Genomic DNA, 72089 nt, shown 5'->3' with positions numbered 1-72089 from the left:
AACTACTTGTTCACGTTAAAAATGTTTTATACTAACTTCAATTGTTAGATTTAACTACTTGAATTACTTATTCATGCATCTTCTTTCATAAGTGATGCTTACTGTGATGAATTAAGATTTCAGTACCCTCATCCTAGCACCACTTGCCTTCTTTAGCGTCTTGCATATACGAGCCATACTTTAACACTACTCATTATAATGACTGATATTGTTGCATTTCCTCTATTTAGGACGACGAGGTTTCTGTGATATGGCTGAACAATCGTAAGGTCCGAAGAGCTATTCACACTGTGAAGGTGATGATTCTAAGAAAATTACACATCTATTGTGTATATTAATTAAGACACTAAATTTGGTTTTGGTGATAAAACAGAAGAGTGTGGTGAAGGAGTGGGTTTTATGCACCGAGAAAGTTATATACAAGGTTTTAAAAAACGGGACGTTACCGCAAAAACGGCCGTTACAAAACGGTATCGGCAGCGGCCGTTACCGTTTTTGCCCCTTTTAACGCTGAGAAAGAAATTCACAGAAAAACGCCGTTACCGAACAACGTTACGAACGTGAAACGCCGTTACGGAACAACGTTATGAACGCGAAAAGCCTTTACGGCCGCGGAACATCATTACAACCGCAGAAAAGCAGAAATTTAAAGTTGCTTGTAGTTGTTTCATCTTTCCATATTCCAGATCTTCTCAAGGCAATTTAAAATTGACTCTTGGTAGCAAAATATTCGATGTAATTTTAGAGAAAAAGAAATTGGGGTTTTGATTGTGTTGGGACTATATTGATGATGGTAAAGAAAAACAGAGAAGATATAGTTAGTGAGTGACCCTCGTTGTGTGTGTACTGCGTTTTTTGTTTCTCTGTGACTCTGTTGTTTTGTTTAGTGTGTTTTGTGGTGTTGTACGTGTGTGATGTTGGAAAAATTAGATTGTATGTACATAGGACGAGGTCATGGTTTTTTGAATCTTGAATGTAGCCTATTTTTATTATATTTACTTAAACATGTTGTAACAATGGGAAAAGAAGATTAATTTAAGTTATGATACATTATATGCTAATATAAATGGTTTTAATAAGATATGTGCAACGTTGTGATTATTTCACACCGCGAAGACCGTTATTTGTATCGCAACGTCCATTACAGCCGAAATCGCGAAAACCTTAACGCGACCGCGACCGTGACCGCGACCGTTATTTAAAACCTTGGTTATATATGTTCATGACACTGGGAGCATGATTCCATACCACAAGAAACTAACTTCCAAAGGATATCGAGCTTTAGTTTACAGGTAAGTTTCAAACATAAGTGCATTTTTGAACATTTATGATAGCCAAATGTACTTGATGACATTATAAATTTGCAATTACTTGAACATAGTTACATAGATGAGAGTAATTCTAAGATGGACGACAATCTTGAAAAAGTCTTCATCACCCTATGGTTTGAAAGACATAAATTATTTGGTTTGAGATATGGATTATGCCAAAAGCAGTAGTTTATTGTCATTTTAGAAATATGTGTTTCAAGTACGTATAAGGGATACACACTTGAAACACAAATTTCTAAAATAAATGTATATGTCCCTTATACGCACTTGAAATCTGTATTTCAGAAATCTGTGTTTCAAGTGCGTATAAAGGGATACACACTTCAAGTTTTGAATCAGGTGTACAGTATATAAGATTGAGTATCTATACCTGACGTTCTCCTAAATTTATACGTCCAAAATAAAGACCGATGAGTGAATCACTTCAAGGAGATTCAATATTTCTTAATTTTAGAAATCATTTTGATTTTTGTTAACTTTAAATATCAAATTGTTTGATGACTTATGATTTTTGAGACTAAATTGGTGATTCACTTTAAGATCAATCCATTTATAGTTCAAAAGTTTGCTCTATACCTCACTTTTAAATGTCATGTTATCCTCTTTTTGGTTTTTGACAAGGCCTAAAAATCTTCATTTTTTTTGGCAGTGGTGATCATGATATGTGTGTCCCATTTACTGGAACAGAAGCATGGACAAGATCAGTTGGATATAAAATTATTGATCCATGGAGGCCCTGGTTAATCAACAATGAAATTGCTGGGTATCCCCTCTTTTTCATAACCCACATCATGAATGTTCAAAAATTTAAACTATTTATACAACAAAATAAAAATTAAAAAATTTAAGTCAAATTATTTTCATATAAACTATAATGGTTTTCATAAGTTATTTTGGACAATTCATATAAAAAATTTAAAGTAACTTATGAATATGTCATAAACTGTTTTCGTAAGCTCTTTCAAACTGTCTCACACGTGCTTATACCAATAGATAATCTCAAAGTCAATCCAAACAAGTCCTAATCAGTAAGTACTATAGGCAAAACACACATTAAAAATGTTTTAAACAATGTATGTATAGAAGGATTAATCTGACAAGAGGTTGAGTTATATTTCTTTATTGGTTTCAGGTTCATACAAGGATATGCCAACAATTTAACATTTTTGACTGTAAAGGTATATACATAAAAAAAATTTAATATTTAGTTCCACAAATTACTTTATATTTACTTGGTCTTGATACTATTTGTTAATATTTATGCAGGGATCTGGACATACTGTTCCAGAATATAAACCAAAGGAAGCATTGTATTTTTACCATCAATTTATAAATGGGCTGCCTATATAGGAAGCAGATAAACAGAGAAAGGGAGGGGTTATACTGCTTCATTAAGCAGTTCAAATGTGTATAAAGAAGAGAAGTTTATGTATTATTTATTTACTTCCTTGACTCTCATCCATATTAATAAAATTGTCTATTAATATTTTAAGAGGTGGCTTTGTTTATACTTTCATTTTTCCTCTCTTTCGAAACGAGGTTTTATCTATCCCTCAAGGCCGGTCCTGCGCATAGGCTGAGAGTGCGACGGCAGAGGACCCAGGTCCTCAAGGGGCTCTGGGTAGTACCCCTTTGATTTGTGCCCAAGAGAATAGAACATGCCCAAAGTTGATCTTGTTTTAACACAAATATCTCTCAAACTAAATTCAATCGTAAAGGCAAGCAACAAAGTTTAAAGTATTGCATTTTTATAACCAACTAATTGTTGAACTTCCAATAGATTCTTTGTTTAAAATTACATGCAAATTTTAGCCATCAACATTGTTTAAAGTGTTGTTCTATTTTGCCATCGTCACAACTCTATCGGCATCTTCTTCAAACAACTTGTATTAAATCGGATGTTGATACTGCCGTGCCATATCTAAATCAACTACAAAGATTTCCACAACGAACAAACAGTGAGGTAGTATGAGGATTTTTGCGTAGTATACACTAATTCCCAAGAATTCTACATACCTTAGAAAGCGTTTGCTATATTTGTGTTTGTTATGTGTGTTTTGAGTGAGAGGAGCATGCACATATATGTGCAGAATGGAAAAATTTGTTTTCTTATATAGGCTCTGATTGAATAACAAATATTGGTTATTGTTGACAAAATCAGTTAAGTATTAGAATGTGGCTACAAGTTTTTTTGGTTCCCAACGTGTACTTAAAAGCATGTGTAACATAGAGAAATATTGATAGGATTTTGGCAAGTGTACCAAAACTTCAAAGTAATAATTAAATTCGTATTCATGATGACAGTTGTTAACTTCTACTCAACAATTTCATTATTATAAAGGATGTATTAAATTTATGGTTGCCCTAGACAGTTGGATTTGTTGCATAAAACTTAAAATGTAAAACGATTAAATTGGTTGGAAATTTATATTAAAAACAGTTGACTAAGCCTTCAAATCCTTTATTGCTCACTGCCGATAATTTGTCTCTCTTATCTGTCAAAGTTAACCTAGCTTTATGACGGATTAACCTAATAGTTTTGATCAATCTCTTTAGTCAAAACCCTTTTCTAAGTTATAAGCTCTTAATCTCTTAAGTAGATTCCTAACTACGGAAGCAATGTTTAGTTCGTTAACCTTAATGTCATAACTCACAACTTCCTATCTCTAGTTTCATATGTAAAGCTAAACAAAATTATTAGTGCAGGCTTAATAGCTAGGGCTAGTAGTCAATTAAGATCCAAGATCAATTCATATAACTAAGATAAGAAGCTAGGGCCAGTAGTCATACACAATTATATGAAAAGCATTAAACACAAATAATTCTGAATAAAGACTAGGATTCCATTGATGTCAAAGAGAGTTCATACAAATCACATGAATACAACTTACAATAGATTCATCTCATGGCTTAATCAAAAGAGAATTAGCTACTCATTACAAGAGGAATAAACAACATAGAAAAAAAAAACTAAACCGGATAATAAATGCTTCACTCAAAGGTTCATCCCCTTGATGTTGTCGATGTTCCTCCCGTCCCCGTTCTCCAAAACGTGATCTCTAGCTTTTTTTCTCCCATAACGTCCATCCTGTATTACATAAGGACCTGTAATGTGTGTGGCTTCCTCATTATATAGCGTAATTTCCTTTCCAATTCAATGGCGAAATCTGCTCTTTACCCAACACATTTTGTTCACTTCCAACTGAAATTTCAAAAATACTCCTGCATTAACATTTACGCTAGTGTTAAATCTGCGTGAGTTAAGTCACGACGCGTGCTGTTTTAAAGGCAGGCATAACCTCATTTCCTCATTTCCCATCTAAAATCCTAAAATCTCTCTCAAATCACCCAAATCCGTAATTCTTTCAACTTCAAATCAAACAACACTCCAATGACAAGTAAGTTTTCATAATCAAACATCATTAACCTTTTTATGTTGACATGTTAGATTTTTTCTCTTAAATTAGATTTTTTTTTAGTTTTAGGGTTTTGTTTAAATTTTGATTTTTTTGGCAAGAAATGATACAATATTACATGTAAATGACTTATATTGCTTAATTGTTTAGATGTTTGCATGTTTATGTTGTAGTTATGAGTTTTAGGGTTTGTGTATATTTTACACTCCAAGTGTTTGATGAAATGTTTGAATGAATTTTTCATTGATTGTTTAATTTTTTATGGTGTAGGTTTGAAACAATGACCGATTTGTTCAGTGTTAGCATACGCTTCAACTGTAGAAATCCTCAGATGTTCAAGGTTCGGTACATTAATGTAACACCCATACTAAACGTATCTAGAAAGTTTAGCACGTGCGTTATTTTTAGTATTGGATACATTAAAATTACAACATAAAAACTTCGAATGAGTATTATACATCAATACACGTTCGTGTCAAACGAAACAACACCTTTTGTCTAAAATAATAACAATTACATTCTTGTAATCCATATCCATTCCTCAGCGTGTACGAACGAGCACTTGATGAGATACCCATCCGGCAACTAACTTGACGTCCGACCTGTTTATCTGAAACAAAAATAGGATTGGGATGAGACATAATGTCTCAGTGAGCTCCACCTAATCCTAGGCTATAGGCGACCTCAAGGGAAACCTACGGTCACCACGTGTCTACTTTACAACCTAACGGTTGATTATACGTGTGTGGAGACTTGCATGCTTAGACGGTGGTGCATACTAGGACCGTCATAATTCATCTTATTTGTTATAGGCTTACTATCATCATATGTGTCATGGCGGTGAAGGGATCCTAATACCGCTTTGCTAAGATACGTTAGGTGCACTGAAGCCTACACTTATAATTCATGACACAACCTATACCGGACGAATAGGGAACCTAAATTCGTCTTCGGCATAACATTCATTTCATGTTCTATTCCAATACTTTCTCATGTCTAACACAATCACAATCATGCATGGTCATATTCGTTAAATCATTATGTTAGCGTGAATCAAACAACATTATCTTGGTTCGTTTTACGGAGAGCCCCGGGTGGAGTAACCCCGAGAACTATCCCATACATGACCGATGGAAAAATGAAATAATTTTGGAACCAATCCACTTAAATACCCCTTCCTCGTGCAATTACCATAATGCCCTTGCCTTGCACGTGATTATACGTCACTGATACTTAGCTCGTGTTGACTGACATTTCATAATAAACATTTCCATCATACTTATTTCCCTTAAATACATGTCATCTGACGCGTTCGGCGGGTAATATTCCGATACTGACAGGCGGGATATTACATTCTACCCCCCTTAAAGAAATTTCGTCCTCGAAATTTAGAAATCACCAACCAAACATCGCAACTAAAACTTGCCCTCTTCGGTTTCCGTTATATAATGTCTGATCAGTTCCCATCACAAAGAGTTTCGTAGGATACTTCCCTTAACAAACATACCACCTTTGGTTTAGTCATACATTCTTGAAAGAGTTCAATGTAAACTTTCTTCATTAACACGTGTAATTTTATTCCGTTCTCTCTATCCGCATAAATCCGAACATAACCTCCTTAATCTTAATATCCTTGAGTCTTCTCAAAACATCGTGATTAAAATTTACCCTTGCTTCATGTGGACTGATTGTTTCGATTCGTGACCTATCCGCTTAACATTATCCATTCATAGAAGTAGCTTACCATCAACTGGAACACTCAGGATTTGTCTTTCGACTGGGGTCCTTCTGGAATCCAGGTTTGCCCTGCCGTGTTCAATTACATCATAAGCATCCCATTGCATGTACACGTAGTCCATATTTAGTCTTCCTTACTGTACCTTGTGACTCGTACTTCCTACTTACTTTGGTTGTCCAACAATTCTTACAACTCTCTTATCTCATCTTGAAATCTTAGAAAATCTTTCGTTTCTCATTGTTTCCATATTCATAACTGTTCTTATAACTTGGCATAGAGATGTGAAATCAATCACGCCGTTACACCCGATAACCATTAACTAATCCTTTAGATCACATGATCTTAATTATTCCGACTAGACCACTTGCTCTTGAATACTCTTAGCTTAAACTCGTATGTCTCATATATCCCTTCGAATAACAGTGTTGTTCGCTTTGCCAACTTACTTTCCATAGCGTCTTACATACATTCCAAGTGCCGCCTCTTGTTAGATAATAACGATACTTGTTCCAAGATATTGCTTCATAATTTTTTTTTTTTTTAAACATTGGCACATGGGCCTTTGGAACGAATAAATGCATGTCTTTTAAAAAAAATAGCTTCATTCCCAAGTCCCTCATTATCCATCTTTACTTTAGGAGTTTTAAAATCATGGTTCGAAATTATCTTAGCAAGTATCGTCATTACTTAATAAGTATGGCATATGGGGGTATGAATCTCATCGTGCATAGCCCAAGAATCATGTCTCCCTTCCTGATAAATTTCTCAAATTTCAAAAGTGGATTCTTTTCTATTCCTCTTCAACTTACATGCATATTCTAGACATACGTTACTGTTTAACATACATCATGTAGGATCCTTGATCCACTTGCCAACATCTCGTTATCTTGTTCCAAAAACACTAAACTTGGATCTCAGGAACATCGTATTCGGATAGTATTCGCATGTTGTTATCTTCTCCCGATTGACACCTCTTCTTCATAAACCGGTTATCACACTTGATAACTTTAATCATTACTTTAAGTCGCAAGAAGAAACCTTCTGAACCTTACATGTATTCCTATCCAACTGACAGTTCTTGCACGGGTTCAACACCACCGATTAGGCAACCTAATTACTTCCTTTGGGGTAACTCTAGTCTTCCTCGTCTTACTTGGTGGAGACACATCCATAATACCGTTACTTAATGTTTTCGGAAACTTCTTATTCGTCTCATAACACTCTTACCAAAACCATGTCACTACACTCGACATTTCTTACCATTCTTCTCGAAGGTTCTTATTATCAGACTCATGGCCCCGTGAATGCCGTCAAAGACCCTTCTGATCATTTCCTGTTGCGCTACTCTGATTCTCACCCGTTGTCTTTAACCAATACCTTAATCCGTTGTGACAGGTAAAATTTCACATTTCTTTCTACCCATGTTTACTATCTTACCAAAATCTTCCATGTGGTAACCAACGCTACGACCTTGCACTTTCACCACCTTGCGAGATTAAGTCTCACGATAAGTTTATCATATGTTCACATTACTTTCCTTGCGGATAGATTTTACACACTTATTGGTTGAACTTATCTTCCGTCATAACGATGCCATACTTAAACTCATTCCCAAGCAATCTTGACTCATGGTGCACATTCTCATCGCCACATAATTACCATTTCCATGAATCATCCTTACGAATTCCCATAGTAGACTCATAACGTACTCATACATACCTTTCTTGAACATCCAACATTGCATCTTCATATTCTCGCATGCTATGCTTTGCTTAATCATACTAATGTTTGCTCGTTGATTTTCCTTTTAACAAAAACTTTATAAATTAGCATACGAGTCATTGGCGTTGAGGTTTCGTTATCTTATAAAATAAAAAAACATTGTGAATCTGGGTACTAGTCGTTACTATAAAATTTTCGCGGAACGAGTTGATTACACAACAGTACCATCAACTTGCTCTACGTGAGTTAATTTACTCTACTCGAGTCATAACCGACGGGTACATACAGAATTCCAGTTTATTTTCAAGAACGCCAACTCCAATCACTCATATGCATATATCTTTTCTAAAACCGCGTAACTTTCATGATTCATCATCAAGTCGAGCCTTAGCAAGTCAATTAAGCAAACATAGATTCCAGGAAAACCCATAACTCCATAATCTGAAACCTCAAACTTCTGATTCAAGCCCATCTTTAACTCTTAACACGTTAACTTCTAATGTTACCTTGAACTGAAATCGATTTCGTTAATAGTTGTTCATGTCTTTCCATTAAAACTTTAGGATGTAATGTGCACTCGATACTTGGTGTTTCAAGGAGTTTTTATTGTATAACATATCGCGAAGACAGCCCCCAATATCTAATGCAGTCCCTAGAGACGAACTGACGGTTTTCAGGAAAACTGAAGTTTCGTCCCCAGGTTGGATATTAGCGAGTTTCTTCGATTCCATGTTTGAAGAAAAAACTAACTTTTACATAAAATTCTTATTTCACAAGTAACAATGCACATTATCTACCTTTAACATTATAAAACTTTCCATAATATTTGCATGACAAGCATTAACATCAATCTACACAATTCTCGGTACATCAGAAATTGTCGTCTTAATCGTAGTAACACTCATAAAACTGTAACTTTTTCCATCACACATAACTCATCTCAAAACTTTGTCTCCTTAGACAACCTTGCAGACATTATAACCTTATCCCTTCTGGGCATTCACATTTTTGAACTTCATTTACATAGTAACTCCTAAAAGCTCACCGATTCCTTCAACATGTGTTAACTTCTCCTTATCTTGTGGCCTCGCAATTGCGTTCCAAATTACAATCCCGTTCCAACAACAACTCATACCAATCTCCAAGTCAAACTTAGATACTTCCAAATTCTTCACTTTCGGGTATACAAATATCCTTAACAACTTACCCAACGATGTCGGAACGTACCTTCTTAACATTGTCTTACATTCCCGGAGGATTCATACTTCTCCTTGATTAGTTCATCGGCCACCTTTTGGCACGATCAAATTTCTTCATCACATACTTCGTTCCTCCTGGGTCATATTCAGCTCTCAGGCATCCGTTCTAATCGTCGAGTGTTAAATTGAGTTGATCAGGCTCAACTAACAACAACAACTAGAACATTCACCCGGAACCCAATGGTTCCACTACCTTTGTTGTAACTTAATGACCCACGGCACGATCTAAATCGACCTGCTCTGATACCAATTGTAACACCCATACTAAACGTATCTAGAAAGTTTAGCACGTGCGTTATTTTTAGTATTGGATACATTAAAATTACAACATAAAAACTTCGAATGAGTATTATACATCAATACACGTTCGTGTCAAACGAAACAACACCTTTTGTCTAAAATAATAACAATTACATTCTTGTAATCCATATCCATTCCTCAGCGTGTACGAACGAGCACTTGATGAGATACCCATCCGGCAACTAACTTGACGTTCGACCTGTTTATCTGAAACAAAAATAGGATTGGGATGAGACATAATGTCTCAGTAAGCTCCACCTAATCCTAGGCTATAGGCGACCTCAAGGGAAACCTACGGTCACCATGTGTCTACTTTACAACCTAACGGTTGATTATACGTGTGTGGAGACTTGCATGCTTAGACGGTGGTGCATACTAGGACCGTCATAATTCATCTTATTTGTTATAGGCTTACTATCATCATATGTGTCATGGCGGTGAAGGGATCCTAATACCGCTTTGCTAAGATACGTTAGGCGCACTGAAGCCTACACTTATAATTCATGACACAACCTATACCGGACGAATAGGGAACCTAAATTCGTCTTCGGCATAACATCCATTTCATGTTCTATTCCAATACTTTCTCATGTCTAACACAATCATAATCATGCATGGTCATATTCGTTAAATCATTATGTTAGCGTGAATCAAACAACATTATCTTGGTTCGTTTTACGGAGAGCCCCGGGTGGAGTAACCCCGAGAACTAACCCATACATGACCGATGTACGTACATCGGACTCCCTCGGTGTCGTGCGGGTCCCTTGCGGCTTGAACCGTTCCCCTTAGGTCGAGAACCTCCCGTATCCCCCTGGCGTGGATAACGAGAGACACGAGCACCTACATCTTGTATTAATCTTGATCATATGCATACATGAAAAGTTACATACATGAGTTAAATACTTATAACTCGGATCCTTGATCGATCCCTTGGGGTAATAACACACAAATTCATAAGCGTAAGAAAATATTCTTCGCACATTTACATATTATCATCTTGATTAGCGCTCTAGTTCTTGACGACTACGTCAAGGTTCTAGTTCCACTTCCCTTATTAATTATTACATGCTACCCATTCACCTCAAGCTATGACTTCCATTCGCCATGCCTAATTATACCATGTGAATACTTGCTTAACAATCAAGGAAACATTTTAAAAGTCTTTGCCTTGAGATCCTGATTTGAGGGGTTAAAGTATAAAACATTACATAAGGAAAACCGCTCGCGAAACACCAGAATCACCCGGAACGAACAAACAATGGGTCTCCCCACTGTCTGCTCGCCATGGCGAGTGATTATGTGTGGGAGGCGAGCACCTGCTCGCCTTGGCGAAGAGGAGGCGAGTGGACACCCCCATTCGGCCTTCTGGCTCGCCCTGCGAGCTATTTACTCGCCGTGGCGAGTTATGACAGCCCAGAACTGTCAAAAATGGTATTTTTCACTCAAAAATCTCAAATCCAAGCATCCCAAGGCTTATGATGGTACTAATGATCATATAGAACCTGTAAAACAGACATTGAGCAAGTAATCATAAGTATAATGATGCATATCATAAAAGGGGTAACTTTCTCTATGTACAAACCCTAGAAAAATATAAAGTTTTCCCTTGCAAGTAAAACACATCCCATGGTTGGATTACTAACTAAGAACTCACCTAACATAAGTTGAACTTGATTCCTAAGCTACCAAGCATCATCCTCTCTTCACAACAATCAAACCCTAACTCTTGATCCACTTTCTTTCCTAGCTCAAACCATTCCAAACTTGTTGTTTCCTTGCAATCCAAAACACCATGATTCATGCTTGTTCTTCAATCTTGAAAGACTTGATAATATGGAGAGGAAGAGATAAGTTGAGTTCCAAGAGAAAGGATGGAAAGATTCAAGCAAAAATCCAAGCTTCCATATGTTCATAATATCATGAGGAATCATAAGATAAAATCTTGTCATGGGAGAAGAGAAAAATTTAAAAGGATTGGTGGAGAAGAGATGAGAGGGGCGTGTAGTTTAGAGAGAAGGGAGAGCAATTCCCAAAACCAAAAACCTAGAGAGAGAAAGAAGATGGAAAAATGAAATAATTTTGGAACCAATCCACTTAAATACCCCTTCCTCGTGCAATTACCATAATGCCCTTGCCTTGCACGTGATTATATGTCACTGATACTTAGCTCGTGTTGACTGACATTTCATAATAAACATTTCCATCATACTTATTTCCCTTAAATACATGTCATTTGACGCGTTCGGCGGGTAATATTCCGATACTGACAGGCGGAATATTACAATTAATGTCACGTTAAAAGCTCTCAAGAATCAACTGGATGAAATCAACCAAGGACTCAACCCCGAAGATACAAGGAGGGTGGAATACATTTGGTATGAACGCCCAACGTTGGACGACGGGAGAATAGCATTAAGTCGACTAGAATTAAAGAAGGACGACGACGTGAGGAGCAAGTTCTCGATTTTTTGGCAGCATAACATGTTCTCGTGGATCGATATGTTTGTCACGTTGCTGGGATGGCTTGAAGATATTCTCAACAGTTTGATTCCGCCAGAAGATCGTGATTAGGTAGCATCATTATTATGTAGTGTCTTTATTTTGTTGGAATTTAAGTTTAATTCTTGTTGGTTTGCTGAAGATGTTGGGATTGAAGTGTCTTATACTTAAGGTAAAAGTTTGCAAGTCTGTTTGAAAACTCAAAAGAATGAAGAGAACACAACATGTATTCTGCTGAATCAACTATATAAATTCTCACATTGAATTCCCTTGTATAAGATGAGTGTGACAAAAGGGAATGTACCTCTAAGATGTTGTTTTGTGCTTGATCATGCTCCTTTGTCAATTGAAACTTGTCAGGTGGCAGTGCAATAGGATTAAGTTCAAAAGAATATATTGGAATGCATTCCTGTTCGTCGCTACTCATCTTATATGAGGGAATTCGATGTGATAATTTATATAGTTGATTTTGTAGGATACATGTGTTGTTCTCTTCATTCTTTTGAGTTTTCAAACAGACTTGCAAATTTTTACACTAAGTATACGACAGTTCAATTCCGACATTTTCGGCAATCTTTCAAGAATTAAATTTAAATCCAACATCATGATGATACCATATATATTTAGGGATAATGTAATGTAATGTAGATGAAATTAAAACTAAATAAAATTGTGTATTTTTGTAATTGATTGTGTAATTGTGTCACTTTATTCAATTTTATAATACGCAATTTTTATTCGACTTCACGCTGCGTTTATTTAGTCTTTATTCGAATTTATTTATTCAATATGCAATTTTTATTCGAATTCACGCTGGGTTTATTTAGTCTTTATTCGAATTTATTTAGTTAATACGCAATTTTTATTCGAATTCACGCTGTGTTTAATTAATCTTTATTCAAATTTATTTATTTAATACGCAACTTTTATTCGAATTCACTTTATTCGAATTTATTTATTCAATACGCAATCATAAAATAAATGCAAATATAAAAAAATAAAGGAACAAAAATAATACACATAAAAATATCATTTTATTAATACAATGGATACATTTACAATGAAGTAAAACTAAATATGGGTTAAAATAAAAACCACCAGAAAACCTACCTACCTGGGGTAAAACTAAATCAGCAGATTTAATTTTACCCTAAGTAGGTTGTCCAACCTTCTTGGGGTAAAACTACACCTACTTCATTTTGCCCCAAGATGACTGGTCACCAATCATCTTCAGTTCAAAGCAACCTCTTAAAATCTAAAAAGATGCCTCTTTCTATGAAAGACCAAAGATGGAAAAACAACATTGTTGTTGTAGAAGGAAGAGGAGAAAGGAGAGTGAGGAGGAGAAAATGTGACAATGTGAGATGGTGTGAGAAATGGTGAAGGTTTGAAGGGTATTCATAGGTGGTTTAGGGTAACATAAGGTTTAACCACACAAAATGTAGTCAAAAAACGTGTAAAAAGGTGTAAAAAAAATGTGTAAAATCAATTAAGAATAGTCAAGAACCGTCCAAAAAACGTGTTCTTGGTGCATGAACCACATGCCAAGTTCCGTGAGTTAACTCACAGCACCAGCCAAAGGTGCGTGACTTAACTCACGTTGCATGCATGGGAACGTGAGTTAACTCATGCAGGGACATTTTCGGAATTTTAGTTGGAAATAAGAAAAATGTGTTGGGTAAAAAGCATAATTCTTCAATGTCATGTTACATCTTCAACAGAAGCCTTTGGTCAAAGCTCATTGTTTTCTTAATGCTAGCGCCACCTCCATGTATTATGTGTGGTCTGCTTTCATCTTTTATGCCAATGTGTATCAACTTAAAAATATACGCCAATATGATATATGCTTCCTTGACCCACTTTTCTTATTTTGTTTAATTCAAACCACAGAAATAAACACTTCCATGTGACCATTAACACAATTGTTATTCCTCGATCATTTTAACATTAAATATAATGATAATGTATTATTTGATTCAATAAATGAAAAACGATAATTGTCATACCCCAATTTTTGACCCAAGATATCACAGACACGTGTCTTTTAAACCCGACTAATCTTTGACTTTTCAAGCGAAAATTTCGGCAGAGAGGTATTTTAAAATACCTCATATTTGGTTCCGAGTCGGGCCCTCTTCTCTCAATTTTTTTTTTATTATTTATTATTACTATTAGTTCTTTATTATTTATTATTTATTATTATTATTTAGTATTATTATTATTATTATTATTATTATTATTATTATTATTATTATTATTATTTACTTTGTCCAAAAATATCTGAATGGTCCATAACAGCTCATCCCAACAGTGTCATGTCCCCTTGTACCAAGCCAAGGTAGATTTCTGTCTCTCCTTCAACACACTGGATGTTTCAAAACCTCTCAATAAAGAGGACGCTTGCACACACAAGAAGGAGAGGGATTTTTTCCAGCAAACAAAACCCACAAAAGAGCCAATTTCGACACAAAAACTTCCAGCCAACGCACAACTTCAATTCACAAAAAAAAAAACAAATTACACACACAAGCTTTAAACCTGCAAATTCTCAACCCACAATTTCCATTGATTAAAACCTGCAAAAAAAATAATAACACAAATTCCCAGTAATCAAATCACAGTTTTCAATCGGCCAGCACATGAACTAACACAATAAACCACATCAAACCAGACGTACGACCAAACGTACACACCAATCGATCCAAACCCATAAACCCAGTCACCAAACCGAACCAAAACAACAGGAATCGAAAGCCACAAGTTCACACACGAACAGAACAGAAACACACAACCGTAGAACAGTCCCAAATCGGACACTAACACAAACCATCACATCAAACGACCCTTTTTACAAAATCTATACCAAATCCAACACAGTCCGTACACAACAACACAAACCACCGGATCCAAAACAACTACCAAAAGGTAGTCATCTCTTTCATTAGATCTAGGCCAAACCGCTTGATTTTATAAGATTTTGAGAGAAGAATCGAGTAGAGGAGAGGGAGTAGAAGATAAGAAAAAAAAAAGGGATTTTAAAAAAAAACAAAAAAAAAAGGGGGTTTTTGGCGGCGGCGCCACCCCCTTAGGTGGTCGGCCGCCGCGTCGGAATGATGGGGTCGCCGGAGAAGATAACCGGTGTGCCACCGGAATTCTAGAGAGAAGGTAGAACCTCTCTCTCTAGAATGAAAGAAGAAAGAGAAGGGAAAGAGAAAAATGAGGAGAAAAAACCGGCCCCCATATATATACTCACTGAACCGGTTCGGTTCAGTTGAACCGAACCGGTCTGAACCCAATCCCTTAAGCCCAGCGCCTTTCCTGTCTCAAGGCCCAATTCCTTTTTTTTCATTTCTGCACCCCCTGTTTATTTATTGCACCCCCCTGCATCGTATTTTATTTTATTTGTGCATTTCAATTCCGTTTATCGTCTTATTTTTTCTTCTCATGCATTTTTAATACGTGTAAACTCGTCTATTTTCTTCTCATGCATTTTTAATTCGTCTAATCTCTTTTATTTTCTTCCAATGCATTTTTAATTCGTTCAAACTCTTTTATTTTCTTTCTCACGCATTTTTATTTTATTTTCGCATCACATTTTGTTATCTACTATTATCATATGCATATTTAAATTTTGTCATTAAACACACACCTCAATCCAGAGTGCTCTGGTCCTAAATCAACTATTAATATTATATTATTCTCCAGAACAATCTGGTCCGTGTTAATTAAATTAATCCAGAGTGCTCTGGTCCTAATTAACTGTTAATATTATATTTTTGTTTAATTTAATTATTCTCCAGAACGATCTGGTCCTTGTTTAATTAAATTAATTCAGAGCGCTCTGGTCCTGAATCAACTGTTATTTTCTTCTCATACATTTTTTTATTTAACTTTTTTTTTGCTTATATAATCATTCTCCAGAGTATTCTGGTCCGTGTTAAAATAACCTTATATTTTCAGCTTAACATTATTTTATTTTATTTTTTTTCTCATTCTGCTTATATAATTTTCATTCATCTTTCCAAAAATAACAAAAAAACATGCAAATAATCAAAAAATCACAAAAACATTTTTTATAAGCAAACCTTGATTTTTTTTCAATCAAGCGATCGTCTTTTCATTTTATTTTCTTAATCAAATCATCAATCAATTTAATTCTACTTTAAGTCTATTTTCTTTCAAATATCAAAAAATACAAACCAATTCCAATTTGCCTCTTGGCTTTTCATTTTAAAACCTTTTCAAAAACTATTAAAAAACACAAAACAAATCAAACGACAATTTCTACCCCGAACTACGAGGTTTTGATCCCTCACGGGTACGTAGGCAGAGGACACGCGTCCTTCCAAATCAATAAAACGTAGATAATTTAGGTCTCTAATTTTCTTTCATCATTTCAAATTCCACATTTTTTTAAGCAAGCAAGTTTATAGCACAAAAGTTAAATAAAATCAAGAGGTTCTCGTAGAGTACTACGAATATTTAGGGTGCTTAACACCTTCCCTAAATATAACCGACCCCCGAACCCTTAATCCCTAAAAATGTGGTATTTGAATCTTTTTCCACTTTCTTTTGAAAAGAATTAAATGTTCAGTCGTGAAACCAATTTAGTGAGTCAAAGGCTAATGAAAATGGCCTGATCTCCGAAAAATGACGAGACAGAAATGGCGACTTCACTGGGGATTAAAAGTAAGAGGGTTAAGCCTAACTTGGCCTTATTTAAAATTTGTGCGATAAACTTGCTAAAATTTTTATGAAAATTACGTGTATATTTGTTCTCTTTTCTTCTTTATCATTTCTTAAACGTGAGTGGTGAGAAAGTAAGTCCTATACCCGGACTTGAGAGAAATATAAGATAGGATGGGGTAAAATCATAGTGACATACCAAGAGCATTCTTGGACCATGTTTACAAGTGATAACCCTACTCGGTGGAGGCCTCACGGAAAGTAGTAGTCTTGTTAACATGAGCATTCGTGTTGACGTTATTACTTTCAATGTGAGTGTCTGTCGAAGCCGTGGACCTTAGTAACCCTTAACCCATCTTTGCCTTTTTAGGACGTAGTGCGGTGGCTAAACCAAGAGCATTCTTGTCTTTAGTTGATACGCGATACTACACTCAAACTAGACTACCTTATGGATGTTATTGGAATAGGAGCATTCCTATACACCAATATATTCACAAGGGGGTTGCAATTTGGGAACTTGGTAGAACCCTTGTCACATGTGCAAATGAAAACCATAGTCCTTACCAAATGGCGTACACACCCTTGACTCCATCATCATGGACCTTAAACCTCACCATGTTTTCACCGTTTGTGTCGCATAATCATGCATACATGCATTCATTCATAAACAAACTCTTTTTCTCATAAAAAAAAAATATATCGAAGGACTTAAACAAGTTTTTGTTGTAAACATTGTAGATATGGCTACTAGAAGTATTAAGAGGTATAGCTTCCAAAGCCAAAAGTTGGAAAGCTTGAGGAGTTTAGGAAATGTCATTACTGATCCGACGGGTTTTCAGTCGCGCCGTGGGAAATTGCTCAAGATTCTCAATGCAAAGTTCGACGAAGGGATCCTCAAGACTTTGGTTCAATTCTACGATCCTCGCCTCCACTGTTTCACCTTCCCGGACTACCAGCTTGTCCCCACCCTTGAAGAGTATTCCTATTTGATTGGTCTACCCATACTTGATAGAGTACCTTTTAGTGGCCTCGAGGAGGACCCTAGGGCATCAGTCATCGCAACTACCCTTCATCTCAAGATATCCGACATAACTGATAACCTCACTACCAAAGGGAAAGAGCAAATCTCGGGGCTAACTTCCAAGTTCCTAATCAACAAAGCCAACATCTTCGCTGCATCAAAACATACCCTCGCTTTCGAGTCTATCCTAACCTTGCTCATCTATGGCCTTGTGCTTTTTCCCAACATTAGTGGTTTTGTCGATGCTAATGCCATCCAAATTTTCCTCACCAATAACCCGGTCCCTACCCTCCTTGCTAATACTTACCACTCCATCCATCATAGGACAAAGAAAGGTGATGGAACCATCCTTTGCTGTGCACCTTTACTATATAAGTGGTATGTTTTGCACTTACCCCAATTCTACCTCTCCAAAGACAAAGATCCATACTCGGAAAAAATCATGTCCCTTGCCCCAGATAATGTAGTTTGGTATAACCCGGCTTACGACACTGGAACCATCATTGACAAATGTGGGGAATTCAGTAATGTACCCCTCCTCGGTATTCATGGAGGAATTAGCTATAACCCTATCCTTGCCAGGCGCCAGTTCGGGTATCCCCTTAAAGAAAAACCTCTTAACATTGCGATCGAAGGCATATTCTATCACAAACATGCCGACATCAAAGGTATGAGAGAACAATTTGTGAAAGCTTGGCATACCATCCATAAGAAAAACTGCAATCAATTGGGGGATAAATCGGACCTCACTTATGAAACCTACACTCAATGGGTCATTGCCAAAGCCGTTCAGAATAGGATGCCCTACACTCTACCGAGGTGCCTGTCCACAACCACTCCAACGATACATTCACCCCTACCCCTTTGTACCCAAGAAAAGTACCAGAAGAAAGTGGCTGATTTAAACCGTGTGTGTGCAGTTTGGAAGAGGAAGTACGAGGGAGCTATGTCCATAGTGGGGGATAAAGATGTGGAAATACTACAGACCAAGCATGAGCTCCTTAACAAAGAGCGACAATTGATCGAGAAAAACGCTCAGATTCAAGCTCAAAGTGCGATGCTTGCACAATGTATCAGCAAGAAAGAATGCATGGATTTCTTCGCAGGGACACACCCAGACTTTGGAGAGTAGTCTGCTTCAGGAGCTCAAGAGTTTCCCAGTTGTTTTGTCTTTTTCATGCTTTCTGTTATATACTTTGGAGTCTATCCCTTGGCTCGGTTTTGTTAAAAAGGGAATTATCTTGTTTCTATTTGTAAGTTTATCCCTTGGCTTTGTGTTTAGAAAGGGAATTACCTCGTAATACTTTAACTATTCAATAAAATTTTCAATTATGACGTTTACCAAAATTACTTTTATAAGTCCTTCGATAAAAAAAAAAAAATCATGTCTATGTTTGCATAAACATATCATGCATCATCTTGCATTTCATAAATTCCAAACTCGAGTCTCACTGAATTTTTCTTTTCCATATCAAAAGGTTAAAATCGTCTCAACTGTGGCCCGACGTATTCTCCACCAGTCTACCCGTATTCATTACACTCGAGCAACCGTAAAGAGTAAAATGGAACGCATCGAGCAAGATAATGCGACACTTCGTGATGAGGTGGCAGCCCTAAACACCAAATTGGATGAGTTGGCAGACATGAAAACGAAGATGGAAGAATTAACTGTTCTGGTAAAGGTGTTGGCAGTTGCGCATACTCCGCCACCCCCTCCTCCTATCAGAGTTCGAACCGAAGCTACTACATCTGCTACTCCTGAATGGACTTTCTGTGCTGACACTCCAACATATTCTGCTCCACAACATTCCACACCATGGTTTCAGCCCATGACTGCGGGCGAGATACTCCGCCCCATTGCCTGTGAAACACAAATGCCCCCTTTGCAACATACAATTCATGTTCCTCAGCAAGTCCCGATGTTTCCTCCAGCTGTTGCGACCTACGCAGCACCTGCTGTTCATGCTACACCACAAGAAGAAGAGCCCATCTTCCATTCTGGGAGTGTGGGGGCGCCTGACAGAGTCGACGATCTACAAGAAAAATATGAAGAAATGCATCGGGAAATGAGAGCCCTAAAAGGAAAAGAAGCTTACGGGAAATCTGCTTACGACCTCTGTTTGGTACCGGATGTCCAGATACCCCATAAATTCAAGGTACCTGACTTTGAAAAGTATAAGGGAGACTCCTGCCCTAAGGACCACCTGAGGATGTATGTAAGGAAAATGTCTGCTTATAATAAAGATGATAAGGTCCTCATCTACTTTTTTCAAGAAAGCCTGGCTAACCCCGCTTCAAAATGGTACATGAACCTGGACAAAACAAGCATCCAAGGTTTCCAGGATTTATGTGACGCCTTTGTGCAACAATATGACTACAATGTAGATCTGGCTCCAGATCGAGGTGACCTTCAGGCTCTAACTCAAGGGGATAGAGAAACGTTTAAAGGGTATGCTCATCGATGGAGGAATTTTGCCGCCCAGGTTAGCCCACGGGTGGAAGAGAATGAGATGACCAAGTTGTTTTTGAGAACTCTCAGTCCATTCTACTCTGGAAAAATGGTAGGGAACGCATCCAGGAGCTTCGCGGAGATGGTCGGCGTAGGTGTAAGTGTAGAGGAAGGTGTCCGAGAAGGACGAATAGTGAAAGATGGTGCGTCTACTAGTGGCACGAAGAAATATGGTAACAATTTTCCAAGGAGGAATGAACAAGAAGTCGGTATGATGACCAATGAAAGAACCCGGCAACACTATCCAGCATATCAACATGTTGCTGCCATCACACCCACCACCAATGCAAATCAACAACAAAATCATCAACCACAAAGACCACATAATCCTCGACCATATTATCCACCACTATACCAACCAAATAATCAACCACAAAATCCTCAACCACTCTACCAACACCCATATCACCCTCCACCATATAATCCTCAACAACAACATCATTTCCAAGCTCCACAACAACCTCGCCCTCCTAGAAACAATTTTCCTCCCATACCTATGTTGTACAAAGTCTTGCTGCCCTCTTTGCTTGCGAGAAACCTTGTACAAACTAAGCCTCGCCCCCAGATACCAAATCCCTTACCTCGTTGGTACCGCCCTGAGCTCACATGTGATTTCCATCAAGGAGCACAAGGCCACGATGTGGAGCAATGTTACGCTCTCAAGGATGCAGTTCAGAAACTAATCCACAACAAGGATTTATCTTTCACAAACCCTGACCCTATTGCCCAAAACAACCCTTTACCACTTCATGGGCCTGCTATTAACATGATCCAAATATATCAAAAAGACAGCCCAGTCCTCAATTCTCGTGATATCAAGACTGCATTGGTCCCGTTACACATAAAGATGTGTGAGATGATTCTTTTCAACCATGATCATGAAGCATGTGACATATGTTCTGTAAATCCTCGTGGCTGCATACAAGTCCAGAATGACGTGCAGGGTTTGCTAGACAGAAAAGAGCTAATTGTCACCAGGAAAAACAAGGATAAAGATGTTTGTGTCATCACACCCGTATTCAGAACCCGGGAACCACTAGTGATAATGCTCAGCCAGGCAAAGCCAACCAGCACTCCTCTGGTAATTTGCTCTCCAGAACAGATACCGTACACTTCTCAAAGGACCATCCCATACAACTATGAGTATGCAATCATAGAAGATGGAAAGAAGATACCACTGGATCTGCCAATCCCTGTGGATAATATCGCTGAAAGTAGTCAAATTCTTAGAAGTGGACGTATTATCCCTTCTGCGGTTCAGAAGGAAGCTGGCGCTCCGGTAGAAGAACCAATGAAGGAGCAGAATGTGGGTAAAGGCAAAACCATGGGACAGTCTAGTGGAACCACCTATGAGGATAACGATGAAATCTTGAAAATGATCAAGAGAAGCGAGTACAAGATTGTAGATCAACTGTTGCAAACTCCGGCAAAAATCTCCATCATGTCTCTGTTATCAAGCTCTGACGCCCACAGAGAGACTCTAATGAAAGTCTTGGACCAGGCTTATGTGGACGACGACGTAACGTTAAGTCAGTTTGGAAGTATTGTAGGAAATGTGACTGCCTGCAACAACTTAAGTTTCAGCGATGAAGACCTCCCACCGGAGGGAAGAAACCACAACTTGGCGTTACTTATCTCTGTCCTTTGCAAATCGGACTCTCTATCGAATGTTCTAATAGACACTGGGTCTGCTCTCAATGTAATGCCAAAATCTACCCTGGATCAGCTGTCATGTTCGAAGGCTCTCTTAAAACCCAGCACAGTGACGGTGAGGGCATTTGATGGGACTAGAAGGTCTGTGTATGGCGAAATAGAATTGCCTATCTCGGTGGGCCCACATGAATTCAAGATTAATTTCCAAATTATGGAAATACAGGCCTCTTTCAGTTGCCTACTCGGCAGGCCTTGGATCCATAACGCTGGGGCAGTAACGTCCACACTCCATCAGAAGCTGAAGTTTGTCAGTCAAGGGAAACTCATAACCGTGAACGGTGAGGTAGCATTGTTGGTTAGCCATTTGTCATCCTTCTCCTTTATTGGTGGTAACAGTACAGATGGATCATCATTTCAAGGACTCTCTTCCGAAGAGAATGTGGAGAGGGTTGAGACTTGTATGGCTTCTCTGAAGGATGCCAAGAGAGTAATACAAGAAGGTAAGACTGAAGGCTGGGGTCAGTTAGTGGAGCTGACTGAGAACAAACGCAAAGAAGGGATAGGTTTTCCCAACAGTAAGCCTGGGGTATTCAACCCTACTGGAGGTACTTTTCATAGTGCAGGATTCATTCATGCTCCATCAGAGATTAATGCACTGCTCGAGGATCAGTCCGAAGAAGCAACACCTGTCTTTGTGACGCCCGTAGGAACTTGCTGCAACTGGACCGCGGTGGACGTCCCTTCTGTGATGCCTTATTCTAAGTAATGTGTTTATCTTGTTTTTGTTTTTCTTAAAATTCCTTTCGTCCTGCCCCAGACGAAAGTGAAATCATGTAGGGCTTTGCTTCAAATACTTTTGTTATAAATAAAAATCGTCGTTTCTATCACGACCGTTACTTTATTTTATTTCGCATTTTCGGGAAAATGGTAACACATAAAACCAAAAAAAAAACTTGTTTTTTATTATTTTGTTTTCTTCCTTTTAAAAAAAAAATCAAATTCAAAAGTCTGCATTTACTCATTAAAATCAATCATAAATCATGTGCAGACTAAACATAAATGAGCCCGTTGAACATGGCAACCCTATGCTCCCTCCCAACTTTGAAGTCCCTGTTTACGAGGCTATGGTAGAAGAGGATGAAGAGATTCCTGATGAGATCAGATGGATGTTAGAACAAGAAAGAAAGGCTATTCAGCCTCATCAGGAAGAAATCGAGATTGTCAACTTGGGTACTGAGGAAGACATGAAAGAAATCAAGATCGGGGCATTGTTGGATGCAACAGTTAAAGAAAGAGTAATTGAGCTTCTCAAGGAGTATGCCGACATATTCGCATGGTCATACAAGGATATGCCAGGGTTAGATACTGAAGTAGTAGAACATCGACTGCCTCTGAAGCCCGAATGCCCTCCGGTTAAACAGAAATTGAGAAGATCTCACCCTGATATGGCCCTCAAGATCAAAGAAGAAGTACGAAAGCAGATTGACGCTGGTTTTCTAATCACCTCTGAATATCCTCAATGGTTAGCCAACATAGTACCTGTTCCGAAGAAAGATGGCAAGGTCAGAATGTGTGTCGACTACCGAGATTTGAACAAAGCCAGCCCGAAGGATAATTTCCCTTTACCTCACATTGATGTATTGGTTGATAATACCGCTAAGTGCAAAGTGTTCTCCTTCATGGATGGTTTCTCCGGATATAACCAGATCAAGATGGCTCCCGAGGATAGAGAAAAGACGTCTTTCATCACGCCTTGGGGCGCCTTCTGCTACGTAGTGATGCCGTTTGGTTTGATCAATGCTGGTGCCACCTACCAGAGAGGTATGACCAAGATCTTCCACGATATGATACACAAAGAGATTGAAGTCTATGTAGATGATATGATTGTCAAGTCGGGGACTGAAGAAGAGCATGTTGAGTATTTGTTGAAGATGTTTCAGCGTTTGAGAAAGTACAAACTCCGACTGAATCCTAATAAATGTACCTTCGGTGTCAGATCCGGGAAGCTTCTGGGTTTTATTGTCAGTCAGAAAGGTATCGAAGTAGATCCTGACAAAGTCAAAGCCATCAGAGAAATGTCTGCTCCAAAGACTGAGAAACAAGTCAGAGGATTCCTGGGTCGACTGAACTACATATCCAGATTCATCTCTCACATGACTGCTACATGTGGGCCAATATTCAAATTGCTTCGCAAGGATCAAGGAATCGAGTGGACTGAAGATTGTCAAAAAGCCTTCGATAGTATCAAGGAGTATTTGTTAGAACCTCCAATTCTCGTCCCTCCAGTTGAAGGAAGACCCTTGATCATGTATTTGACGGTGTTAGAAGACTCTATGGGCTGTGTACTTGGTCAACAAGATGAGACTGAAAAGAAAGAACACGCCATTTACTACCTGAGCAAGAAGTTTACTGATTGCGAATCTCGATACTCCGCACTCGAGAAAACTTGTTGTGCTTTAGTCTGGGCTGCCAAGCGTCTCCGCCACTATATGATTAATCACACTACTTGGTTGATATCTAGAATGGATCCAATCAAGTATCTATTTGAGAAGCCTGTTTTAACAGGAAGAATTTCTCGTTGGCAGATGTTGTTGTCCGAGTACGATATCGTGTACCGCACTCAGAAAGCTATCAAAGGCAGTATCCTGGCAGATCATTTGGCTCATCAACCAATCGAAGATTATCAGCCTATCAAATTTGACTTCCCGGATGAAGAGGTCATGTATTTAAAGATGAAAGATTGTGAGGGACCATTGATTGATGAAGGCCTTGATCCTGAATCAGAATGGGGTTTGATATTTGATGGAGCTGTTAATGTCTATGGTAGCGGAATTGGGGCAGTCCTCGTTACTCCTAAGGGCAACCATATCCCTTTTACTGCAAGGCTACGTTTTGATTGCAAAAATAACATTGCAGAATATGAAGCTTGCATCATGGGTATTGAGGAAGCTATTGATTTGAGGATTAAAAGAATCAAGATACATGGTGATTCAGCCCTTGTGGTCAACCAGATTAAAGGAAAGTGGGAAACTCATCATGCTGGGTTGATACCGTACAGAGATTATGCCAGACGTCTGTTAACTTTCTTCAACAAAGTAGATTTGAATCATATTCCTCGTGAGGAGAATCAAATGGCAGATGCTCTAGCTACTTTATCTTCGATGATCCAAGTGAATTGCCCCAAAATTGTACCTTTAATCAGCGTAAAGTTCCTTGACCGACCTGCTTATGTGTTTGCTGCTGAAGCAGTCTTTGACGACAAGCCGTGGTTCCATGATATTAAAGTTTTCCTTCAAACACAAGAGTATCCGACCGGGGCATCTCGCAAAGATAAGAGGACTCTAAGAAGATTGTCTAGTAGTTTCTTCTTGAATGGCAATATTTTGTACAAAAGGAACTTCGACGCCGTTTTGCTCAGATGTATAGATCGGCGTGAAGCAGATTTGTTAATGCAAGAAATACATGAAGGCTCGTTCGGGACTCATTCTAGTGGTTATGCAATGGCTAAGAAGGCGTTGAGAGCAGGTTATTATTGGATAACGATGCATGCTGACTGTTACCATCATGCCAAGAAGTGCCACAAATGTCAGATTTATGCGGATAAGATCCATATACCGCCATCCATGCTCAATGTTATTTCTTCCCCGTGGCCTTTCTCTATGTGGGGCATCGATATGATTGGTCGGATTGAACCGAAAGCTTCCAATGGACATCGTTTCATACTAGTGGCCATTGATTATTTCACCAAATGGGTCGAGGCGGCATCTTATGCTAATGTGACCAAGCAAGTGGTGGTCCGGTTTATCAAGAACAATATCATCTGCCGTCATGGTGTTCCTAACAAAATCATCACGGATAATGGTACCAATTTGAATAACAAGATGATGAAAGAACTGTGCGATGATTTCAAGATCGAACATCACAACTCGTCTCCTTATAGACCACAGATGAATGGTGCAGTTGAAGCTGCAAACAAGAATATCAAGAAAATTGTGCAGAAGATGGTGGTCACATATAAAGACTGGCATGAAATGTTACCCTATGCTTTGCATGGCTATCGTACCTCAGTACGTACTTCAACAGGGGCAACCCCTTTCTCTTTGGTGTATGGTATGGAGGCTGTACTCCCGGTAGAGGTTGAGATCCCGTCGTTAAGAATCTTGAAAGAAGCTGAGTTGACTGAAGCCGAATGGTGTCAGGATAGGTATGATCAGTTGAACTTGATTGAAGAAAAACGCATGACAGCTTTGTGTCATGGACAGCTATATCAGTCAAGAATGAAACAAGCATTCGTTAAGAGAGTGCGTCCCCGTGAGCTTAAAGAAGGAGACCTTGTGGTCAAAAGTATCAAGTCTTTTCAACCAGACCCAAGGGGCAAATGGACGCTTAATTATGAAGGTCCTTATGTTGTTAAGAAAGCTTTCTCTGGTGGTGCTTTGATTCTTACAAATATGGATGGCGAAGAACTTCCTCGTCCTGTGAATTCTGATGTAGTCAAGAAATACTTTGTCTAGAAAATGTATAAAAGAACAGCTCGGTAGGTCGAAAACCCGAAAGGGCGGTCTAAACCAAAAAATGAGCGTCTCGATGGATTGAAAACCCGAAAGGGCGGTCCATGCAAAAATTTGAGGCATAAAAAAAAAAAAAATGTTTACCCTGATGGATCGAAAACCCGAAAGGGCGATCTATGCAAAAGTTAAGGGATTATGACAAGTAACTGCATCAGAATAAGCATCGCTCACTTGGGGCACCTTAGCTGCCAGAAGTTCTCCGATATCGAAGTATCAAAGAAGTGGAATTCAAAGTTGTTTAGGGAACATAGCGGTTATTATGTTCAATGCACCTTCCCCATATTAATTACCATTTTCCAAATTCTGTAATCTGTGGTGACATGCTTTTGGCCGGTTACCATTTCTATTAAATCAATTTGAGCCTGTGCCTCTTTATTTGGAATTCTTGTTTATTGTATGTGCAAAATTTCTTCCATTTTTACATTAGTACTTGAAGCAAAAACTTTGAAAATTCTTTTGAAACTTTTGTGTTTTCTTCGAGAAGAACAAAAATGACAAACATATCATCTTTACAATTATGTATCATAGAAGCATGTGTCAGCATTCGTTTCGAAGGCAGGTAGATGCAACAAGTAGACATAGTCATTGCTAAAAAAAAAAAAAAAAAAGAGCTCGCTAAGTTTAAAAACCCGAAAGGGCGACTTAGGCAAAAATGAGCTTCCCGGTGGATTGAAAACCCGAAAGGGCGATCCAGGCAAAAGTTAGGGATTTCAAAAAAAATGAAAAAGAAGTACAACACCAAAAAAAAAAAAAACAATGACTATTCGAAGCATGAATTTGAGAAAGTACCTCGGTTTAGAAACGACGACTTCTACCAGTGTTTATTCAAAAGGGCCTTACCCCGACAATGTTTGATTCATCCCCAAGTAATGTTATCCCCAATGAAGAGTGTTGAACGATTGTAGCGTGGTGTCGGGCCATTTTCCTTTGGACCTGCCCAGCTGTGTCTCATCAATCTTACCATCATATTGTCATATGAGTCTCATACATATTCATACATTCATTCATTCATGCATACATAGCATGCATACAAATATCGCTTATACATGGTTGCATTGTCACCCAGCTGTCTTATTTCAGTGGTATCTCATAAAAGTGTCATCCCCAATAGGACTGATTCAAAGAGCGTCACCAATAAAATTTGTTTCAAGTGGCAGGTCCCACCGAATATTCATCTTTACCAATGTCTATCCAAATCTCCCCAGTAATTGTTCAAACCTTATCTCAAGTGTCTTTTGTTAAACACACACGTCTTTACTAATTCAAAAGTAATAGACGGTTTCATTTCTCATTATGTTCGTCTTTGCCATTTCAAAGGTAACAAACACGTCTTTACTAATTCAAAAGTAATAGACGGTTTCGTTTCTCATTATGTTCGTCTTTACCATTTCAAAGGTAACAGACACGTCTTTACTAATTCAAAAGTAATAGACGGTTTCATTTCTCCTTATGTTCGTCTTTACCATTTCAAAGGTAACAGACACGTCTTTACTAATTCAAAAGTAATAGACGGTTTCATTTCTCATTATGTTCGTCTTTGCCATTTCAAAGGTAATAGACACGTCTTTACTACTTCAAAAGTAATAGACAATTTCTCTCCTGCATTGTTTGTCTTCACCTAATTCATGGTAACAGACACGTCTTTACTATTTCAAAGGTAATTGACAAATTTAGTTCTTGTTCGTCTTTACCAGTTCAAAGGTAACGGGCTTTGTCTTTTACTACTTCAAAAGTAATAGACACTTTTATTGCTCGTTACGTTCGTCTTTACTAATTCAAAAGTAATAGACAGTGTTGCGTTCGTCTTTACTACTTCAAAAGTAATAGACGACTTCTTTACTCGTAATGTTCACTATTATCACTTCAAAGGTAATCGAAATTCTTTCCTCCCCAGCAATCATTTTCAGTTTGCCCCTCAGTCGGCATATGTTTATCATTGTTGCATTCATAATTGCATCGCATACATGCATACCATTATATTCATAAGCATTGCATCCATTACATCTTAGGTCAAAATTGGTGCACTTTTGGTATTTAAGTCTCTTCGGTCCGATCGAATCGAAGATTCCATCTTCAAAATCTCCGGACGAAGAAAACTTAAATAGGGGCATCTGTCATACCCCAATTTTTGACCCAAGATATCACAGACACGTGTCTTTTAAACCCGACTAATCTTTGACTTTTCAAGCGAAAATTTCGGCAGAGAGGTATTTTAAAATACCTCATATTTGGTTCCGAGTCGGGCCCTCTTCTCTCAATTTTTTTTTTATTATTTATTATTACTATTAGTTCTTTATTATTTATTATTTATTATTATTATTTAGTATTATTATTATTATTATTATTTTTATTATTATTATTATTATTATTATTATTATTATTATTATTATTATTATTATTATTATTATTATTATTATTATTATTATTATTTACTTTGTCCAAAAATATCTGAATGGTCCATAACAGCTCATCCCAACAGTGTCATGTCCCCTTGTACCAAGCCAAGGCAGATTTCTGTCTCTCCTTCAACACACTGGATGTTTCAAAACCTCTCTATAAAGAGGACGCTTGCACACACAAGAAGGAGAGGGATTTTTTCCAGCAAACAAAACCCACAAAAGAGCCAATTTCGACACAAAAACTTCCAGCCAACGCACAACTTCAATTCACAAAAAAAAAAACAAATTACACACACAAGCTTTAAACCTGCAAATTCTCAACCCACAATTTCCATTGATTAAAACCTGCAAAAAAAATAATAACACAAATTCCCAGTAATCAAATCACAGTTTTCAATCGGCCAGCACATGAACTAACACAATAAACCACATCAAACCAGACGTACGACCAAACGTACACACCAATCGATCCAAACCCATAAACCCAGTCACCAAACCGAACCAAAACAACAGGAATCGAAAGCCACAAGTTCACACACGAACAGAACAGAAACACACAACCGTAGAACAGTCCCAAATCGGACACCAACACAAACCATCACATCAAACGACCCTTTTTACAAAATCTATACCAAATCCAACACAGTCCGTACACAACAACACAAACCACCGGATCCAAAACAACTACCAAAAGGTAGTCATCTCTTTCATTAGATCTAGGCCAAACCGCTTGATTTTATAAGATTTTGAGAGAAGAATCGAGTAGAGGAGAGGGAGTAGAAGATAAGAAGAAAAAAAAGGGTTTTAAAAAAAAAACAAAAAAAAAAGGGGTTTTTTGGCGGCGGCGCCACCCCCTTAGGTGGTCGGCCGCCGCGTCGGAATGATGGGGTCGCCGGAGAAGATAACCGGTGTGCCACCGGAATTCTAGAGAGAAGGCAGAGCCTCTCTCTCTAGAATGAAAGAAGAAAGAGAAGGGAAAGAGAAAAATGAGGAGAAAAAACCGGCCCCCATATATATACTCACTGAACCGGTTCGGTTCAGTTGAACCGAACCGGTCTGAACCCAATCCCTTAAGCCCAGCGCCTTTCCTGTCTCAAGGCCCAATTCCTTTTTTTTCATTTCTGCACCCCCTGTTTATTTATTGCACCCCCATGCATCGTATTTTATTTTATTTGTGCATTTCAATTCCGTTTATCGTCTTATTTTTTCTTCTCATGCATTTTTAATACGTGTAAACTCGTCTATTTTCTTCTCATGCATTTTTAATTCGTCTAATCTCTTTTATTTTCTTCCAATGCATTTTTAATTCGTTCAAACTCTTTTATTTTCTTTCTCACGCATTTTTATTTTATTTTCGCATCACATTTTGTTATCTACTATTATCATATGCATATTTAAATTTTGTCATTAAACACACACCTCAATCCAGAGTGCTCTGGTCCTAAATCAACTATTAATATTATATTATTCTCCAGAACAATCTGGTCCGTGTTAATTAAATTAATCCAGAGTGCTCTGGTCCTAATTAACTGTTAATATTATATTTTTGTTTAATTTAATTATTCTCCAGAACGATCTGGTCCTTGTTTAATTAAATTAATCCAGAGCGCTCTGGTCCTGAATCAACTGTTATTTTCTTCTCATACATTTTTTTATTTAACTTTTTTTTTGCTTATATAATCATTCTCCAGAGTATTCTGGTCCGTGTTAAAATAACCTTATATTTTCAGCTTAACATTATTTTATTTTATTTTTTTTCTCAATCTGCTTATATAATTTACATTCATCTTTCCAAAAATAACAAAAAAACATGCAAATAATCAAAAAATCACAAAAACATTTTTTATAAGCAAACCTTGATTTTTTTTCAATCAAGCGATCGTCTTTTCATTTTATTTTCTTAATCAAATCATCAATCAATTTAATTCTACTTTAAGTCTATTTTCTTTCAAATATCAAAAAATACAAACCAATTCCAATTTGCCTCTTGGCTTTTCATTTTAAAACCTTTTCAAAAACTATTAAAAAACACAAAACAAATCAAACGACAATTTCTACCCCGAACTACTAGGTTTTGATCCCTCACGGGTACGTAGGCAGAGGACACGCGTCCTTCCAAATCAATAAAACGTAGATAATTTAGGTCTCTAATTTTCTTTCATCATTTCAAATTCCACATTTTTTTAAGCAAGCAAGTTTATAGCACAAAAGTTAAATAAAATCAAGAGGTTCTCGTAGAGTACTACGAATATTTAGGGTGCTTAACACCTTCCCTAAATATAACCGACCCCCGAACCCTTAATCCCTAAAAATGTGGTATTTGAATCTTTTTCCACTTTCTTTTGAAAAGAATTAAATGTTCAGTCGTGAAACCAATTTAGTGAGTCAAAGGCTAATGAAAATGGCCTGATCTCCGAAAAATGACGCGACAATAATATATTCAAAATGACTCCACAGTAAATACTAAATGAATAAAAATAGACTCAACTTAATTAAAAACACTCTAAAAATATGGTATGACGGACTATCATCAAATATTACAATGTGAGAGGAATGGGCTTAGTAGAGTTGGACAAAGTCAATAGGAAAATAGAGAGGCTATTCCAAGTCAAATAGTAATTATTTTCTACTAAAATATTTTTTCATATTTATCAATTAAATATATGAATAAAAATTATATTTAAGACTTTTAAAATATACACAAAAATTACAACAATCTTCACATATTTCAAAAGTTTAAAAGAAAAATTGAAAAATAATTTTTTAGGTTAATATTGTGGATATGATTCATCAAACTAGTGTAGCAAGTTGTATGAACAAGTGTTAGAATGATAGACTTAAACAAACAGTGAAATTGATCTAGCAAGTTATATGGACAGAAGACATTTAGCCTGTGTTAGAGATTTACCACTCAGATCACACTCCCATGGTTCTTGTTGTTGATGTTATGGTACGTTAATATGTTCTGAGCGTGCCTGGTATTTTTTTTTTATTTTTTATATATATCCAATTAAACATACACCCACTTGATTTTGACTCAAAACCTAAGTCTCTCTTTAAAATAATGAATTGGTATATATATGTAATTTTGTTATTTTTTTATAAAAAATGTTTAATTTCTCCCATTACATGCGGGAAGCATCGCATGTAACCAAGAAAAATACGGGAAGCTTCCCATGTTCCTTTTTGTGTTACCAGGTTGCCAGATTCATATATATATATATATATATGAGATTTGCTAAAACACACCCACTAGTTTTTATGTGGGAGTGTTTTAGCAAGCTACACCTTAAGGTGTATTTAACTACTTTTTAGTTATAACTTGCTAAAACACACCTTCTAAAAAATAAGTGGGTGTATCCTAGCAAATGCATATAGGAGTTGCTAACATACACCCACTTATTTTTTTAGAAGGTGTGTTTTAGCAACATTCACCTTAAGGTGTATTTAACAACTTTTTAGTTATATCTTTGCTAAAACACACCTTAATAAAAACTAGTGGATGTATCCTAGCAAACCCCTATATATATATATAGACACACACACACACACATACACACTAGGTTAGTGATCCGGTGTTGTCCGGGTTAGACATATTAAATAAGGTTGTGTACACATATACATATATAAGTATATTGGATTTAAAATGATTTAAATTTAAAAAAAAAGTCATTAACAAACCTACAATATTAAATGTTTGAAATCTTCTAACCAAGAAATATTGATTTTAGTTTTCCACCTATATAACCTATCTAAACATGGATTACAATAGTAGAATATAATATGTATAGTATGCATAAATAAAATAACATAATATAACGTAAAATATTGAAAGGAATTGTATTTTTGTCAATAAATCCCAACTAAACTCACTTTGGTTGATCTCATGATGTTGGTTTGGGACTTTGAAGTGCGCTCCTCTCAATGTCCCAGATTCCATTCATCCTGGCACCAATTTCGATAGGCTGGTTTTGATTTCTAAGAAAAAAATATATCTAACCAATGTATTGAAGACAAATTCTACTTATCTATATTAAGTTTTCAAATATTTCTTTGTATAAAACATTAATTGTAGTATTCGAAAGAAGATCAACGTTATTTTAAGTATCTTAAATGGACATCCACGATCGGACCGGACCATCATGATTTAGAGTATGTGTCTTTCACAATACAATTGCATATTTTCCCCACATTGTGCGCATGAGTTTCTTTCCTCCCCTACAAATAAATTAAATTATAAATCACCAAAGTTTATTAATGTAGAACAAAAATATGAGAATAATATTTATCCAGGCTCGTCTAACTTCAGAGGCATATAATTTGTTGATTGAAGACTTCATTTGTATTTTGTGAGTTCTCCCTTTATAGCTAATACTCCAATAATATCTTAAAATAATATGAAAGGTTAGGTTAATCTCCAATGTAAGAAAAAAACTATAACAAATAAATATACAATAGATACACAAATTAGCTCTTTAAAAAATCATCAGTTAAGTACGATCTTCATTCTTAACTTTAAAAATTTCACCATACGATGTGAACTTAAATGCATAAAAAGGAACAATTGAATCATCAATCGACTTCACATTTGCCATATTCTTAAAAATAGTCTATATTCATGCCAAGACCGTTTGAATTCATAGTTCTTCTTACAAAATGAAGTTTTTGTTATCTCGTAAAACATTTCTTCAACCAACATAGATTGATATTTTGCAACTTTTTTGCTCCACACAATGCATTTTCGCACCACTTGGGTTGGTCTGATGGTTTTGGCTTGGGACATGAGAGTGTGCTCCTCCTCACTGTCTCAGGTTCAGGTTCCATTCTCACCAGTGTTAATTTGGGTGGATTAATTTAGCTTCTTAAAAAAAAAGGAACAACAAAAGTCAACAATTTTTTTTTAATAAATATGCATACAAATGTTCTAAAAACAATAATAAAATACAACAAATAAATTCGCAAAGATAAATTATCATAGAAAAATAATTTTAAACAATGTAAAAACTTGTTAGTTTGTAAAAGTTAATTTAGAAATAGAAATTGATGCATACTCTTTCAATCATAAAAATCATATCGAAAAAATCAATTTGGTCTTATCCTTGAAATTTGGAATTTTCCACATTCTAATGATCCTAATCTTGAATCTTCATAGTTTGTATTTGTTATTCATTGTTATGATATCAATGAGGTCAAGTTTTGTAGGCGTAGTTTTTGAGGAAAAAACACGATGATGAGATTTGTGATTTGGTTAGTTAAAATCAAATGTGAGTGAAGGTATTCTAAGTTTATCTGTGTGTAAACATTATTAGAAAGTGTTGATATATGTTATATAAAAACAAAAAATCAAAGTATCATTAGAATGTGGTTGATATATCATATAAAAATCAAAGTATATGTAAAAGAGTAAGAGAAGTGGTGTTTGCTAAACATGAAGAATTGAAAAGATTAGTTCCAAATCATGTTTCCATTTGTTCTTAAATTATGTGAATAGAATTTGGGAGTTCGAGAACTAATAAAATAGTTATTATATGTATTGAAGCGAATTATGTTAAAATTAAATTAGACATTAATTAATTCAACCAAAAATCAATTAAAAAAATTAAATGAAATATTTAATGGATAAGATTGAAACTATTGTATGTAGTTTGTTTAGATATTTATGCCAAATAAAGAAGTAAATGAAAAAAAATAGAAAACTAAGATAAAATATTTGTTTAGATATTTATGCAAGATTTGAAAACAAATTTTAAAAATAGAAAAATAAAATAAAATATTGAGAACAAACGTGGAAACGGAACGTGGTATAAAAAATCTTACTTACTTTATGTATATACTATATACTATTGATATCGTAACCAGAATCATTCTAACACAACAATCACTTTTTGTTAGCAACTTGGCTATGAATGTTTTTATTTTTGAAAGGAAGTTGGCTATGAACTATGAATGTTCATCAATGAATATTATTAAAAAAAAATAGTTTTGCAGTAATTAAAATTCAGTAGTGTCTAGTATAAGAAAAACAATTGAAAGTTTGACAGAACACACAATTGAAATAAACTAAGAAAATGGAAGACAACAACCCAAGGTCATTTGTTTGGAATGATGAAAGTAAGTTCTAACTTACTCCTTAATAGTTTTAGGTAGGTGTAACTTTACTCTATAGTATTTTTTGGTAGGTATAAATTAGCCCATGTATATTTGTGTGTTGGTCATTTATTTTAGTCAAGAAAACATATCGGGCATTATTCTAAATAAATATGTTTTTCTTTTTTTGATTTATTTATTCTCAAAATATAGACCACATTAAAAGAAACTTATTTATATATTATTTTTGTGCTTAAACGTTTGAATTTTATGGAACAGTAATAAATTAAATTCCACTTTTCCTCTGGTACATGATCTTGTAATTAATTTTAGTCAATCCCTATGGATATTTAGTCAATAAAATAGTCTACAGGTTGTAATGTCTTTAGAAATATTTTATTGCTATGCATATAAAATAGTGAGGTCCAAATTGTGCTTATATTGTCCCTTCCATACATCTAAGCTTTTGTACTAGCAAAATGGCAAACTTCTACTTGGTATTGCTTCACATTTCTCTAACCTTTGTGTTGACACATTCAGCACCTGAAGCTTCTCTCATAACCAACCTTCCAGGCTTTAATGGATCTCTACCTTCCAAGCACTATGCCGGGTATATATTCTATTTCCACAACTATTTTGAAATATTAGGTTCCCAATTACTTCTTAAAAACCAATTCCTTTCGGATACACCGTTACAGATAGACGAAAATTACATGGTTGATTTTCTTCGGATGCATCGTGTTAATTAGAAGTGAAAACAACAATGTGTTTTTGTCCATCCGAAACAGAGTATCCGAAAGAAATTTATATTTTAGATATGGTGTGGGATGGGAAGATGGGAGAAGTAGCTCTCTAATCATAAATTCTCTAAATAAATTATTGGTTTTTTGTGTATACCTTTTATTCAAATAAAGTTGATATATCTAATTCATATTTTTAATCAGTTACATCAACTTTGTTTGATTTTTTTTTAGTAGTAAAAAGTTCTAGCCCATTAAAAATGGAGTAATTGCAAAATGTATGGTTCATTATCCTTGTTTTTTTTTTTTTTTAAATTGAAGGTATGTGACAGTGGATGAAAGTCATGGTAGAAACTTGTATTACTACTTTGTGGAATCAGAAGGTAATTCATCCAAGGACCCTTTGGTTCTATGGCTTAATGGTGGACCAGGATGTTCTAGTTTTGATGGCTTCGTATACGAGCATGGTAAGGGTAACTATATATTTTGTCACTTAAAAAAATCATATTAAGAATTTCAATGAAATTTAAGTATAAACTTCCTTCAAAAAAAGTATAACCTGTTAATTGCAAGATTATTTTTATTTAAACCCAAGTCACAACATGTGTGAGCAAAAATGTAACAAAAAAAAAAAAACATGTGAGCAAAATGTTCAACTATATGTGTCAATTGAAATTATTGAAGTGTCTCATTTAATTTCAATAATCTAAATATGTAATCTAATATTTAAACAATATTCCAATTGATGTGATGTTTCAGGTCCTTTTAATTTTGAAAAACCTAAGACCAAGGGAACCTTGCCTAAGTTGCAACCAAATCCATACAGCTGGTCAAAGGTTTGGATTTTTTAATCTTTGGAGAAAAATAAATTTGAATTATTTTACACACAACACATGTAACAATGATTGTGTTCCTTCAAAAAAATGTAACAATGATTGTGGTCCTATGCACAGCACGGATACTAGATACGACACGGATATTACGCCACCAGTGCTAATAATTCGAGAAAATCACATAATTCAGTGTAATTATATGTGTCAATGTCGTGTCGGTTTCAGACACGTATCGTGTCTGACAGGACACACCTAATCTGAAAGGTGTCCGTGCTTCATTGTTTTTTTTTTCTTTTTAGGAATGATTGTGTCTTCTTGTGGTTTGCATTTATAGGTTTCCAACATTATATATTTGGACTCTCCTGCCGGAGTAGGGTTTTCATACTCAAAAAATTTATCTGATTACAAGACTGCTGGAGATGTAAAGACCGCATCTGATACACATACTTTTCTCCTAAAGGTAAGAAAATTGTTCGAGTTTTTCGACAAAATATTTTCATCTTAATTCCTTCACTCGTTTTTAGGGTTGTAGTTTTAGAAGAAAAAAAATATTCTTATTTATTTGTCATTTTCAAATTTCAATATAAAACTAAATTTTTTAACTAATAAGTTTATTATTTATTGCTCACTCATTTAATTTATTTTTTATTCTTGCAAACTAGTGGTTGGAATTATACCCTGAGTTCCTTGCCAACCCATTATTCATTGCTGGAGAGTCTTATGCTGGAGTTTATATACCTACTCTTGCTGATTTAATAGTGCAAGGTAATTAATGATGATGCTCTAAATTTTTTTAATTAGAATATGTTAGAAAAATAATTAAGATGCATTTGCTTGATGTTCTTTAGGAATTGAAGCTGGTACCAAGCCCAAATTCAATTTCAAGGTATTTTGCCTTTAAAGTGATCACTTTTATATTTTTAAATATGTGGCTATAATTTGAAATCATTTCAATGTGCAGGGTTATTTGATTGGAAATCCTGTTACTGATGAAGTATTTGATGGAAATGCTATTGTTTCATTTGCACATGGAATGGGTCTTATCCCAAATGATCTTTTTGAGGTAAAAACAAAACCTTCATTTGGTTTGTTGATATTGAAAACAAAACCTTAAAGTGATTAATTCGCACATAACTAATGTATACTTGCTCTATATATTAGTTACGTGCGATCAATTCGGACATAACTAAATTCGCACATAACTAATGTTTACTTTTAAAACCTAACTTAAACTTATTATAGATAGATTTGTTGGATATTCTTTTAACATGTTTCACATAATCAATTGTATGTACAACAGGAGTCAACAAAAGCATGCAATGGGACTTTCTATGTAGTATACACCGATGAGTGCTACAATTTGTTGGAAAAAATTCATAAGGTGATTCAACTATATACTACAATTGAGGCATGAAAAACCTTCAGATTTATGTACCATAATTTAATAATTGAGGCATGAAAAATTTCATAAGGTGCTAGATTTTTGTTATACAACATTTCTTACAACCTATAAAACCTCATGATTTATGTCGTACTTATTTTAATTTTTTTAAATCTTAGGACATTCAGAGATTAAACGTATATGACATTCTAGAACCATGTTATCATGGTGGAAACAAAACATCAAATTCTAAGTTGCCATTAAGCTTTAGGCAATTGGGTATGACTGATAAATCTCTTCCTATAAGAAAAAGAATGTTTGGTCGTGCTTGGCCTTATAGAGCTATTGTGAAAGATGGATATGTGCCATCTTGGCCAGAACTTACAAGCAATAGTGACACTGCTCCTCCTTGCATTGTAAGTTACTTTGTTACTTAATTTACTTCTTTAAAATTCAATATTTTACTAGAGTATATTTTTAAGTAACAAAAAAACGTTATGTTTAGGATGATGAGGTTGCGATGGTATGGCTGAACAATGATAAGGTCAGGAGGGCTATTCACACCGTGGAGGTGAGGATTCTCATTGTCAGATTATCTTATTTGATTCGTATTTACAGGATATTCTATCTTGACCATCAAACTGATTCTAATCGTGTTCATTGTAATAAAACAGGAAAATGTGGTCAAGGGATGGACCTTATGTACAGACCAAATTAAATACAAACATGATACAGGAAGTATGATCAAATACCACAAGAAACTTACTTCCAAAGGATATAGAGCATTAATATACAGGTACATTTCTAACTTGATATAATAATTATTTTACATTTTTGCTATCAAAACACCCCTATCAAAATTTATATGCATAGGAATTTCTTAGTTCAATTTATCCATTCAAATCTTTTTGGTTTTTAAGAAGGGCCTAATAAAGGTTTATTTTATGTGGCAGTGGTGATCATGACATGTGTGTACCATATACTGGAAGTGAAGCTTGGACAAGATCAATTGGATATAAGATTGTCGATGAATGGAGACCTTGGTTAGCCAATGATCAAATTGCAGGGTACTTTTTCATCTATTCCTTCTTTTTATTATCCCATATAATGAACTTTCTTAACCTACATTATGAACTTTAAAATATTTTACATTTGTGCTTTTAAAAAGACCTAGAGCGGCGTAATTTGTTGTCCGCTTATTTTCTATTCATGTGTAATTAATCCATAAAAAATTCATATCGAATAATTGTAGTTTTAGGAGGTTGACAACATACTAGGCATAAAGAAGAACACCACCGTCATTCACAAAAAAAAAAAAAAATTTATTAAATGGAATCATGGTTAGAAGAACAACTAGTATATACACCCTCCGGTCACAAATATAAGCAAAAATTCACTTTTTAGGTTCATTCAATAAATGATGTATTTGGACTATTAAATAGTCCACATACATCATTTATTGAATGAACCTAAAAATTAAAGTTTTGCTTATATTTGTGACCGGAGGGTGTATGTATAAAAAAAAGAAAATAAAAAGACAATGAGATACGATCTTTGTTCATGCAGTTCGGTCAATGATGTCTACCTTTGCGACAATAAAGTAACTATTGTTTTGTTTATTTTTGTTATGAATGAGGGTTTATCAACGATGAAGTTGTTGGGTATTCTCTATTTTTCCTATCCCAGATAATGAATTTTCAAATATTTTAATCCATCAAATGGAATCACCTTGTGTGAGATTCATCTTTTATATGTTGTAATTAAATGGGTTTAAATCCAATTTAAAATTTTTTGGAGTACAACAATTAAAAATGTGTTAGAAATGTATAGAAAGACTAATCTTACTAGTGGCTAAGTCATAAGTTTTCTTGATTTGGTTGTAGGTATACACAAGGATATGCCAACAATCTCACATTTCTGACCATAAAGGTATGTACATAAAAATGTAATATCTCTACAAATTAACATAAATCTCACATTTCTCACTAATTATGAATATCTCTACAGGGATCTGGGCACACTGTTCCGGAATATAAGCCAAGGGAGTCATTGTATTTTTACAAACAATTTCTTAATGGGTTGCATGTGTAAGAAACAAAGTGATCAGAGATAAAGGAATATGATTTCATACATATATATTGTTGTTATATGTATTGTTGTTTTTTATTTCCCTAGACAAATATCATAATAAATATAGTTTTCTTAATATTTTAAGAGGTAATTTTGCCATTTGGTAGAGTGGAAAAATGGATGGATTTAAATTTATATTAAAAATAATTGATTTGAATTTATATTAAAAATAATTGTTTTTATAAACCTTATTGACTAAACCTAGAAAAGAAATTATAAACTACAATTAGATTCAATATGCATTTGTCCCTTGTGAGCTTAACTCAATTGGTTAGGACAATACATAAAATATGCAAGGTTCAAGGTTCGATTCCCAGCCACCACCAAAAAAAGATTCAATATGCATTTCAAAGCATCGATCATATATGTATCTAGAAAGCTTGAAAGCTTGTTATGTTCTTATGTTCTAAATTTAGAACCTCAATATCTTGCAAACAAGGTATTCTATCTGATAAATGACCCACGAGTGAATTGAATCTCACACGATTCCCAGCCACCACCAAAAAAAGATTCAATATGCATTTCAAAGCATCGATCATATATGTATCTAGAAAGCTTGAAAGCTTGTTATGTTCTTATGTTCTAAATTTAGAACCTCAATATCTTGCAAACAAGATATTCTATCTGATAAATGACCCACGAGTGAATTGAATCTCACATCAAAAATCTGCATTTACGTGAAGATACAAACACCTTGAGGAATACACCTTGTTGATTGATTGTTGAGAACTAGAATCTTTTAGTTTTGAGAACTAGAATATCTTAGTTTAAGGCTAATGAAACCAAAACTTGTTGGGATGTTTATACTCAAATTTCTATTAGCTAAATTGATCACATCAATGGTTATATTTAGTTTTTATTTTATTTTATAAAAGTCCCTTATGTTGGATAATAAACTTGATTTGGTCCATTGGAATAATCAAGTGTTAGACACAATTAGCTAATAAATGGTGAAGTCCAAAGAATGTTCTAGAGAGGTGTAGAACTCGAATAATAATATTATAGAGAAAAAAATATATTAGATGCATGTATAAGAGAGAAGTGTGTAAAACTCTCTTGAAGTGTGTAGAGAATATTATCTCATGATGTGTTTAAAACTCTCCATTGGGGCCTATGAGAAGGGACTTGTCATTTTTAAACCAAATTAGTAGAAGCAAATACAAGCAAGTAAACAAGGACAAAGTGTCCTCTCAAGTAATAGAAATAGTTTTTCTCTCAGATATTCTCTCCTCCTAAATTCCTCACAAAGTTCTCACTATAACCTTATCCTTTTCCAACAAAGTGGTATCATAGTTTAATTAGGTTATGAGAAGAAATTATTCCATTGTGACAGAAGGTAATGGTGAGGCATCCTTCTAAGTTACACTTCTTAAAGGGGGTACTTATGATAATTGGTGCATCAAAATAAAGGCTCTTCATGGAGCGCATGATGTTTCAGAGGTTGTTCAAAAAGGCTATAAGGAATCACAACATGGGGATTCCTTAACTCAAACGAAAAAGATATTTTAAACGCTTCAAGAAAGAGAGACAAAAAAGCTCTCTTCATGCAACATCCATGAATGAGGCATGGATGAAGCTTCAAACCTCCTGCAAAAGAGAAGACAAAGTAAAGAATGTACGTCTTCAAACTTTAAGAGGTGGGCTTGAATCCTTACATATGAAAGAGTCAAAGTGTATTTCTGAATATTTTTCAAGAGTCGTCGTTGTCTCAAACCAATTAAAAAGAAATGGTGAGAAGTTAGAAGGTGTGAGAATTATGGCAAAGATACTCTGGTCATTAGATCCCTAAATGTGAGCATATTGTCATGACAAGTGAGGAAACCAAAGATTTAGATACTATGACAATAAAGCAACTTTAGTGATCTTTGCAAGCTTATGAGGAGAAGCACAAGAAGAAGAAAGAGATCACCGAGAAAGAAGAAAGTCAAAGAAATGATAGGAGCTAACAAAGTCAAGTCACGGGTTGAGAACGAGTCCGCGATCGAGGTGAATTCACTTCAAAAGAGTTCTAAGAGTTTTGTTAAGAGAATGGAATCAGATGTCCACTGATAGTTCCAAGATTTTGAACTATGTTTATCTTTGTGTTTGAATTTCACCATTGCATTCATAACTCTGTTTCAGACTCTGAAACTCAGCTTCAGACTCTGATCAGTGTCAACACTTAGAAAAGTCAACATAATTCAACCCTCATTCTTGTGTTTTTCTCACCTTCATTTGGCACTCTAATGTTTGTTCATGTATGCAGGACTATATAATAAAATTTTGACTGTAAAGTAAAGTTCTGGTTTTGATACATTAAGCTCTGAACACAAGGGAAAGCATTTTAGTACTCATGAAAATCATTGGGAACTTATAGAAACTTATAAAGGAAGCTTCATGCACTGACAATTCTTCAAACAATGGCTCTATTCAAATCCATGTCAACTGATTGGATATGCATGCTTATGCATTTCTTCCAATAGTGATAATTGTTGTCGTCAAAGATGGGAGCTCTATTGCACGTCCCTTTAGGATCCTTGCTTGTGATATCAACTCTTCTGGTGGTTAAAATGTGACTAAAGAGATCAGACTCTTGATGTCAGGTGTTGGTTGATATGATGAATACAATGTGAATCTAGAGGAAGGGCGAATAAATTCCCTCTCAAAATCTTTACTCGAAAACGTAGTTTGAAAAACTTTTCCTAAAATAGAATTTGACTATTGAAAATTATACAATTATTTCAATGTAACTAAGCAAACAATGATAATAAGATAACTAAACTTTGAACAAGGAATTCACAATTGAATTATTATTGCACAATCAAACTTAATACGCAAGTAAGTTACAAAACCAAATTCAATCTCAATCTCAAACCAAACCTAAACTTATGGAAATAAATGTTAATACAAGAAACAATAAGATTTGATATCAAATTAGATTTACAAATTATTAATGCAAATATAAGTTTCCAATTGTTCAATCACTTAGCATATATCAATTAACCTAATCAAAAATTAATATATATATATATATATATATATCGCATTATATATCAAACTATGAATTTAAATAAATAAAGAGAATGGAGATGAAAACATCGGATTTATAGTGGTTCCCCTAATCATCCTTAATGTGGGGTGCATCCTCTCTTCGTATAGAAAATCTCTACGGTCTTCCACTAGTATGTTGAAAATTACAGAGTCAATTGCAAAGATTCCTTCAATCTACGAATCCAACTAATCTTGGATCTTCTATGTTTTTTAGAACAAGAATGGTTCATACAAGTCGTCTAGGGTTTTGATGATAACAAAGTATTGAAGAACAATTGGAATACTAACATATGTTCAAGTGTGTAGAATCTAAGAATGAGTCTATCATGAAGAATGAACATATGAGGAGCATCAGAAGGAACAAGAGAAGCTTAGAAGACTATGGTACAAGATCTAAAGTAAGGTCAATCAGAAGTCAACGTCCTTAGAAGAAGGATGCCTCACATAAGTTGGAGAGTTGTCTAAACAGATTATGTGTAGGATATCAGACTCAGAAGCTGGTTGGCGTTCTTGGATATGAGGGACCCAGAATCCACGTAAGCTTTGTGTTATTCTGTGAGTTGTCTCTATCATAATATCTGATAGAGTAGTTCTTTTGTCTTCTTCATTCTGCGTGTGCAAACAGACAAAGGACCTCAAGAACAAATAGAATACAACAAATAATTCTTCTTTCAGCAAAGGAAATTCAAATGACTATTTAACATAATTATCCATATCAAGCAAAGGGCCAACATTCTTGATTGAAGCTTCTCAACAACTATATTTGTGCTGACACTCTTCTCCAACGTCTCTCATTTTACTGCCTATATAAGGAGTTGAAGACATGAAAATGAAGTAACAAGACTCTGCTATTTTTCTGTACCATTATTCTGTCAAATCAAATAGTGCAAAACACTTAGGATTTTATCCTTCAAGTTTATATCTTAGAAATCCTAAGGAGTCTATTCATTTGTTCAGTTTACACTAACATTGTTAAATCCATTGTAAGAACAAATTATCTTGTTTATAGTTGTGTAAACATTTTAGAAAGTCTCTCGCCTGCGTACTTGAGCATATAAGTCTCTTCTTTAAATCTTGACCACCTAAGAAGTCGCAGTCAGTTGTGATTGAGCAAGGGAAAGTTTTAAGCAAGTGTGCTTAAGCAAACATGAGTCTTTAGGTAGTGACCTAGAGCAGGAAGTCTTAAGCAGTTGTGCTTAAGCATAGAATTCTCTTGCAATTGTTCTTGAGCATTAAGAAGTCTCTTGAAAGAGTCCTTGAGCAATTTGTAATCCAGAGTGATTATAGTGCAATCCCTTGGAAGTGCAAAGGGACTGGTTTACTCCTGTATTGTGGGAGGAACCAATATAAAATTGTTTTGTGTATGCTTTCTCTTTCTCTATCTCTTTATTTGCATGTTCTGTATTTTATCTGCTGCAATCTGACTCTGTGTCAGAATCTGCATACCTCAGATTCTGACCAAGTTTTATCGCACAGAAAAAGAAACCTTAAAAACCAAACACAATTCAAACCCCCCCCCCCCCCCCCCCCCCGCCCCCCCCCTTTGTGTTTTTCTCACCTTGAATGTTAGCTAACCACTCCAAATCCCCCAATAATCTTGCAGCTGACATGCAATCCTTCAATCTTTTCGTCTAAGAAATATTATTTGCTGTGATCTTAGCTTTAATCCCCTTGAACCTTGATTCCTTGAGAAACAACCCCCATAATTACATTTGGAATTGAATAGCACCTTCATACTTTTGCTTTAGATCCGCGATACTAAACCAAGATCCTTGAAAGAAACCAGTTCATACAATATCAAATGTTAAACTAGATTTCCAATCCTACAAGTGTTTATAGTTTAAAAAAAATTAATCTGAAGAATTTGTAGAGAGAGAGAGAGAGAGAGAGGAAATTTTGCTATTTTATTCAATTACACTTGTGTTTAATGCTTTTTGTGCATTTATGAATGCCCATGAATTGATCCAATCCCAGCGACTCCTAACCCTAGCTTTGGTAGTTGAACTAGTATAATTGTTAAGTTTTTGCTTAGCATAGACACATTATAAGGATACTTGTAAACTGAATTTAGCGTTCTTAAACCTTCATAGGTTATGGACTCACCTAAGACAATAGGGAGTAGTAATCGTTGAAGAGACACTAGTGCAGAAACACTTTTTAAATCAGGTGAACATGACTTTTTAAATCGGGTGAACATCCGATTTATAGGTGGCCGATTTAAAAAGTGTATTTGATTTTAAGTCAGCCCCCTTTACCCGATTTAAAATCGTTTAATTTAAATCGGTTGAACCCATCTAAAATCTTTTAATTTAAATCGGTTGATACCATTTAAAAAAGGCTAACAAGAGTCAAAAATCTTTGAATTTAAATCTGTTCACCCCATTTAAATTCTCTCTATATTTTAATTTTTTTTATACACGATTATGGTACTGAATATAATATGAAATATCATATGATCAATGAAGGTATAAAACAATAATATTAATTTACTAAAACTTAATGTGTGCTTACTAGTACATGTCAAATTACAAAATAATTCTGGACCACAATGTCTCGTCATGTAAACATAAAAAATAAGAGAAATATTGTTCATCTAACAAAATAAGCTATTAACATGACATGGACAAGCTTACTAACAAAATATTGGCGTTATTTTTGTTTTTATTTTATTAGTTTTAATTTAGTTTAATTTATTAAAAATCTTTTTTTAAGTCAGGTGGGCCTATTTAAAAACCACCTTGATTAATACTTACCACCGGATGAAGTTTTTAAGTCAGGTGGATGGTAGCCTATTTAATATCCTTGACTTAAAAACTGTTTTTTGTACTAGTGAGATTTAGTGACCAACACATTGGTTTAGTTATTTTGATCAAATGTCTTGAAATCAAGTAATCAATTCACACTGGATTCATAGTTTGCAGTTACCTAAACAATTCAGAGATGGAAATCTGACATGACCTAACAATCTTCCTCTCTCTTTCTTAAGTTAATCAAATCAATCAATCATATTGCCAAGTGCAATGCAAACCCTCACCTCCGCCCCCAGTTACATAAATCCTAACCACCATCATGATAATTTCGTTGAAATAAAACAATCTTTGTGGGGACAAACTTTATAAAGTTTACCACTTGTCGACATGTTGATACACTTGCTATTTTTGGTCACAATTATTTTTGAAAATCCTTATATATATTTTTTTTTTGAAGAGACTAAAATGAAATATATTAACACACCAATGGCCTTCCAAGCACTAGATGTGCTAAGGAAGAAACACCAAAGTCAACAAAGTATAACAACAATATTTACAAAAATAGACCAGCCCCAAATTACACCAGAAAAGAAACAAGGAAGATTAGCCTATGCCTAATATCATGAACGGACTAAGCCACCAACCATGATAGTTGAAAGGAAGAGTAGCATACTTCACCTTCAACCACTTATAAGTTAGCAATTTAATCCTGTCCACCACCTGAATAATAGAACTAAATTTTGCATTAAAGATTCTGTTGTTCCTTTCCTTCCAAATTTCCCAAACAGTCGCACACCAAATAACCTGTAAAATAGACTGAGACGATCGAGTAACACCACCCAAGGACCTGAAATGCGCAAAATGCAAAGCTACATCCTGACAAAGAGCCGAAGAAATCCCAAGCCATTGAAGAATGAAATACCAAACCGATGCAAAGAAATTACAATGAAAAAATAAGTGAGTCGATGTTTCAACAAGACCACATCCACCGACACAACTTTGTGCATCAATATCTATAACATTGCGCCTAAAAAGATTACTCCTCGTAGGAAGCCGATCGCGAAACAAACGCCACACAAAAAGCACTACCTTCAAAGGGATGTCTTTATGCCAAATAGAAGCTGTCACCGCGTCAACAACATAATCATGATCCGTAAGAACATTGTAAGCACTTCGGACCGTATAGGAAGAAGAAGAATCCGCCTTCCACCTCCACATATCCTTTTTGTTAACCTGAAAAGAGACATTTTGAAGTAAAAGCCTAAGTTCCCCTAACATCTCCTCCTCCCACACAAACAACCGGCGTCTCCACCTCCATGCCTCACCCTCTTCCTCCCAACCTAAATCTCTCATGGCAGCCACCGTTTCCCCTTTCAACATAGACAAATCATACAACCTACAAAATCTATCCCGAAAAGACACCCCACCCTCCCAAACATCTGTCCAAAACCGAGTATCACTACCATCACCTAAAGAACGGCTAACATTATTAGAAAACCACCCCTCAAACCGCAAGGATGAAATTGTCCGCCACCAACCAGACCCCTCACGGCCCCCACCACACAAATAGCCATCCTCTAACCCGTTCTTCGCCGCCAACACCCTAAACCACAAACTATCTTTTTCCAATAACACCCGCCAACACCACTTCCCTAATAACGCTAAATTAAATTCTTTGATTCTCCTAACCCCCAAACCTCCCACCTCCGGACACCGACAAACAGATTTCCAGTCAACCCAAATAATTTTCCTGTGGTCTACACTCCCCCCCCCCAAAAAAAAATTATTTAAAATAGATTCAATAGAGGAAATAATACCTGACGGAGCTTTGAAAAAAGAAAGAGCATAAACAGGCAGGGACGATAGTACAGACTTCAGTAAAACCAAACGACCACCGAGAGACAAATGTTTCGACTTCCAACCTGACAGTCTAGAGTTCAGACGATTAAGGAGAGGCTCCCAGAAAGACAACCGACCTGCATTCCCACCAATAGGCAACCCAAGATACATAAAAGGAATAGTACCAACCTTACAATTCAAAACCGAAGCAGCTTCTGACAACCAAGAACCATAAACATTAATCCCTACCAGAAGGCTTTTAGAAAAATTCACCTTTAGACCAGATAGTTCTTCAAAAAGTAGTAAGATGGCCCGCAAAGCACGAATATTCGCCCAAGATTTTTCACATATAATTAGGGTGTCATCCGCAAACTGAAGGTGAGAAACTCTCACCGGATTTTGGGTACCGACCTTGAATCCACCAAACAGATTGTTAGCTAAAAAAGATTCCATCAGCACATTGAACCCTTCCGCTGCTAAAAGAAACAAGAAAGGTGAAAGGGGATCCCCTTGTCTCAACCCCCTCCCCAAAGGAAACTCATCGGTTGGTGACCCATTAACTAACACTGAAGCCGTAGCCGTTCCCACACATTCTTTAATCCACTTCCGCCATAAAGGTGGAAAACCCATCTTCACCATTACTTCCTCCAAGTACTTCCAATCAATGGAATCATAGGCTTTCTCGAAATCTACCTTAAACATCAACAGATCCTTTTTTCGCTTCCGGGCATCATCCACAACCTCATTCGCAACCAAAATACCATCGAGAATCTGACGACCTTTAATAAAAGCCGATTGAGCGTCAGATATAACAGAACCAATCACCGATCGAAGTCTGTTGGCAAGAACCTTTGCCAAAATTTTATACAAGCTGCCAACCAAAGAAATAGGCCTAAAATCATTAAGATGTTGTGGACTATCGACTTTAGGAATAAGAGCGATAAATGTACTATTAATTCCTTTGGTCAACTTTCCATTCCGATGAAACTCCACCAAAAAACGCATAACATCATTCTTCAGCATATCCCAAAATTTTTTTAAAAACCCAAACGATATACCATCTGGACCAGGACTCTTAAAACTGTCACAATCCCAAACTGCCGCCTCTACCTCCTCCAAAGAAAAAGGTTTAATTAAATCGACACCTTCACGAACATTTAAAGTTTTAAAGTGCAATCCCTCCATTGTTGGACGGTTAACATCAGAAGCCTGAAAATGCGTAGAGAAATGACTAAACACTGCTGCCCGGACATTATCCACCCCTTCAATCAACACACCATTCACAAAAATAAATTGTAAAGCATTCCTCCGAGTCCTACTGGACATAACTTTATGAAAGAATTTTGTATTCGCATCCCCTTCTTGTAACCAAAGCATCCGCGATTGTTGCCAACAGACACTAGAATTAATCCGAGATAACGAAAACAATTCATCTGAGAAGCCATGTAAAAATTCGATTTCCTCCTCCATCAACATCGAAGACTCGGCCTTCACCTCCAGAGCTTCTATTTTATCTTTCAATGAACAAATTCTAGCTGGTAAATTATTATAATGAGTCACATGCCACTCCTTCAAAGCTAATTTAATCTTCTTTAATTTTTCTTTCAACACATAACCGCCCCAACCTTCTAACTTCATAGAATTCCAAGTTTCACGCACAAAAGAATCATAACCAGAAAAATTGTCCCAACATTTTAACATGCGCACCGGTTTAGGCCCCCAATTTGCAACATCAATACACAGCTGGAGAGGACAATGATCAGACAGTCCTCGGGACGAAGCCAATTGAAAACAGTTAGGCCACGTCTGACACCATTTTTCTGATAGCAAAAAACGATCGATTCGACTCATCGACCTCCCGTCACCACGATACCAAGTGAACCGACGCCCCCTAAGAGGCAAATCGACAAAAAAATTAGAATCAATCATATTATTGAAAGCAGCGCTACCTTGTTGAATATCAACGCTTCTCACACTTCTTCTTTCCTCCTGACATCGAACCACATTGAAATCTCCACACACACAAACATTTTCATCCATAAGTAACGTCATCCGAGAGGAAATGTTATGCCAAAGAATTTGTTGACGAAGAGAATCACACGGAGCATACACATTTAGAAGAGTAAATTTCTCACCAGACTTCAAAAATTGACCTTGTATTCCTAACACGTGCTCCATATTAAAGGACGTCCACACCTCCACCTCGCTTCTATTCCAAAGAGTAACGATTCCTCCGGATGCACCAACCGAAGGTTGATACGAAAACCCAACATTAATATCATTCCAAATTGCTTGACACACCAAATCATTTACAACTGACAGCTTCGACTCTTGTAAACATAAAATAAACGGATTTTTTTCTTTCACCATCTGACTCACCTCTCTTCTCTTCTCAAACCCACCCAAACCCCTCACGTTCCAAGATATAATTTTCATCACCACCGCTCACACCCCCTCACCAACCCCACCACCGTCCAACTCGCCTTCTTACTTCGGATTCCCACCTCCCTCATTATTTTTCCTACCCACACCTGACAACACATCAAATCTATTATTCTTATCCCCTTGAAAATTCAACCCCACCGCCTTACCCAGTCCTCTAACATCATCAGACTTAGCCTTACTACTTCCATGAAGAACCAACCAATTCATACAGTCAATATTAACGGAAGTATGTGAACCATTAACAGAAGAGCTATCATTGGATATTACCTTGTCAATTGAAGAATGTGAGGCCACTTTACGACGCCTATACGTTTTACGCAATGCACGTAAAACTTCCTTCCGGTCTTCGTCCGATAACCTTGCAATACGCTTCAAATTTACAGCACAATGACGAAGATAACCACCACCCTTCTTACGTGACACTCGTGGATTACCTGTGGATGATGTACTATTGCCCTTTGACTCCACATTCGCACCATTCCCAATAACCACATCCTTATGACGTTTTGCCCATGCCAAACTCCATGGACCCGCCGTCACAGAATGAACTCTCCCCGGAGGACATGAGGAAGTCCGCTTCACTTTCAGCTTCGCATCACTCAATAATGTATTTTTTAATTCGGTAACATTGCCTTTCCTACCAAACTGAGCGCTGCTGATTGCTTGCTGATCCAGAAATGTTTCGGAACTTTTAAGATTCACAAGGGGAACCACTGCTGGACCCGAGGCTTCCTGCCTTGTTTGCTCCGCTGATTCTTCATGAGCCTGTGCTGTTTCTTTTTCTATCGCATCTATCAATGCCTGAGAGTCCTGCTGCTCCTTCTGCCAGTCATTCGATAAATGATTCAAAAGATTTTCTACATCAACAGTAGCATTACAGTCCTCAATGTTTCTATCCTCCCCCATATCATCGTTTTCTTTAGGCTCTTCATCATCCGATAAGCACGCATCCTCCCCCAACGAGTACCATCCTTCCTCCACAATTTTAAAGTCATAAAGAACACCATCAACCATTACCTTAGCAGCCGAATCAATAAAATCCAAAGAAGAGGTTGAAACAAGAACCCGTGCATAATCAAACCGAATTTTTCCCAACGTCGATTCATCCACTTTCAACAAACGACCACAATCATAAACGCATAATTTGAAAAAATCCAAATTCCACGCTTGCAACGGGATCCCATAAATCCTCACCCATGCACCTCTTTCACGGACAACCACCTCTTTCTTCCATTTGACAGGATTAAAGAAGAATTTTTCAAAAAAATCCGGAGCTTCTGAGAAAAGGGCACTGACATCACTATCATCCTCATTTCGCAATAGAACCTTGTCTGCTCCCATTGGAATTATATCAAGCTTCTCGAACCCGGCATCATAAATCCGTCTTTGCAACACTGGGATAGCTTCTCCATTCACCACTGTTGCAATCAAGCACTTCGAAGCCCATAAAACATCTGCTGCCTTTGAGAAATATTTAGGTATAAGCTTCGAAGACTCCTCAACACCCTCCTTCGTACCAACTACACCATTACCAACCTTCATCTTCTCTATCACTCCTCCCCCTCCTCCTACTGTCGGAACCGCCTCTCCTCCCTTCCCCACAACTCCCTCAACCCCTTTCCTCCCACCAGCATCTGAACTCACTCCCTCGTCTTCCTTCTCTCTCCCCACCTCACTTTTGTCTCCCTCTAATTTTTTTATCTCCCTCACTGTTTTTTTCTCCCTCACCACACTCCCTATCACCTCTCCTCTTGTTGTTGTACCTGTCAAAAGATGCAACCTTCGCCACCACTTTCCAATCCCCAAACCACACGTTATTAACAGCCTTCAAAAGTTTCTCGATATCTCTCACCTTTGCATAACGCATAAAACCAAACGCTCCTCCATTGACATTTCGTTTACGCGCCAAGTATACGTCCTCAAGAATACCACACACCTCAAATCCTTGACGCAAAGCTACATACGATATATCATGCGGAATGTTCGTAAAATAGAAAGAAACAACGTTCACCTTGTCTGACTGTAACGGTAGCTGCATTCTGCCAGCAGTACGACGCTTATGCTTGTCTGGTTGTTCACGCCGCACTGCTTCCTTCACCTCCCTACTATGATAGCTAGAAACCGATCGCCTTCTTTCCAATACATACCCGTCCTCATACCTCAAGTCTTCACATGCCCTAACCCTATCTGGTCGTAAATACTGAATTGTAACCCTGCCATCATGTGTCAATTCTTGGTTGCCAAAATCGTAATCCTCATCAGTATCATACCATTCTGCAAAATCCATCCTATCCCTAACCCTAGACCGACCGTGTCGTCGAAACCTTGTCTCCCGAAGCCGCTGATCCTCCCTCTGTCTGTCCCGTTGTCCCTCCGCCTGTTCCAACGCTTTCCTATTTCGCGATCTCACGTCGGACCATTCTCCCCTATTCCCCCCCTTCTGTGGCACCCTGCTTGGCCCCCTTCCCCCCCTTTGGTACCTTACTTCCGGTGAAGGTGAATACCGACGTGGTTGTCCCCGGTGGAAACGAGGATAACCACCGCGCTCTCTCTCAAGACCACGTTCTCTCTCTCTCCCTCTAGACATTCTTTTTATGATCAATTTTTCCTTATATATTTGAAATCAAAGATATTTTATTGAAATATTTATAGGACGACATATACAACGTATAATTAGATCCTTAGCTCAGTTGGTATGGACAATGCATAAAAATATGCAAGGTCTGAGGTTCAAACCCCCGCCACCACCAAAAAAAAAAAAAAAGATCCTTAAGAAAACGTATAATTAGATATAGGGTTAAAATATATATATTAATGATTCATACAAAAATAAAAATATATAGGGTTAAATATATTAATGATTCATACAAAAATAAAAATTAAAAATAATAATTACATAATTTTCACGTTTAATCCCTATGAAAGTTTTAGCCATTTTTAATGATTCATACAAAAATAAAAATATATAGGGTTAAATATATTAATGATTCATACAAAAATAAAAATTAAAAATAATAATTACATAATTTTCACGTTTAATCCCTATGAAAGTTTTAGCCATTTTTAATCGCGATAAAACTAAAAATATATTTAACCCAAAAACTAAATTTAACTAATTATTTTCTAAACGTTGTTAATTTTTATTTTTTATTTTCCTAAATAACTATTCCATAAATGTTATTTTGCTAATGTTTTTTTAGAGAATCCTAAAATATTGAATTAAATACCACTTCTGTCATGATACTTTATTTGATATGATTAATTAATTAACAAAAGAATGAATCGTGCATGAATCCTTCATTTTGACAGCATTACATCGTCAGGGGCGGATCCACTGTATGGCTGAGTGTGGCTATAGCCACACGAGATTATTACCCAATTTTTTCATATATAAATTGTGCTTATATTTTCCCTTTCCATACATTTAAGCTTTTGTACTAGCAAGATGGCCAACTTTTACTTGGTCTTGCTTCACATTTCTCTAACCTTTGTATTGACACATTCAGCCCCTGAAGCTTCTCTCATAACCAACCTTCCAGGCTTCAATGGCACTCTACGTTCCAAGCACTATGCTGGGTACGTATTTTACTATTTGCACAAACACTTCAAATAAATTATTTTATTTTTCTTAGTACTTTCAATTTTGTGCATATATTTTATCCTATAAGTATTGGCCTATTTAAAAATGGATTTTTTTTTAAATTGAAGGTATGTGACAGTGGATGAAAGTCATGGCAGAAACTTGTATTACTACTTTGTGGAATCTGAAGGTAATTCATCAAAGGACCCTGTACTTTTATGGCTTAATGGTGGACCAGGATGTTCTAGCTTGGATGGCTTTGTATATGAGCATGGTAAGTGTAATTATTTTGCATTTTCATTTTGTAACAATGTCTTACATACTTATGATATTGTTCAATTTTCAATTTAGACTTTGAGAAATATAAAAATGGATTTTTGTCAAAAAAAATGAACCAAACAATTTTTTTTTAACAGCAAAATTTATTAATAAAATCTCTGTATAAGACGAACAAAGACCGACAAGATAGTAAAACAACAACCAAATTAACCAAACAACTTATTCCATATCATCATCAGAAAATTGTTTATTTTTTTATTTTTTTGATGTATTATATTGTTTCAAAAGAGACAATTAGTCACTATACATGTTATAATTTCAATAATCTAAATATCTAATCCAATATATAAACAATTTGTCCAATTGGTGATTTGTTTCAGGTCCTTTTAATTTTGAAAAACCTGTCTCCAAGGGAGCTTTGCCTAAGTTGCAACTAAATCCAAACAGCTGGTCAACAGTTAGTGATTCTTCGTCTCAAGTTTGATTTAAATATACAAATTGTCCTTGCAAAATTTATTTAAATCACTTTTTTTATCGTCTTCTTGTAGGTTTCGAACGTTATATATTTGGATTCTCCTGCTGGAACTGGGTTTTCATATTCAAAAAATGAAACTGACTATGTAACTGGAGATGCAAAGACCGCGTCTGATACACATACTTTTCTCATCAAAGTAAGAAAAAAATTGGGGACCCCGAAAATATTTACATCAACAAATCCTTAATTATTATTCATACCATATTGCTAACATATGTATTATATTTTTGGACAAACTAGTGGTTTGAATTATACCCTGAGTTCCTTGCCAACCCATTATTCATTGCTGGAGAGTCTTATGCTGGAATTTATGTGCCTACTCTTGCTGATTTAATAGTCCAAGGTAATTAATCATGATGCTCTAAGATTTTTTAGTTAGAATATGATAGAAAAATAATTAAGATGCATTTTCTTGATGTTCTTTAGGAATTGAAGCTGGTACCAAGCCCAAACTGAATTTGAAGGTATATATTTTGTCATTCAGTGATTACATTATTATTTGTTTTCAATTTTGTGGTTGTAATCTGAATTCATTTCAATTTTAGGGTTACATGGTTGGAAATCCTGTTACTGATGAGAAATTTGATGGCAATGCTCTTGTTCCGTTTGCACACGGGATGGATCTCATCTCAGATGAAATATTCGAGGTAAAAATAAAATATTCAAGAGTCTCGTGTTGAATGTGATATGAAAAAATGTTTGCTTTTTCTAATTAACATAAGCTTTATATAATTAATTGTTATGTGTTACAGGAGACAACAAAAGAATGCAATGGGGCTTTCTATCCAGTAAACACCGACAAGTGCAGCAATCTATTGAAAAAAGTGGACAATGTGAGTCAAATATATTATATATATACTATCATTGAATCATGAATAATCTTAAGATTTATGTTGCACTTAATCCTGATTTTTTTTTTAATTTCAGGTAATTCGTGGATTAAATGTATATGACATTCTGGAACCATGTTATCATGGTGGAGAGAATGAGGTGAATAAAAAATCACATTCTAAGTTGCCATTAAGCTTTAGGCAATTGGGTAAGACTGATAAATCTCTTCCTATAAGGAAAAGAATGTTTGGACGTGCTTGGCCCTATAGAGCTATTGTTAAAGATGGATATGTGCCATCTTGGCCAGAACTTGTAAGCAATGGTGGCGGTGCTCCTCCTTGCGTTGTAAGTTACTTTACTAAATTTTCTTCTCTTTAAAATTCAATTTGTCAATGTTTTTTGTCTCCTAAGATCTTAATCAATGGTTTGGGTTGAGACACCAAATGAATATTATGTAAAAGGTCTAGGTTAGATATTTGATGCTTATTAGAATTTATGAATTAATAGAGTTAGTTAAATATGGTTGTAGGTAGTTATAGTTTGTTATTAGAAGGTTGGTTAGTTAATCAATCTTTCAATATGAAATACAAGGATTTTTCCTATCAAGACTATTTCTAGTATGAAGTTGATCTTTATCTCTTCGATCCCATGATTTATAACACCGCTAACATTTTTTTTCTAATAACAAATTAACTACTAGCATTTTTTAACCCACCTGAGTTGGCACGGTGGTGTTGACTTAAGGTTTTGGAGTTTGCTCCTCCTTAAGGTCACAAGTTGGATTTTACCTGATCCAATTTAGAGGGGTTAGTTTAACTTCTTAAAAATAAAAAACTACTAGAATTTTTTCTCACTTCCTAACAAATTAATATAACATTTTCTTATCCAATTAAGAAATCAGTGTTTTTACTTCTTTTCAATTTTTTTTTTCCTTTGATAAATAGATTTCACCAAAAACACTTCAATTCACGAAAGAGATAAACACAAGTGATAGATTAGTGGATCCATTTTAATAAATGGGTCTCATTAATCTTTCATTTGTGTCAATCTCTCTAATAAATAGATAAATGAAGGGTATATAAATGTTGTGACATAGAGAGGGGTTACCCATTATTATGATCAATATTGTTGTGTTGCTTGTACCTTGAATGTGTTTTAGTAAGAAAGTACAAAATTTTATGTAGGACGATGAGGTTGCTAGGGTATGGCTAAACAATCCTCAAGTCAGAAGAGCTATTCACACCGTGGAGGTAAGGATTCTCAACAAGATATATCATTATATCTATATCATTATCTAACTATCTTATTATATATTATATCTTTTTTTTATCCTAATCATCAAACGAACTCTAATTGCGATCTTTTTGATAAAATAGGAAAGCGTCGTTGGTGAATGGGCCTTATGTACAGACCTACTTAAATACAATCATGATCTTGGGAGTATGATTCCCTACCACAAGAATCTTACTTCCAAAGGATATCGAGCATTAGTATACAGGTTATTAATATCTTTAAAAATATAACAACACATTTACATTTATGCTTTTAAAGTCAAAGTATTCTAAAACATGATATTTTTTGCAGTGGTGATCATGACATGTGTATCCCATATACCGGAACCCAAGCATGGACAAGATCAATTGGATATAAGATTGTTGATGAATGGAGGCCTTGGTTAGCCAATGGTCAAGTTGCAGGGTACTTCTTGAGCTATTCCTTCTTTTTTTTATCCCATATAATGAACTTTCTTAACCTACATTATGAACTTTAAAATAATTTAATGCATTAAACGGAATCAAGGTTAGAACGACAACCAGTATGAAAGAAAACGAAAAGCAAAAGACAATGAGATACATTTTTGTCAACGCGGTTTGGTCAATGGTGTCTACCTACGAGGGTTTAGACTGTTACAAACTAAATATCCAATATATATAGTATATTGTGGTTCAGTTTACAATAATAAAGCTATCGCCTCCGCGCTCCTGGTCACCCACAACATCAATTGGGTCTAACATATGTAATCCTTACTTAAATTTTGCATTTTGCAGAAAACCTCTTTATATAGATCATTCTTTTTAATAGATAAATTTCTTTTAGTGTATCTGTCCTATGCTAAATCTGTCCTATGATAGATTAGTACTTGGAGTTCAACATGTTATCAAAACGCACTAAAAATTAATGTGTTTTTTTTGTATAGAAGGTCTAATTTTTACTAGAGGTTGAGTTAGTTTTCTGTATTTGGTTACAGGTATACACAAGTATATGCCAACAATCTCACATTTCTAACCATAAAGGTATGTAAAAAAAATTATTAGCTTTACAAATTAATTTACATTGGTATATACTAAGTAATAATATCTATACAGGGATCTGGGCATTCAGTTCCGGAATATAAGCCAGCTGAATCATTGCATTTTTTCAAACAATTTTTGGATGGATTGCCTATATAAGAAACAAAGAAAAGGGAGAGATAAGAATCAGAAGTTACACTGCTTTAGATATTTTTTCTATGGTTCATGAAGTAGTAGTTCAAAAGTGTATGAAGACGTTATCTCTGTACTCTTTTTATTTTTAGGGATTATCTCGGTACTCTTCTTTAGATCCAAGACATTACACCTTCTTAATAAAATTTTAATTAAATTGCACTATTTATCTTCTTTTTTTTTTTTTGTGGGATTTTAAATTGCACTATTTATCTATCTATTTGCATTTTGCTTAAATAAATACTCTCTATTTGCCTCTACTCAAAAAACTAGTCACCTATTTTCTATCGACACTTTTGTTTTGTTGGGAAATGCCTGGAAATGACACGACAAATATTTTAGCATGAAAACCTTCTCAACGTGAACAAGGAAAAACCACGGAACCCATATGCCTCTTAAATCTCCACTATAATAATAATGAGAATACAAATCTTCACCCTCATGTGGACCTAACTATGTATCTCAATTTGTAGATACAACTCTCACAAATTAGTTCACTGTATTTTTTTCTCACACTCTTACGAGGAACTCTCTATTTTTCTCTCAACTCTCTGAGTGAGGATTGTGTTGCTATGTTGTGGTGTGTTTGCTTTGCTGAAGCTCTTCTCTATTTATAGAGAGATATGAACCGTAAGCATTAAATGTCAGGTTCCAATCTTTAAACATTGCTACACCAATTGCCAAGCATTTCAAAAGTGTTTCTAACACTCTTCGAAGTTAAGCAACACAAGCTATGGATAGAGAAATGATATTTGAACAACCATTTTTTGACAACTTATGTCACAACTTTCTCTCTCATACTCACTTTATGAGTTTACTTTCTCTCTCTATTGTTTCGGTATTTGTGTCAATACTCACATTTCTTTGTATATTGGTTGTCCCACAAGTTGTCAATAAAAATGGTTGTTCAAATAACACTCCTCCTATGGATATAGGCATACATACTAGTGGTAAGAATTCCATATTCACATTCCTGCACTACTATTGGCTACTGTTGATTAGACCCCAACATTTCTCCCCCTCCAGCCAAAAGGAAATTATCCTTAGATTAGTTTGGGGTTGTTGCTATGCCTGCAGCCTCTTTACAAAACTTTATATTCTCTTTTGGTATAGCTTTTGTCATCATATCTGCTCCATTGTCATTGGTGTGAATTTTCTCTATTTGCAGCTGTTTACTCTCTAACACATCACGTATCTAATGATACCTCACATCGATGTGTTTTGACCTTGGATGGTATGTTTCTTGCAGAGGTGAATTGCACTTTGACTATCACAATAGAGAACATAACTTTCTTGATTCTGACCTAACTCTTGCAGGAACTTCTTCATCCACATCATCTCCTTAAAACAATATAAAAACATACCCTAGAGAGAACACGAAGAGGATGGAGATCCTCTGCCTTGTACTCTGATGCTTGACCCTTTTCTTGAATCGTTAGCTTTCTGGATGAATAAGAATGTGTGCAAGAGTTTCTATTTATAACATATGATTACATAGGGTTTAAGAGAGAAAATTGGACTTTTTCCACTGATCCAACTTGAAAAATAAGCAAATGGCAATTTTTGTTGCATAAAAGCGCAACAGTGCATAATAGGGGTGCAGGAGGCGCATGGGGAAGTGACAAGCATTGTCTCATGCGCAATGGCACACAACTTGTGCGCAGGATGCACATGAAGCAGCCCCCGTGTGTGAATTCTTGTGTTTTCGTCCTGTTTTCGATCGTTGTTCCGTCTAGAAACTCCTTGGAGCTTGAAATGAATTTTCTTCATCTTTTATTGTCTTTAAAAATCTTCTAAGAACCATTGGTCTTCAAACTTCGTGCTTTTGATCATTCGTGTGATGTCTTGATTTGTCGATTTACATGATTTCTCACTATAAAACACTCAAAACAACTATGGAGTTGCATGATTTAGGATACCAGTGAATTACAACGATTTGAGTGACAACAATACAGTATGTTCCTCAAACCATTGAAAACTCCTTTAACTCTCATCTTATTTGTCTTCAAATGTAAAGAAAAGTACTAAAAACATAACCAAAAATATCATATGATGCTCCGTCATCAACTAACACAAAAAAGTCCATATTCTAATCAATAATATGAAAATACAACTTCAAGCAAATATCTTTATCAACCTTCTAGCTACCAAAAATGAGTTATTAAATTAGAGGCCATGTTGAAACATATATTTATAATTATCTTGAGTTATTAAAAACTATATAGACTGCTATTTTGACCACAAAACACATAAATGTCTATAACCTAGTGTAAATGTGTGTTGTATGTTAATGTCTTGTCTCGAGTTCGATTGCCACAAATCCTGGGAGTTGAACCAACGACATTCAACTTATAATCACACACTGCTACTACTGGGCTACTGAAACATATATGAATGATACTTGACATTGCACATAGACTATTACTTTTCCCACCCTATCACCTTCTCGCGCGCCCCATGTTTTCTTATGAAAATACCCATGTGATTTTCGGATTTTAAAATCTGAACTGAATTTTTCCTTTGTTATGGGGTGAAAAAAAATGAGTTTTTCACAAATTCTGATTTTATAATGCGAAAACCATAAAAAAAAATAGAGTGCGTTCCTTGCTTTTTTCAGATTATAGAATCCGAACACCCCATAAACACCATTTTTCAGGGGAAAAACAGTTCGGATTATATAATCGGCTTAAAGACATTATTAATCTTCTCAACTCTCATCTTTCCGTTTTAAGTCGTTGCTGTTTGATAATGATCATTTCATTATGAGCTTGTAGCTTATTTGAATAGTGTATAGTTTATATTTTTTCTTATACTTTTACTTTTGTTGTTTTATTTAAAAGCCAATTTTACAATTTATAGTTTATTATAATTCAAACTAAAAGATCCGACCCACTAATCAAACCCCAAAGGTTTATCTCAAGCAAAAACCCAGAAACGAAACAGTAACGACGCCGTATCAATCAATGGCTTCTTCACTCTTCCATTTCCTCCTACACAACCAAAAACGTTCCCTCTGCACCAAAATCTCCTCTTCAAAATGGAAAGTAAAACAAGTCACAATCTCCAACTTCAACGAATCATTGGAGGAAATCAAAACCCACATCTCAAATTCCGATTTTATCGCCATTTCAATGGAAAAAACTGGTTCTTCTTCCACTACTCCGTGGCACCGTGTTCAGCCTTTCGATACGGCGGAAACCGCTTATCTCAAAGCTAGTCAGTCCGCTCAGCGGTTTCAGCTTCTTCAGTTCGCTGTCTGTCCGTTTTCTGTTACAGATTCTAACAACCTCGTTGCTCATCCGTGAGTTCTTCTTACTACAACACTCATAACCGTTTTTTTTTAGTTGATTATTAGAATATTTATTATTAGAAAGTGTGAATATTAGTATTAATTACGAAATGCTAGTTTTTGTTGATTATCTAAAGTTTAGATGAGTTGGGTCTCCGGGTGTTGAATGACTCAACTGGTTCGAGCTAAGGGATAAGGAGTTGGAGGTCCTGGGCCGAACGAATTATAAAAAAACTAATCTAACAATTACTAACATTTGTATCCCAGTGAGTTTATTGCATATTTTATGCAGGGTTCAGGGTTCGAACCCAGTACACCCCACTTCTCCACATTTAAAATGTGTGAGCTTTAGCCACTAGGCTACTTGACCAAAAAAAATTTACTATCAGTCATTCAACAAAAAAAAAAAGATGAGTTAGGTCTCGGGGCTCACCAACTGACACTGGCAGCAGGGGTTGAACTCATGCCTTGTGCGATATGAAGCAATTCCTTACCAACTGGACCAACCTCATTTGACTGGAAATGCTAGTTTTCTTTTGTTGTTGTACCTTTTTGAAAAATATTGTAAAAATGTGGATGCAAATAAATTAGTTTTACACTGACATTTAATTGGAGCCTTTATTTTGTAATATTATATTATCAAATGTATAAAGCAGTTACATGAGTGCGATGCTGCTATGAAGCAGAGACACGTACACGACACATGCATTGATACCATTTTGAATAAACCTTAAAGAATGTTTCAACTCAGGAATTATTCTTGGACTTTAATGGCCGTAGACTTAACTTAAGTACATTAGTTTTACACTAACATCTTAAATGAGAAGTATTTTTGTCATATAATATCATCAGTTTTATAGGAAATTTTAGTTTTCATTGATAAACTAAAGTTTACCTAAGTTGGGTCTCGGACGCTCACTAGTGTCACAGCAGGTTTCAGACCACAGACAGGGGTACTTACTTACATATACTAACCAAGTCTTAATGTTGGCAGAGGGAGTTGAACTCATGCTCTTGTGGGGTATGAACCAAGTGCTAACCTTTGTGACAGGAAATGATAGTTTTCTTTTGTTGTTATACGTTTTTGAATAAACTTGAAAAAATGTGTACATGCACAGTTCTTTCTTAGAGCTTAATAGACGTATAATGATAGTACATTAGTTTTACACTGATGTATATCTAATATGAGTTTTTATTTTGTATTATTATGTCATCAATTGTATGAACAATGACGTAGTTACAAGCGTGGGATGCTATGAAGTAGTGACACATACACGATACTGACATTGATACGTCGAAACCAATAATAATTTGAGAAAATAAACATTTTGTTTTGTTGTAATACCATTTTTAGTGAACCTTACATAATGTTTCCGCGCAGGTATTATTCTCGGATTTTAATGGCCGTAGACTTGAGTACATTAGTCTTACACTAACATCTTAAATGAGCAGTATTTTTTGTCATATAATATCATCAGTTTTATAATGTTAGTTACAAGAGTGTAATGGAAATAAATTAGTTTTACACTGACATTTAATTGGAGCCTTTATATTGTGAAATTATATTGTCAATTATATAAAGTAGTTACATGAGTGCGATGCTGCTATGAAGCAGGGACACATACACGGCACATGCATTGATACCATTTTGAATAAACCTTATAGAATGTTTCAGCTCAGGCATTATTCTTGGACTTTAATGGCCGTAGACTTAACTTAAGTACATTAATTTTACACTAACATCTTAAATGAGCAGTATTTTTGTCATATAATATCATCAGTTTTATAAGAAATGCTAGTTTTCATTGATAAACTAAAGTTTACCTGAGTTGGGTCTCAGACGCTCACTCGTGCACAGCAGGTTTCAGAGCACAGTTCTTTTGTTGTTATTCCTTTATGAATAAACTTGAAAAAATGTGTACATGTACAGTTCTTTCTTAGAGCTTAATAGACACATAATGATAGTATATTAGTTTTACACTGACATCTAATAGGAGTTTTTATTTTGTATTATTATGTCATCAATTGTATGAACTATGACGTAGTTACAAGCGTGGGATGCTATGAAGTAGTGACACATCCACGATACTGACATTGATACGTCGAAACCATAATACTTTGAGAAAATAAACATTTTGTTTTGTTGTAATACCATTTTGAGTAAACCTTACAGAATGTTTCAGCGCAGGCATTATTCTTGGACTTTAATGGCCAAAGACTTAAGTCCATTAGTCTTACACTAGCATCTTAAATGAGCAATGTTTTTTGTCGTATAATATCATCAGTTTTATAATGTCAGTTACAAGAGTGGGATAGTATGTAGTGTCTAGTGACAGACACAACATTGACACTAACATGTTGACAGTCGACACCATTACTAATTTAAAAAATAGAAGTAACTGAACATAACCATGAGTGTGTGACTGTGTTAGTACGTGTCGATACCAGACAAATCTTCAATTTGAATTTTCGGTCATGAATAGGTGGGATGACATGAGAAAACAATGAATTTTCATTGGATGTCAGTGTAAAACCGGGTTACAATGTCAGTTCATATCTTTTAATTCCTTATTCTGGAGAATGAAAAAGTTTTAAAATTCACCTAATTTCAAATAGTCACAAATGTTGATGATATTGATCCATATCTAGCAGATACATTGATTGTGATAAAAATCAATGACCTTAACTATTTGTTGTTTGAAAGAATCAAAGTGCAGTTTTTGCATTCTTTGAAATAAATTTATTGTTGCCAAATTTTCTAGTACTTAATTTATGCTTCACTTTTTCTTTGTTTTTTCAAAATTGTGTTTTTTGTACAGGTATAATTTCCTTTTGTTTCCAAGGGATGAGTTAAAGCTTGGTATGCCTGCTTACAGTTTTTTGTGCCAGACGTCTCATTTGACAACCATGGCTCGCCAGGGTTTTGATTTCAATGCTTGCATATATGAAGGTGCGAGGTTTTGTTGTACTTTACGTTTCTGTATAAGTTTCTAATGGGATGCTTTTAATTTTAAAGTAACTATTACGAGGAATTTGTATGTAGGTTTGTTGTTTGCCTTTGTAGGCGTAATTTAGATCGTGTTTTGTTGCTCTACAAATACAATACTTTCATTTGCCCAAACTGGAACTGTTCTGTTACCAATAAACTGGAACTGTTGAATTTCTGTGAAATTTATTTGGTTATTGTTTACCTGTTGTTTAGTAATTATAGGGTACTAAGAAGAGTTTATTTGAACTTATCTTATCACATAAATATCTGCTTAAGTGTTTGGAAGAGCTTTTGATGACATGTCTTTAACCTTAAGCTGTTGTCAGCTTATTTTCATAAGCTTTGTAGGATAGTTTATAGAAATAACTTATAAAGAGCTTATGTAAAGTTTTCCCTCATTCTTTCTTCCATTAGAGAAACAACTTGTAAGTAAGCACTTAATAAGTTGTAGTATTAATTAAGTTGTTTACTCAAACTCCTCATGAGATTTACTAACAATGTCACATTTATCTTCTACGGTCCTATGCTTATATTTGTGCTAGTTTGCTTTTAAATTTGACGAGCCAGTGAGCAAAAATAGAACTTTCATTTGTGTAGGAAATCCCACCTTAATTGCGATAGGAGGTGTGTTGATAATTCCACCTTAATTGCGATCTGCCCCTAGTTGCCTTATGTTGGCTTGTCTTTGAGGGGGTGGATTTGGTCCCACATCGGTTAGATAGGAAGCTTGATCAGAGTTTATAAAGAGGAGGCACTTCTCACCTTACAAGCCGGTTTTGTAAGGATGAGTTAGGCCCCAAATTTCAACATGGTATCAGAGCCTATCCAGGATCTACCGTTGTCGGGATTCTGCATTGCCACGCTTCATGCCCATTGGGTCTGAGCGTGAGGGGGTTAGATAGGAAGCTTGATCAGAGTTTATAAAGAGGAGGCACTTCTCACCTTACCAGATTGTTGTAATGTTTTGTTTTGTAATTTGTTGTAATGTTAATATCCATGCTACTTTAGTTGCCTATGTGTTGTGAGTCAGTAAAAACTAAATTTTAATGTTCTTCTGTCTCTTCTGGTATATGTGTTAAGGCAAGGTGAAAAAGAAGAAGAAGGGTTACCATCATGCATCAGTTTCTTAAGCTTATTTTGCCATAAATTCAAAGTAGTGATTTCTTACTTGCTAGACACCTGAACAGACAATCTCTTCGAATACTATTATATGCAGAAAAATGTATGTTCTGCTATGTGAAATGTGAATTGAGGGTCTATGGTTCTGTTACTTATATCCTAAGACCTATGATCCATTTCAATTTGTGTAATAGGTATATCGTATTTATCTAGAGCACAAGAGTCAGTTGCTAAAATTCGTTTAGGGACCAGCTCTCCATCTCTTGGTGTGATGAAATCTTCTTCACCTCCTACTGTTGCTGATACAGTTTTTATTGAGAGGATTAGATCACGGATTAAACATTGGAGAAATACATGTAAAAACTCAGGCCTAAAGACAAGCAAAGATGGTAAGAAAATCTTTGGTAATTTTGTACAATGAGATTTTTCTTAGGTCCTCCTTTTATTCTTTATCACTCATTTTGTGCAGACGAACTTATCAACTCTATTAGGAATATTATCTCGGGTAGTGAACAGTTCAAATCAAGACCATGCTTGAATGTAGATGTTTGCAGTGACCGCCAAGTGCAACTAATTCTGCAGGTATAGCAGACTTAATATAGTCGTAACTTCTTCAATTTGATTGATACAACTTTGGGTCTTGTTTGGATAAACCACTTGATTAAATGCATATATAAACTAGTTTTATAGCAAAATATAAAATAAAGTCAAACTGTTTTCATATAAACTATAATTTGTCTTCATAAGCTATCCTGAAGAGCTTTTGAAAATAACAGCTAAGACACGTCATAAGTTATTTTCGTATGCGCTCCCAAACAATATCACAAGTGATTATGCGAGTAGATAAGCTCAAATAAGTTAATCCAAACAAACCCTTGATCTCGTCACAATAGATAGAATTGAATTAACATTTTTCCCTATTTCTTTTGTACTCTGGTTTCTCTGCATGTAGATGGTAGTAGACTTCTCAGATGACTTGCTTCCTTTAGTGATACCTTCAAAGGGTGGGACAACTCAGGCAGTACGTGTCGTTTTGACGAAATCAAGAGAAGATAAGGAAGTGTTGGAGGTAACAAGAGTCTTTCGCTGTTTGTCTCTTCCTCATTAGGTTTTACTTCGGATATAACTCTAGATCTACACTGCAGAGAGAGCTTCGTAGTTTGGAAGAGGAGGAGAGCAAGAAAATTCGTGGATTTCGAGAGGTGATCGATTTGATTTCCGCTTCAGAGAAACCTGTTATCTCCCACAATTGCCTTAATGGTGTTTCTCTTAAATGGAAATCTATCAACTTAGTTCTAGTTTACTGACCCGGTTTACTCTCTTCCATTTATTAACCCTGATTTGATTTATTTATGTAGACTGTACACTTATTCATTCAAAATTCATCGCACCACTGCCATCAGAAGTAGATGAATTTGTGAGCTCCTTGTGCAAATTTTTCCCCAAAGTACTTGACGTGAATTATTTATTGAAGAAAAGTGGAACCATGAAAAAAGTGACCAACATCCGTAATGCTTTATCCTACGTGAATACTCATTTCCTTGCACCAGTTGACATGGTAATTCCTGACCAAGGTTAGTCACTCTACCTCTTGATGTCCAATGCAAAATTCAGAAGTTTGCTTATTGATTGTTTCATCCAAGTCATCTTGCAAAAATTGTGGAAAGCAGCATGCAAATCCTTTATAACTTGCAGAATTTTGATTGCATGCAGTCAGCAATCCCACACATTCATACATTTAGCACATCAGTGGCAGTTGAATCAATATTAGACGGTCACCGACGTATTGACTGTGTATATGCATGGGATTGTGCATGGGATTGTGACTGGAGACAATCTGAATACGAAGTTTTGTTCTTATTCCTTTAATAATTTCTGTCAACATGATATAAAGTTAATTTTACTAGCTGCTTAGTCTTCCTTTCTGTTTTTGTTTTGTTTACAGATACAATAAACAAAGGCAAGATTGATGGACTTGATGCTTTAAGGCTATCCTATTTATTTATGAAGCTCTGCTCTGTATTGAAAATTTCCCCTGCTGTAACTGAATCTGGAAACAGGCAATTGGCTCCGCAGCTTGAAGACTTCACTAATGTATTCCATTCATGGTCAGCCAATATCCAAGAATCATCATGTAACGAGGATGTTAGTGTGTGGACCAATAATACAAGAAAAGCAAATTGCGAACATTTAGTATTCTTATGGGGATTTAAGTTTGGTATGACGGCCGGCATGTTGAAGAGTGTTCTCCGTGAATCCCATGACATCTTTTTAGAAGAGTTTGATGTTAAATTCGTGGACAAGAGTTGTGCCTTCGTCGTTTTCTGGGAACCTGGCTTGTCGAAAGATTTTCTAAATGTAATGAATGGTGAACAAATTAGTGGAGGCTTAAAGGAGTTAGTATCAGATGGCTTGAGGGTAACAGGTTATGAGACCTATAGAACAATGTGTAGGCTAGGTTTGTGGGAGATAGATCTTGCTGAGTCTTTAGAAAAAGCCTTGGAGTGTTCTCTCAATGTTACAGAGATTCATAGCGAAAGAAAACCAGATATTCAATGGTGTAATGACGATGTAATCAACCTGGATGATCTTTAATGTTGTAACTAACCTATTCTTTGAAGTTGGTTTCTATCATTTGTTCATTGCAAAGAACCAGGCAATTTTTGATGTCATAATCTTTTCAAATTTCTAATACAATCTTGGAAGGTAGGAATTGTAATTGTTGTACAAAAATATCTTCCAAGTGTAGTGTTATTTAGAGTGAAACTTCAAATTTCTAATACAATCTTGGAAGGTAGGAATTGTAATTGTTGTACAAAAATATCTTCAGTTTCGCTCTTGACTAATGTCTTCCATCCATGATCAGCCAATATCCAAGAGTCATCATGTAATGATGATGTTGGTGTGTGGACCAATAATATATGAAAATCAAATTTCAAAAATTTACTTTTCGTGGGGATTTAATTTTGGTATGATGGCAAAGACGTTGAAGAGTGTTCTCCATGGATGTCAAAAGATTTTCTAAATGTAATAAATGGAGATGAAATTAGCAGAGGCTTCAAGGAATTAGTATCAGATCGCTTAAGGGTAACATGTTATGATACCTATAGAACAATTCAAACCCCCTATATGTGTCTACTCACCTTCATAATTCAAACCATATTATCTCTTTGTTCATGTTTTCTATTTACTTCCTAGATCAAGGTATCTATAAACAACCCTCTTTCTTTACTTAAAACTGCAATTGTTGGTACGTTAAACAATAAGTATACTTACTTTGATACTACAATTTTACTTTATCAAATGGCTTTCTTGTTAGGCACTTGTGTTTTGACATTGGAGCATTGCAATGGTTTTTATTCTTTTAACTATTTCTACATTTTGTTATATCGGAAAAAAAACATCAAAACCTAGAGGATTTAAAGTCAAACCTTTAACAATATTTTTTGCTCACGTTTATTGCTAATCTTTTTTTTAGAGGATTTAAAGTCCAATCTTTAACAATATTTTTTGCTCACGTTTGTTACTAATCTTTTTTTTAGAGGATTTAAAGTCCAATCTTTAACATTAATTTTTTTCTCACGTTTGTTACTAATTTTTTTTAGAGGATTTAAATCCCAATCTTTAACATTATTTTTTGCTCACGTTTGTTACATTTATTTTAATATTTAAATTAAATTTATTCTTATCTATTTGTTACATGTGTTATTTGTATTTAAAATTAAGGGTATTTTTAGAAAAAAAAATCCAACCCAAAAGTGCTGAAAGGGATAGTTTTCTTTTATATATAGAATAGGTGCCTTAATTTTTTTTTTTTTTTATTATATCATCATCGCATACAAAATCCTAAAGTTTGTGGTATATATATCGTGAACATGTAATATGTTTGCTCTTTTTATATTTACCTATATCTTGTGTATTATATTCAAATATCTTTCATATGTGTATTATTAATTTGAAGATATTTTTTTTATAATTAACTTAACAAAAATCCTTTTTAAAAAAAAAAAAACTTAACAAAACTCATCTTTCATATGTGTATTATTAATTTGAAGATTTTTTTTTATAAATAACTTAACAAAAGTCCTTTAAAAAAAAAAACTTAACAAAACCCTTAAGATATTGTTTTATGTTTAATATCTTTCAAATTGTATTATGAACAGAGTATTGTTTTCTATTTTAGACAAAAAAGATTTTAATTTTAAAATAGTAAACGCGATCAAAACTCACTCTTTCTTGAATTTTTTAGCACCCTCGTTATATACAATAACAATATAAATTCATATTTTATTTATCACATACATAAAGACTAAATCGTATACTAAAAGTTCACATATTCTTCTATTTCAGTTTTAGCAATGTTGAATTTGTGTTATTTTAAACGTACTCTACCAATTTAATAATTGGATATCTTTTTTTTTGTTGAAAAAAGTAAGATAACAATTACAACTGACTTAACGATTAAAATGATTCTTATAGGGTGGCATTGGCTTGGGATTTGGGAGTGTGCTCCTCCTTGAGGTCTCAGGTTCGATTCTCTCCGGTGCCAATTTAGGTGGACTAATTTAGCTTCTTCAAAAAAAAAAATTGATTCTTATAGGTGGTAGGGTTAAAAAAACACGGGATATGTATGGATTGCATGCCATGGTAATAGCTAAAAATATACGAGATAAGGAGACACTATAAATAAAGGAAAATAAAATAAAATTGATAACTTGTTGAATATTTCAACATAAGGAATAACGTACAATTATTTTGCTAGTGTAATAACTCATTAGTGTCGATATTAATTACACAAAAGCCTTTACGACACCTAACATTATTATTTTTGAATCGTGGACAATCTTTATCATTAACACAAGGAGGTGCTATTTTGAATAGGTGGACTAATTTAGCTTCTTCAAAAAAAAAAATGATTCTTATAGGTGGTAGGGTTGAAAAAAACACGGGATATGTATGGATTGCATGCCATGGTAATAGCTAAAAATATACGAGATAAGGAGACATCATAAATAAAGGAAAATAAAATAAAATTGATAACTTGTTGAATATTCCAACATAAGGAATAACGTACAATTATTTTGCTTGTGCAATAACTCATTAGTGTCGATATTAATTACACAAATTTACACAAAAGCCTTTACGACACCTAACATTATTATTTTTGAATCGTGGACAATCTTTATCATTAACACAAGGAGGTGCTATTTTGAAATATTTAGAATCATATACTGTTAGGACAAGAAATATGGAAATAAATAGAATCACTACATAAACATACTTTAAAGTTTTAGCCATGTTTTTTCCTCTTTTGCATATAAATGATAGAATATGACTTGATATATTTATAGTGTATAAAGTTCATGGTCTCATAATAAATAATTAATTAGTTTAAGAATTTATGAAGTTTTAAAAACCGTTCATAAAATTGAAATCATTACTAAATGCCTATGCGAGTGTGTTGTAGTATTTGTCCCTTCACATGTAGGAGTTAATATCATAGCTTGATAATCATAATAATTTTACTAACTAACTTATCATTAATTTTTTAACCTTTCGTTAATTGAATATTACTAACTAACTTAACATTGATTTTTTAACCTTTCGTGATAGTAAAGGGTGAAATTAATTTTTTTGGACAATTGTAAGGCTTGCTAGAACCACATGGATTAAAAGAACAATATCTTTCTATCATGTTTTAAATATCATGATGATAACTTTGGAAAGTGCACCAAATCTAACAAGGAACAAAGTAGTAAGTTATCGTCTCCACGTGAATGTCATCAAATAAGCAATTCACTATACATATTTAAACTAAAAAAGAAATTAATGGGGTTTAAGGGGTTGCACTTTTGAATTGTGTGCTCAATGCGAATAGTAGTTTGAAGAAAAGTAAAAGAGTTTGTTTCATAGGTTCGACAATGGTTACGATTCTTCGAATCCATCCTGTCTTCTTTGTCGGATTATGGCAACAATCAATACCAATTATGATAAAAAGCGCTTTATAAACGATGTATCGATTAAAAACCAATGATTGATTTGTAGAATCGTCTATACATAACTAGGCTTAACTAGAGATGTACTAAGTGAATTATATAGTGATGAATCATGAATCTAGCATCATACTAATCAAACCCTAATTTTTCATATTAAGATAAATAAGAAATTCTCAATTTTATTTCTTGATCGGAACAAAGGAAGGTAAGTCAGCCTTTTACTAATACATATATATCATATAGGATATCCATATGAGCTCATTTCGGCATAAGTTCTACAATAAATACTACTAGATAGGAGTTAATATCATAACTTGATAATCATAATAATTAAATATTACTAACTAACGTATCATTTATTTTTTGACCTTTCGTGATAGTAATGGATGAAATTATTTTTTGGACAACTGTAAGGTTTGTTAGAACCACACAGATAGAAAGAACAACATCTTTGTATTATGTTTCAAAGATAATCATGACAAATTTGGAAAGTGCACCAAACATAACAAGTAACAAAAAAGTAAGTTGTCTATCGTCTCCACACGAATGTCGTCAACTAAGCAATTCACTATACCTATTTAAACTAAAAATTCAATTAATAGGGTTTAAGGGGTCGCACTTTTGAATTGTGTGTTCAATGGGAACA

The 72089-nt window shown here is 35.3% G+C and overlaps 6 protein-coding genes across 6 annotated transcripts in view; all 6 read left to right on the top strand.

Annotated features, from left to right (window-relative positions):
* The window catches only part of LOC146906787 (serine carboxypeptidase-like 20), a 6914-nt gene extending 4073 nt beyond the window's left edge, over window positions 1-2841 (top strand). Inside the window, exons 10-15 of the mRNA XM_085723452.1 lie at window positions 231-296; window positions 374-411; window positions 1209-1292; window positions 1981-2094; window positions 2464-2509; window positions 2598-2841. Coding sequence (XP_085579578.1) covers window positions 231-296; window positions 374-411; window positions 1209-1292; window positions 1981-2094; window positions 2464-2509; window positions 2598-2681 — 432 coding nt within the window. The 3' untranslated portion in view covers window positions 2682-2841. The remainder of the gene's footprint in view (window positions 1-230; window positions 297-373; window positions 412-1208; window positions 1293-1980; window positions 2095-2463; window positions 2510-2597) is intronic.
* Window positions 2842-17694: 14853 nt separating this feature from the next.
* Window positions 17695-19107, top strand: LOC146906786 (uncharacterized). The gene has a single exon (XM_085728957.1). The coding sequence runs from the start codon at window positions 17695-17697 to the stop codon at window positions 19105-19107; it is 1413 nt and encodes a 470-aa protein (XP_085585083.1).
* Window positions 19108-19537: 430 nt separating this feature from the next.
* Window positions 19538-23673, top strand: LOC146906785 (uncharacterized). Its single transcript, XM_085728956.1, has 3 exons — window positions 19538-22899; window positions 23186-23606; window positions 23665-23673. The coding sequence occupies exons 1-3, from the start codon at window positions 19538-19540 to the stop codon at window positions 23671-23673; spliced, it is 3792 nt and encodes a 1263-aa protein (XP_085585082.1).
* An 11911-nt stretch (window positions 23674-35584) lies between these two features.
* Window positions 35585-40369, top strand: LOC146906784 (serine carboxypeptidase-like 20). The gene is made up of 14 exons (XM_085723450.1): window positions 35585-35804; window positions 36256-36401; window positions 36694-36770; window positions 37102-37227; window positions 37430-37532; window positions 37616-37653; window positions 37729-37830; window positions 38068-38148; window positions 38328-38564; window positions 38654-38719; window positions 38823-38944; window positions 39102-39215; window positions 40032-40077; window positions 40156-40369. The coding sequence occupies exons 1-14, from the start codon at window positions 35674-35676 to the stop codon at window positions 40237-40239; spliced, it is 1473 nt and encodes a 490-aa protein (XP_085579576.1). The 5' UTR covers window positions 35585-35673; the 3' UTR covers window positions 40240-40369.
* A 13418-nt stretch (window positions 40370-53787) lies between these two features.
* On the top strand, window positions 53788-58215 carry LOC146906783 (serine carboxypeptidase-like 20). The gene is made up of 14 exons (XM_085723453.1): window positions 53788-53918; window positions 54051-54196; window positions 54582-54658; window positions 54750-54872; window positions 54977-55079; window positions 55163-55200; window positions 55282-55383; window positions 55489-55569; window positions 55664-55912; window positions 56752-56817; window positions 56944-57065; window positions 57152-57265; window positions 57816-57861; window positions 57934-58215. Exons 1-14 carry the CDS (start codon window positions 53788-53790, stop codon window positions 58015-58017), a joined length of 1482 nt encoding a protein of 493 aa, XP_085579579.1. The 3' UTR covers window positions 58018-58215.
* A 2779-nt stretch (window positions 58216-60994) lies between these two features.
* Window positions 60995-68166, top strand: LOC146906782 (Polynucleotidyl transferase, ribonuclease H-like superfamily protein). The gene is made up of 8 exons (XM_085722826.1): window positions 60995-61351; window positions 64159-64289; window positions 65642-65836; window positions 65917-66029; window positions 66400-66516; window positions 66593-66707; window positions 66806-67021; window positions 67393-68166. Exons 1-8 carry the CDS (start codon window positions 61014-61016, stop codon window positions 68040-68042), a joined length of 1875 nt encoding a protein of 624 aa, XP_085578952.1. The 5' UTR covers window positions 60995-61013; the 3' UTR covers window positions 68043-68166.
* The last annotated feature ends 3923 nt before the right edge of the window (window positions 68167-72089 follow it).

The sequence above is a fragment of the Medicago sativa genome, chromosome 7 (genome assembly GCF_051527215.1).
Source record: "Medicago sativa cultivar Bolivia chromosome 7, Bolivia_mono, whole genome shotgun sequence".
Classification (NCBI taxonomy): Eukaryota; Viridiplantae; Streptophyta; class Magnoliopsida; order Fabales; family Fabaceae; genus Medicago; species Medicago sativa.
This window is presented reverse-complemented; position numbering and strand designations above follow the sequence as displayed.

Excerpts from the sequence above, each read along its gene's own strand:
- LOC146906786 (XM_085728957.1), top strand. The coding sequence starts at position 17,695 with ATGGCTACTAGAAGTATTAAGAGGTATAGCTTCCAAAGCCAAAAGTTG.
- LOC146906785 (XM_085728956.1), top strand. The coding sequence starts at position 19,538 with ATGGAACGCATCGAGCAAGATAATGCGACACTTCGTGATGAGGTGGCA. Across the intron at positions 22,900-23,185 it reads TCTGTGATGCCTTATTCTAA|ACTAAACATAAATGAGCCCG; the intron begins GTAATGTGTTTA and ends AATCATGTGCAG.
- LOC146906784 (XM_085723450.1), top strand. The coding sequence starts at position 35,674 with ATGGCAAACTTCTACTTGGTATTGCTTCACATTTCTCTAACCTTTGTG. Across the intron at positions 38,720-38,822 it reads GGGCTATTCACACCGTGGAG|GAAAATGTGGTCAAGGGATG; the intron begins GTGAGGATTCTC and ends GTAATAAAACAG. Across the intron at positions 39,216-40,031 it reads GCCAATGATCAAATTGCAGG|GTATACACAAGGATATGCCA; the intron begins GTACTTTTTCAT and ends ATTTGGTTGTAG.
- LOC146906783 (XM_085723453.1), top strand. The coding sequence starts at position 53,788 with ATGGCCAACTTTTACTTGGTCTTGCTTCACATTTCTCTAACCTTTGTA. Across the intron at positions 56,818-56,943 it reads GAGCTATTCACACCGTGGAG|GAAAGCGTCGTTGGTGAATG; the intron begins GTAAGGATTCTC and ends TTGATAAAATAG. Across the intron at positions 57,266-57,815 it reads GCCAATGGTCAAGTTGCAGG|GTATACACAAGTATATGCCA; the intron begins GTACTTCTTGAG and ends ATTTGGTTACAG.
- LOC146906782 (XM_085722826.1), top strand. The coding sequence starts at position 61,014 with ATGGCTTCTTCACTCTTCCATTTCCTCCTACACAACCAAAAACGTTCC. Across the intron at positions 66,708-66,805 it reads CTCCCACAATTGCCTTAATG|ACTGTACACTTATTCATTCA; the intron begins GTGTTTCTCTTA and ends TTATTTATGTAG. Across the intron at positions 67,022-67,392 it reads CATGGTAATTCCTGACCAAG|ATACAATAAACAAAGGCAAG; the intron begins GTTAGTCACTCT and ends TTTTGTTTACAG.